The 72,089-nt window shown below is 49.5% G+C and overlaps 2 protein-coding genes across 2 annotated transcripts; both read right to left on the reverse strand.

Moving 5' to 3' along the window:
• Nucleotides 1–23,055: 23,055 nt before the first annotated feature.
• Nucleotides 23,056–23,754, reverse strand: LOC105180959 (uncharacterized). Its single transcript, XM_011137358.1, has one exon. The coding sequence runs from the start codon at nt 23,752–23,754 to the stop codon at nt 23,056–23,058; it is 699 nt and encodes a 232-aa protein (XP_011135660.1).
• Nucleotides 23,755–24,528: 774 nt separating this feature from the next.
• Nucleotides 24,529–33,848, reverse strand: LOC105180960 (uncharacterized). The gene is made up of 6 exons (XM_025306523.1): nt 33,668–33,848; nt 32,137–32,793; nt 28,622–28,642; nt 27,129–28,429; nt 25,746–25,764; nt 24,529–25,361 (listed from the first exon to the last, which is right to left on the reverse strand). Exons 2-6 carry the CDS (start codon nt 32,791–32,793, stop codon nt 24,573–24,575), a joined length of 2,787 nt encoding a protein of 928 aa, XP_025162308.1. The 5' UTR covers nt 33,668–33,848; the 3' UTR covers nt 24,529–24,572.
• Nucleotides 33,849–72,089: the final 38,241 nt, after the last annotated feature.

Here is a 72,089-nt window from a genome sequence, read left to right on the forward strand (position 1 = left end):
ATGAAAAATACAAAAATTCTCTCCCTTGAAAGGGTAAAGGAGACCAGACGGGGCGGAGGGGGCGGGAGGGTTCGTGCTAGGAAAACGACGCCGGGACACTCGAGGCCCGCGAACGAGGGTAAGGTGTTTGTCAACGGTTGCTGGTAGTTAATTACTTTACATGAAAGGAACTTCCAGCCGTTTCGCCACTCGAGGCAACCTCGGTCCCCGCGTGCCATCAACTTCTCTCCCTCTCTCTCTCTCTCTCTCTCTCTCTCTCTCTCTCTCTCTCTCTCTCTCTCTTTCTCTCTTTCTCCCTCTGCCCTTCCTCTCTATTCCCTTCTCTCCCCTGTGCCCCTGTTTCTCCTTCACGGACCTGAGAGCTCTGCCTCTGCGCGTCGCGCCCCGCGTCTTGCATGTCATCTATAAGAGTTTACGAGTATCTAATCCGGCAGACGGGTCGTACTTACTCTGCAAATGAGCCCCACGCCACGCGGCCTGACCCCGATAAGAGGAGTGGCAGCGCGCGAAAATCTCCGTTCGGAAATGTAGCGGGTCACACTTTGTTTGATCTCGATTGCTGCCGAAGCAATCAAAGTACAGCGGCTCGACGCGTCGGGACTTTTAATTTGATGGCATCGACGTTCTCCGTCCCGGCGACGGAAATACACGTGAGTGTAGCCGCTCGTTAGGTCGTTTTGATTAAGTCCTACCGAGTGGACTCGATTCCTTACCACACACGCGTCGCCCGGCAATGAATTCCGCGGAGAGAGAGAGAGAGAGAGAGAGAGAGAGAGAGAGAGAGAGAGAGAGAGAGAGAGAGAGAGAGAGAGAGATGCGGCGGATTTTCTCCGATTTCGGTCAAGTCGCGGGCGAATCTTTTCAGGAAGAAACGACGGGCGGATGAGAGACGTCGAGTAAAAGTACCGACGAACCGGATATCTTCGTCCGAGCATTACCGTGATTGCACGCAGCAGCTCGCGTCATAAATTATTAACGCGGCTTCTCCGGCGCGGCAGTATGTCGCGCATCTTCTCTTTTGAGTCTTCTCTAAGGTTTCGCCCCCTCGGCTTTATACGTGCGCCGCTGCATCGCGATCGCCGGCGCTCACACGCACAAGCAGACGCAGACGCGGCGGGTGTATTCACGCGCACCGATAAGTGCTCTCGCGACCCGACTACCTAAATTATCCCTCTCCAGGACCTCCCGCTCCTCCCGCTCTCGTTTGCCCGATTGAACCTCCGTTTGTTAGGAGTGGGGATGCAACGATTTTTCAAAATATCGATAACGATAACGATAATATCGATAATTTTGAAGAATTATCGATAAATATTATTCGATATTTGTGTCGATATTTATATAAAAAAATATATACACACAGGGTTATGCGTATAAAGGGTATGAAAAATTTAGAAAGATCTTTTAACAATTTTTATCTTCATACAATTTATTGTCATATTCTTATTAGAAAATATATAATAAACCGCAGTCGTCTGGCGGAGATTATCGTATACATGGAGCAGGAGATCTATCACGGTTCAACGATTCAGGTGAAAATGATGAAAATGAGCGCATTTACTAGACATCAACCAATTACATGATATATATTCCAGTGAATTCATTCACTCTTGTAATTTTCATCTCGGTCGTAGAACCGTATAACACGCCCCCCAGAGTTCTGCGACTGAAAAATACGAAATGTCAGTAAAATTCATATCGATATATCGATTTCATCGGAGACAAAAAAATATTGATGAATATTCGATATTTGCCCCTCGATATATCGATATCTCGATATTAGCGATTTATCATTGCATCCCCTAGTTAGGAGACGAGGAGCGACTTTGCGCGACTACTCGCGGAGCCAACTCGCCGCAGCTCAGTCATTGCGGCGGATTTTGGGATCTCTCGTGCAGGGTGTAATATTGACGATAAAAAATCAATCACGACGGGCGAACGACTCATAAGGGGGACAACGCACTCGAATGATCGAGTCTCTTGAATCTTAACACAAATCACGCGATGTTGCGCAATCGTGTGATTATTAATCGCGTGATAAACAAATGTGCATCTCCAATGTATCCCTCCGTAGCCGGCAATCTCCGCAGACTTTGCGGAATACCGTGCGGCGCGCATCGGTATTCATCCTGTCATATCGCCTCCGGATATCTGCGCAGCACTTTTGCGTGGCGAGGCGCGCAGCGACCGGACCGGACCGGACCATCGCGATTCCGCGCTTCACGCTGGGAATTCTTCGCGCGACGGCTGTATTCGGCAGATCCGGCGCTGAATGTATACCCGGCATACAATGCGCGTATACGTATTTCGAGTAAAGCGTTCTCGCGGTTTCTTACTCTCGTTTCGTTCTCTCTCTCTCTCTCTCTCTCTCCCTCCCTCTTTCACTCTGGCAACAATAACAACAACAGCAGCAGCAGCAGCAGCAGCGCAGCAAGAGAAATAGAGAGCGCGCGCGCGCAGCTGGGGGCGCGATACATCATTCATACACAGCCGAATCTCATATCGGTTCCTGATCCTCCGGCTATGATGGCTTTTGAAGGGCCACGCGCCCCTCGCGTCCTCGCCCCTGTGCCCTCAGCCGGGACCGCTCTGTTTATTGTTACGTCGCATTTATGCATGAACCCTCGCGATTCTATTGTCACGAACACATGACGAACTACGCTCGCGCGCGCGGGCGGGAGGGACGGCGCGAAGGATCGAGGGTATGGGGGGGGGGACGAGGGCAGGGAACGCTCTCTTCGTGCTTTCTGGGCGGAAGTCAGTGGCGGCGTAAATGGCGGAGGTGGGCTTATTGGGCCAAAGCGGAAATCGATGGCACGGCTGTGCTGTGCCTCGCCTTCGGCGGGCCTTCTCCCCCCCTTCGGCTCTCTCGAAAGCCAGATTACCGTTTTTCTCGTGTTTTTAATTATACGCTCGTTGCCCACAAACGTTTCATCGGAACGTTCAGCGCTCCGGCGCGCTCTCGCGTTCTTACTCGTTACGCGCGCTTTTAATAGTACGACTACTCGGGTCGCTCGGTGTCTCTTCGTATATCGCCGAGTGTTTTTGTTCCGTTCGATTTTTATAGACGCTTCGCGACCGCGACGTGACATTTCGTCGCGGTATCGGAGCTTGCGTAATGGATCAGCAGATACGGTCGATCTCTCGAGACGAGAGACGCAAGACCTGCGCTCAAGTCACGTGCGATTCGTGTCGTTTCACGGCGATGTCGAATCGTGTGTAAATACACGCTTAATCTACACGAAGACGCTCGACATTTATTTCGCGTACTCTGTTTCGACGGTGCGTTCTCGGTGATTTCACTCGTGCCTCGAGCTCACGACTCGTTTGACGACTCGTAAGTTGCTCAGTTGCGTAAGTTGCGCAAATCCCGCGCGGTCAAAGGACGCGCAAACATCAACGATCAAATGGCTTGTTATTCATTTCTATGATCGGGTTCACATATCATATTGTATCTTCACTTTACACAGCCCGACTTGAATTCGTCTTTCGCTCGTGCGTATAAGAAATTAAGAGATAAGAAATTAAGAGATAGACACTACAGCTGACCTTTAGCCTTCCGGCGGTGATAATCGCAACGTAGCGGCTGATTTATATTCCGACCGCGCAGAGCGCTCTCTCTCTCGCGCTCTCTCTCTCTCTCTCTCTCTGTCTCGCTCGTCTTATGCAGCGGCATTCTAATTTGCACATTTGCTCGCGAGCACACGAAAGCAGTCTTCTCGCGTTGATTAGCCCATAAGGCCGCAATCTCCCGTACGCGGGGGCGGATCGGAAGGGTGCGAGGTCGGAAACGCGAGTCAGATCGGCGGTGCTTTCGCGGAGCGGGCCGGACGGCGGCGAGAGGGGGAGAGCGGAGGAAGCTCTTCGACGAGGTCGTTTCCGGCCGAGTCTGATGCGTCTTGACTGGAATCCCGACGTTATCGCGACAATTGAATGGGTCGGGCCCTCCTCGCTTTGGCGTTCTCGCTGCGCGGCCACGATAAGCCTCAGAAACAGCCCTTAATGGTTTCCCGCGCGATTCTCGCTACCTATATCCTCGATTCAACCCTGTCGAGCCCCTCCCCTGCCGCAGTCCGTTCTCCCTCGCCTCCTTGCCGTTTCGTCGTCGACGTTACCACTTTTGCAGAAACAGCCATCCACCACAGCTATCGCCGGCTGTATATCCGGAGCACCGTCGGAGCGGCGGTCCTGAAATCGCGAGATGCGATTGCGGATCGTGCTTAGGAGCGTGTTTTCAGATCGCGCGCGCCGGCCGATCGAGATGGTAGCATACAAGTGTACCTTATCATCCCCGATCGGATTTCGAATTCTACCCGGGGGGGATCCATCAACCTTCCTGTCTCGTCGATCGCGCTTATTAATCGATACGTCGCGCGCATCGGGCTCGGCGAGACGGCGGAACACGCAGTTACTCGCGGAATAAGATTAACAAAGTCCGAGATTGAATCGTTCTTTATGTTCATCAGCGGGCTGGAATAGCAGCGCGAACAGCAGCGTCGCTGGCAAAGTAAGAATACAGCGCGAGGACGCAACGCCGTTGAATGAATATACAAAAGTAGCCGTCCCGCTCGCGGGGAGAATGTCTCTCTTCAAATGCAAGTATAATCGCGGGAATATCAATGAGCCGCGGATTCCTGTAATCCACTTAGACACGGCTGTAAAAATTGTCTCGCGTCGAGCTAACTCGATTTACGTTCGTTGCGATGGAATACCACTCTCTCTCTCTCTCTCTCTCTCTCTCTCTCTTGCGCGCGCGCGCGTGTAACGCGAAAGAGGGAGCGTCAATATTTGCAAGCGTCAATTAGAATTTCATGAACGAAGCAATGTACGAAGCTAATAAATACGGTTCTCCGTGAGATTAACGAATTAAAAGCTAGCCTCCGTCGATCGCGCGCGCGCGCCATATTTGCCTTTCTTTCGGCGGCGGCGGCGGCGTCGGCGTCGGTTTATTTGCGTTTCCATTAAAAAGTCACGTTTATCGGATATAACTTTACTCGGGAGCGTTATACGCCGCTTGCTTCATATCGCCGCGCTCTCTCCCTCTCTGTGTTGCACGTGATCTGCACAATCGGATTAGAATTCGGTGCAGCAGACCTCGATCGGCAAACTAAACTGAGTTAAGCTCAGTATTAGAAGCCAAGCCTCGTTTATTAATTCAAACCGAAGTTAACCGCCTGTGTTTCTCCTCGCGAACTCGGGGAAAACCGCCGGGGTGCGACGTTACACCAGTAGAAGGCTAGTACACGGTTACACCGAAGTTAATCCTCGCAAACACGACTTGCTACCATCAATATCGATAACATGTACACGGTTATACTCCATGAAGATCTTGAGTAATTATCGCATCTTTGAGCCCGAGCTCGACGCGGGCGTCGAGAAAGCGGCCGGCAGGGTGGGGCGGGGGGGACAAATTGATGGAGCGAAGAACTTGCTTAATTATTTCGTTACGCGAACGTTGCTTTCAATTTCACCCTCGGAATTCTCCCGGCGGTCGTTGCGCGTATTCTTGAATCTTCCGGCGAACGAGTTCAATTCACTCGAGTTCGCGAGATACTTACTCGGCGGATAATTGGGGGGGGGGGAGGTGGGGTGGAAATGTGATATTTCGAATAATTTCGCCGCGAAAGAAATGATTCTCTCGGGGCTCCTCACCCCGTGAAATATCGTCGTTATATTGTCAGAGCTACTATTTGAGACACCGCGGCAGCCGTCAATGTGTTGTAAAACTTCGATACGGTTGCGGCGGAATGGAGCGTGCGAGCGTGCGCGCGCGCGCGCGCGCGCGCACGGCGTTTCTTCCCGCGGCATATGTCGGTAATCCTGGCGAAAGAGTTTCCGTTCGGTCGCACACTTTCTAAACAAGATTCCGCGGGGTCATACGCTCTGGGAATACCGTCGCAGCCAGGACCGGAATCAACCTCGTTACCGGAACTTCCTCGTTCGAGGGGACGATGCGCGGCGTCCGGTTGCTGCCGGTCGCCGGGACGAAGGACTCGCAAGAGTGCAGCCTTAACTCCGTTGATTCTCTGAGGCGGTAGATCGAGAGAGGGAGCGAGATGGCGCGAGCGCCCGCCCGGGCACAGCGGCTCCGCGGGGGTTGCTTTCCAGACAGATAGCCCGTGGGAAGGGGGTGGTGGAGTACTGCACCGGGCGTAGCTCTCGCCGCCGGCGGAAAGGGAGTTTGCATAGCGGAAGTGCCCTCGAATCGATTCATCGAAAACATCTAACCCTCTGGGGGGAGGGAGGGAGGGTGGCGGGGTAGGGTTGCGGGCGGCTCTTCGACATCTCTCGCGGGAGAATTTGCGGGAGCCTGAAAACTGTCTCCGCGCGCGCGAGATCGCGATGAAAGCGCCGCGCGACAGGAGGGGGAGAAAAAGTCGCGCGCGCGCGAAGAATACGTCAGACGCACCGCCAATAGAACACATCGTCTTTTCTCCAGCGGTCCTGCACAGACAACACGAGGAGGAGGCGGGGGGAGGGGGGAGGGAAGTAGGAGAAATGAAATTGCTCCGAGCAGCCGCGACCGTGCGTCCGTCCATCCGCTCTTCCGTCTGTTTCGTTCGTTCGTCTCGCGTCCCCCCCCCCCTCCTCTCCCCCGCGATCCCGCTCGCTCGCCGGCGAGTATTGAATATTCAAAACTTTCCTCGCGGAAGAAACTTCGGTATCCTCCTTGGCGGGGTCGATCTGGGTGTGCATACGCGCTTTAGGGGTCTGGCTCGGTTTCTTTCACGATTTGTGGCTCGCCGCGGCAGTTTGGCGAGGCGATTTTCCCGTTGAGGATCCCCCGATTCTTCAAGGCATCCGCAATCCCCGACGAGAGATAACGCAGTCTACGCTCCATTTGCGGGAGGGGTGGGGCGGCGGCAGTGCTCGCTCGAAAATTGGGCATCGAGGTCCTCCTCTCTCTCGTGGCGCCTTTGCTTTGCTCGAGAGCTCGTTAAACGCGCCGCGCGCTCCGCTCGCTCGAATCGAGCGACGTCCTCGCGTTATCGCAATTGTCGCTTGTCGGACGCGATATGCGTCGCGTCGCGGTTGGTCGTTTTCCCCTTATTAACTCCCCTTATTCCTTGCGTAAAAACTCGGCGAAACACCGCACTCTCGGCGAAACGCCACTAACTCGGATCATAAAAGCTCCGGTGCATCAGCGCCGAACTTTGATCAATTAAACGACGTCGCCCAGAGCGACATTCGAGCGATTCTCTATAATTAGAACAACGTTAATTTCCAATCATAACTTTGCGCGCGCGCGCGCGCGCGCGCCTTTCGTCGAAACTTTGCGTCACCGTCGCTCAAGGAGCCGTGATATTTTTATAATACTTCGCAAATTATTTCCCAGCGACCATCCGTCCGCCCGCCGGCCCGTTATTAGTTAATGGAAAAGGTGGACGCGAAAAAAGGAGGAGTCCGCCGTGCTGAAATGTGATTAAGTCTTTTTCACGCGGCGCGAGATAGATAATTCTCCCCCGCCCCCTCCCCCCGCCCCCGGTTCCCCTCTGCTCATTCCCTCTTTCTCGCTCTCGATTTTCTCTCACCCTTCTCATTTCACTCCGGGGCCGCGATATTGACCTCTTCCATCTTGCGCTTCGGGCGCAAGACTGATCTAATTATTCCGTGGTCGGGATCACGTTGGGGGTATTGAAGGGAAGTATCGCGCGTAGGAGTGAGCGTTCAGAGCTCACGATAATGGCCGACCGAAAGACTCACAGGGTCCAGCTCTGGCTGTGGGAGCATCGAATTCGGTCAGCCCCAAATTTGGAAGAGCGCGTCACATGGGAGGACTGCAGCGAGGGAAATCGATGTGTACGAGTAAACATTTCACAAACTGACCAAGCGATCGCTGGAATCGCACATCGCGCTGTTTCCAAAGCACGCTCGTGCTGGCGCTCTGCTGTAACAGAGATTGCGGGAAGCGAGCGCAGTCGCAAGCTGGAAATAAAAACTCGCGAGCATCTCCGACAGATCTCCTGAATGACACGCGAGAACGATTCCCGTTGGTGTGCAAGTTTGCGTGCCCGGGGAAACCCGATGCGCGAGATGTACACCGATGCCCGAGGAAGAGGCAAAAAGACGCGCATCTGTCGCGACGTCACGAGCTAACGTTACAACCCGTGTGTACCCGCTACAAAGTGTACACACGCGCTTCTCGATTGATTCGTCCCGAGAATTCACGGCGGAATCGATTAGCAAACAGCCGACGAGCATCGAGAACGTCGGTAAACGTATACGACGGACGGGAGTCCCGGGTGATAATGTAATTTCGGCGCCGTAATAGCAGCGCGGAATACATTCGGCTTCGTATATACGTCAGGAACGTCAAGTGCCGTCGTCCTTGCACCGAGCGACAGCTCGCTCGCGGTGCCGCGGTGCGCGCCACAATTAAATTGCGCGCGTCTCGCAATAATACGATGCAAATATCGCGCACGGAGACGCGGCTCTCGATCGCGTATTAAAAGATCGAGTCGACGCGACACGAACCTACGCACCTATAGAAATCACCAGGCGGAATTATTCGGCGAAACAACGCGGTTCGCGTATAATATAATAATACGAGGGCAATCTGAGAAGTTCTCGGCCTAACAATGATAGACAATTTTCTTTTGCTGCGAAATGTGTTTTATTTTTCGATGTAATCTCCTGAAACTTCAATACATTTATTCCAGCGTTTTTCCAATCATTCAATACCGTCATTAAAGTGTGATTCCGGAAGGTTCTTTTCGCTCTGGTGCACTGAGAGAAAAGTATATGATATTTGGAACTACAATGATATAGTAACTAAATTATGGTCCGATGTATCATATTTATAGTAAGTATTACCATAATATCGGTAATAATTACGATATAGGCATAGTACAAACCAACCATATAATATTTTTATTAAGAATTATAGTAAGTTAAACTAAAATTATTGTATGGATACAAATATAAAATGGTAGGTAAAAAAGTAACTCTTTTATATCAAGTCAATATTACCAGAATATTTGCCAAATGATGACAGATGTAACTATATGAATATTAAATCTCGCTATATTTGTGAATGAGAAATTACCATACATGTGGTAAAGGTAGCTAAACAATTATTTCAGACAATCATTGGCTATATATTTGTGTTTATTCTACTATATCATGCAGGTTCCACGAACTATAAAAATATGGTTGACGCCAAAATGAACTGTAAAATATAGTGAGATTATAGTTAATTCAACTATATTTTTCTATCGGTGTATATAGCGGTGGATCCAAGTTTTTTTATCAACAGTTATGAAACGACGCTTGAAATCCATTTTATTTTGTCGCTTGAAACCATCCAAACACGCTTGAGAAATACGAATGCATTCGAACGCGTTTTTGGTCAATCGTTAGCAAATGCGCGGCACCCATGCTTGCACAAGGCTCTTTCAATTGGTGCTACTACTCGCACGATTTGACAGATCGAACAAAATTTTACACGGGTTTATATCAGGGATGCCACTTTCCAGTGCAATTATAATCTGACACTTTCTAATGCCACGTATGTGTCAGGTCGAGAACTTTTCAGACTGCCTGTGCAAATATTCCGCGCGCTCGCGCGCGTCGTCGCGGGATAAATTCTCACAGTCGCGATGGCAAAACTCGCGGATACAACTATACAGCTGTATCCATCGAGCCGTGGAGCAAGCTGATTCTCGGTCAATCGGCCGCGACGATGTCGAGCGCCGAGACTCTCGTCGTCCCGGCGGCATTCGCGGCAGTTTGCAGGTCGCGTTTATCGAGTCGGCCGTTTAGTTATCCTCATTACGTTCCATGCGCTTTACGTCGGGAAATCAGACTCGTGCGAGACGCAGACAATCAGCCCGGGGCGATGCGCGTCTCTCTTGTTGCGAGCGACTATCGTGGTTCTGTATTGGCGCGCGCTACGAGAGGAGAGCACACGCCGAGCGTCGCGCCTCTCTCCTCCGCAGGAATCGCATCGCTCGTGCAAGATTGTGCGAAGCGGTGCCGCGAGCCAGGCGCCGCCTACGGAAGATATTTGCTCGCATCCGGAGCGACTCGTCACTTAGGAACACATTCCTCGCATCAAAGAGACGTCTGCTCGGTGCATTATGTTAACACAGGGCCACACGCCCTGCGCGGCGCGGCGCGCCGCGCCGTCGCGTTTACACAGACGCGGCCCTGCGCGCCGCAATCGGCACAGACCGACCGACGCGCTTTCGTCTCGCCGTCGCCTGAGGTAATGCCTGTGTAATTATCGAGACGTGCGTCGCGCAGCGTCGCGTCGCGCAGCGTCGCGTCGCGCAGCGTCGCGTCGCCTCGCGCCGGGACGCGCCTCCGCTCGTCTCGAGAGCCGCGTCCCCTCCTCTCCCCCGAGCGCGACCCGCAAACTGCTTAATCAACTGCGCTCTGATCGCGCACGAAATCAGCGACGTCGGAGATGTATTAGCACTGCTCGGCGCGACGGGGCGCGGCTTCGCCGCGCGAAAATGACCGATTACGGTCTGCCAGGAGGAAAAAGCGCGACGCCGGAAATCCGGGATGATCGCGAACGCGACCGCGATAATAGGACTAGCCCGTCGTCCCGACCTCCGGCTTTCAGCGACTGAGATACGCAGATGCGACGCACAGACGCGAGTCAACATTGCCTAAAGAAAATTGTATACGTAATAGAAGGATATTTTTTTACTCGTCCAACTGTGCGCCGACTGTGAAATTAATTCGATTAAGCCGCGACTCAAGATGACTCCCGTCAATTTTCGTTGCACCCCCTCGACGTGGGCAGCGCGCGCGACGGCAGCTTTTTCGCCTCCAGCGAATCCCCAAGCCCTCTCGCAGCTGGGAGTACCTACCACCAAGCCCCGCACCCTCCCCGGTGAAGCAACGCGAAATTATCGTTTGCTCCACACCCGCAGCCGGGGATCACAACAAGCGCACTTATCTCGCTCCAAATACTCGCGTTACACGGCGCTCGCATTCTCCCGCGGCAAGAACGCCGAGATTATTTAAACTTTCGCCCCGGCGTGCGCACTTCGGTATGCCGCGCATAAGCAGCCGACCACGCAAATTGAGCGGCTCGTGACTCCCGGACGGCGAAATACGCTTGTCCGGATGAACGGCGCGCGCCTCGGCTACGCGAATTCACCCCCGCCGCGCCGGTCTCGGCTCTCTCTCTCTCTCTCTCTCGCGTCGCATCCGACGGCGCCTTCGCTTCGCCTCGGCGAGCTTCTTCCTGAGCTTCGCCGGTCTCACGAGCAGTCGAGGCAGCTGGGCGCGAAATACGATAAACTCTCTCGCGAATCCCAGCGAGCGCGCTCGCGCTCGCGCTCGCGCGAGTGACGGCGTCGAAAAATATTTACTCCCCGAACGCGCCCGCCTCGGCCCACCGCGCTCTCCGCCTCCCTTGTAAGCCTTTACCGCCCCCGCGCGATCTCTCACCCCCGGACCTGATCCCGCCGGCGCGCCGGCCGCCCGAAAAGTCTCCTATCCTTCCGCCTTCCCGCCTTCTAGTTCGGTAAGGAGAACTCGTTTACTCGCGGGGGCCAAAAGGTATTTACATAAATCAGCCATGCAATCTCTTTTTATATTTCGCCAAAGTATGGCGCGAATATACACGACGGCCTGTGCGTGCGTAAATATTCATGTATGTGCAACCCCTCGGCCCACCCTCTCTCTCTCTCTCTCTCTCTCTCTGTTTCTTTTTCTGCCGCCTTACCTCCTGCCGTCATCCTCTTCGCGCGCCGTTGAATACGCCGCCGTTGGCCGAATCTTGCGATACGCGCTGATGCGCCCGTGTGTATGCGAGCACGCACGCACGCGCGCTTTCCGAGATGGCTTTCCCCGGCATCGTTCTTGGCGGATAAGCGGGTCAGTGGGAAATTTTGTTCCTGTTTTTCTTCTTCTTTTTCTTTCCTGCCAACAACCGTAACTCACGTCGCCGGCGGCGGGACCGGTCGGCCGGGGGTGAATACGGGATGCCCGGCTGGCCCGCCTCGCTACGCGCCTTTCGTATACGAGCGTATTATGCTCTTCTAAAAGTCCCCTCGCGCGCGACGACGGCGAGGCGACGTTGCTCGATGAATTCATGGCCGGCACGTATATGGCAAACGGCCACTTTGGGCGGAAGCGATGACGTGCTTTATACCTGCCTCGCGTGTGGCGTATCAATTTTCGACCGAAGGTACACGATGTACTTTGTGTGCTTGCACCGCCGCACCGTCCCGACTACTTCCCTTCGTTCGCATTTCCGCAGTAAGCGTCCCCACGCACTTCAATTTTCTCACGAAGATTATACACACGGGATAATCGCATCGACACGTTCAGATCACGCTCGAAATGTCAGATGTGACGCGACGCGACGCGACGCTCGAGGGAAAAAGTCAACGCGTTTATCGCTGACATTCGCTGAAGCAGTCTTATGTGTTCACAGACGCCCGAGGTAACGCGGGCCTCCTTCAGCCGCCTTTGAAATCTCGTCTCGCTCGGATCACTGGTAGCAAAACACCCGTTATATTTTTGAGATCAAAGGCGGGCCTGTAATTATCGTTCGATATGCGCGCGTGTATTCGCGTCGCTGTGCAAGTGACACGCCGGGCTAGTATTTTTGTAATCACATCCATTCGCGCGAGTATCCGATACAAACCGTGCAAAGGAACAGAAGAGGGGGGAGAGGGCAGACGCTCATGGTTAATGAAATCGAGTTGGAGTGCGATGGGATGAATCCGCCTGGTAGCTTTGATGTTGCTTCAGCTGGTCGTAGCTACCACATATAACCAAATGAAAATCCGGTTCGGGGCATGTTGGCTGAAATATTAATTAATCGATGATAAACGTAGGCGCGGCTGGATTATCTTTAGTCCGCTTCATGCGAGGTGGGTAGCGAGCTTGGCCAAGAAGACGCGCAAGAGAACGATGTCGAAAGCGGCATCGCGTGATAATCAAGCGAGATCCGCGTGAGAGACGCGTGGGAACGTGAGGCCGTTTTTCCGTGAGAGCTTCTTCCGTCGCTCCAGGAAATCGCGGCTGCGCGACTCCTACTGGACGATTAATCGCTTCGCTCTTCTTTCTACCAACTACGCCATCCGCTGCTTACATCACGGAAGACCTTTAGCATATTCATAAGTTCATCCTCCGCGCGGAGGTCTTCCTTGGAGATAAATAACATAAACTACAATGAAAGAGAGGACAGGTCGCGCAGCGAGCGAACGAGAGAGAGAGAGAGAGAGAGAGAGAGAGTTGGAGTATTCGAGTAAGCGGATAGTTCGACGTTCTATTCCGCCTTATTTTCCAAACGCTCATTAACGAAGTGAAGAATCGAAAGGAAAACTGAAAGGACCAACGCGTGTTATTTTACGAGAGGAGCAGAAAGGAATAATTTCCTTCCCATGAGCAAGTATTTTATAATGAAAAGCGCGTCTTACGGTCTCGGGACGGAGAGGTCGAAAAACGGATAAACGTCCGCTGATGACTACGAATACTGTTGGAACAAAGCCGCGGTTTTCGCATTTTCCGCAATATAGGAATTTCTATTTCACTTTTACATCTCTCGGATCGACTTGCTCGCGCTTCGCTTCTTATTTTCTACCCTCTTACCTCCGTTTTTCGCTCCGAGTCGGCAAAGTGTTCCGTCTGTATCGATACTTTTTGCTCATCGCGCAACAGTCAAAGAGGGCTTCCAAGGTGCCTCGAGAGAAAGGAAGAGGGAGCTTTCGGAGTGGCGAGAGGACGCTACTCGCCTCGAGAGCCGGTTTCCGCCGAAGGGGCTAAGGGCGGTAGTTGACAGCCGAGCCAATAGCGAGCGAGTATGTATATATCCGCGTCGGTTTGCAATGAGATTCCTCAAGGATGCTCAGTCGCCGGTGATATCGATCTCTTGTATCGCGAGCCGCTCGCGTTTGCACATCCGATTATCTTATTTCCGGCGATACTTCCTCGGAAGTTATACCCTTCCTCGGATCCGGTTAATAACCCAGCCGCGTGTATAATCTTGCAAACGGACAATCCCAACCTTCTCCCCCCCCCCCCCACCCTTGGCCGAACCACACTCTTCACGGAAACCGGCGCGGATGAGGCCAGGATCGAGCAGCGCTCGCGCGCTGATGACGCGCTGATAAATTTGCACAGATCCCTGAATCTTAGCCGCGCGGTCCCGCGAGCAAATCTCAAGCGCGTTTCGTAGATGCGGGATTTCTCGAAATCGTCTTAGATGCTTGATAAGCAGCTAGTTATTATCCGGAATGCGGTTTTCGCGTCCAGTACTCAAATCGTTTCAGCTTCGGGCCGATCGCGCAAAGCCGGATTATCCTTCCGTCTGGGTGGATCGCTCTGACGACGGCACTGTTGACGTTCGGATGAGATTTATACAGACCGTGACGAAGCTCGCAGCCGATTCCGAGAATAATCGACGAAGCTCCTTGATTCAACCGCCGGATTGCGCGGGATAGACTCTGGATGGCGTTTAAAAATGTAGCGTGCTCCTCGATACTTCCGATTGCGTCGGGACAGGATCCTGAGAAAATTCATCGCGCAAAGTAGGGGGTATTTTTCCCTGACAAATTTTCTATTTTGGCGTATTTGATTGGCGTAAGATAATTGCGAGTAACGATTTAAGATATAAGAACGAGGGTGTAGGATGTAGGAGGTGGAGATTAACGAATTTCGATAATCTCGAGCTGCGAGATAATCGAGCAAAACGGCATTCAATCGTCTTCCCGAACTCGAATGAAATTAAGTCCTCGAGGGAGTCGCAGATGGCGACGCGCACTTTCTTCCCCCATCTGCGTCTTGCTCGCGTGTTGCCTCCTTCGGCGACGAGAATTTGTACGGCGGGAAGACGCGAACGAAACTGAATAATCGCGTTGCGATTTCGACGCGAACTCCGAACGATTGGGATGTTTGCGGGATTTAATGAGGCGACGCGTGCATCGGCAGGAACGACTTAGCGGTTGTTAGCGTTCGCGTTAGCAATATTGGTTAATCCTACTGCCAGCGGTATCGATGGAAATCTGAACGACTCGGCGTTGCTGCGCGATTCAGCACGTACGGACAGTAACACACGTACGTACGTTGTAATGTACATATTATGTTATTAAGATACACCTACGTTGCGCTACGTTATAATCACGTTTAGGAAACATCGACCGGATATTTACAAGCATAGCTATATTACATTATTATACAGCAACAGCAACAGCAAAATGATGCAACGCAAAATGATTACGTCAGGTGACGAAATTGACATCTGAGAGAGAAAAAAGACGAATGGAAACGCAGCTTCCATCCAGCAGCATTTTTCCTTCTCGAGTGAGATTTCCGCGACGACGAAACTTTTTTACAAGCCGCAAGCCCGAATCCATCGTCGAGCTTTTTAAATTCGTTCGTCTTCATGAAGGCGCCTTTCTTACTCCCGCCGTCTACCCCCTAACGGTTCCTAACCCTTCGCTCAAGATTCCCATCTGTCTCCGTTTTCACGGTTGCACTGCGGCAAAATGAAGCTCGCCGATTCTAGCGAGCCGACGCGACGCCACGAGAATGCCGCAGATTAGCGTGAAAAATGGCCGACCAAAATTGCCCCGTGTCTTCTTAATGCTTCTCACGCTAATTACCTCCCGAGTGGGATCCCGCTCTTTCATTGCTCCGGCCGTTTTTACGTCGGCGCGTGCTCAGGAAGAACCCTCGGTTCTTTTTATGATTTAATTTCAAGCGATACACCTTTTCTCGCCGGGGAGAAATTTCCCGGCTGCCACGTATTGTTTCGCCCGCGATAAAGGAGAGCCGCGAATATAAGAATACGACAACAACAGGGGAGTAGATTCTTAAGTGAAATTAATATAACGCGAACACAGTCGAGTTAATCCCTCGTCCGTTATTCATTGTACACACTCTCTCTCTCTCTCTCTCTCTCTCGCAGCGCGCGTATTAAATTCAACATCTCTTATCTCTGCTGAAATGCAATCATCGCCCTTGACTCCTCCGCGCTGGTGTTTGAAAAGAGAACGGAGGACGGAGGGAGAAGGATGAAGGGAGGAGGAGGAGTGGGGAGGGTCGGGGGTGGAATCATAATATTAAAAACTAAGAACGATATCTCGCGTTCAAGAAAATCATATCTTGAAATAGCTGAGGCGGCCAATTTCTCTCCGCGTTTTTTCATGTTTTCCTGACTTCACGTACGATTCGCTGAGTTTTCACGTCGGCCTTATCATTCCCGCCGTAAAAATCTCAAGACCTTTCGATTCGCCGGATTATGTAGCGCGGCGTAACGTCACTCTCGCCATTTTTCCGTACAATGATTACACCACGGACGTTCGGCTCTTGAAGCTCCCCGAGCAGCGGGATCCATTCCGCTTTCGCATGCACGCACAGCGGGTCTGCATTATTGCGGCTTATCCGGTATTACGCTTATGTGACGCCAGTAACATCGCAGCCTTAAGCGCGCACGGTGTATCGAACACGGAATTACCCCATGAATTCGCCTCCCCTCTCTCCTCTCGCCCCCCCCCCGTACCACCCCCTCGACGCCTCTTCCCCCCATGGAAATTCTGTACACAATGCTCGAAGGCCTCCGTCTCTACCAACCACCCGTCACCCTTGTCAGTGGCTTTGCGTCTCGCAACCGAGACATCGATAACCCCTTCTCTCTTTTTTTTTTCTCTTTTTCATCGCGTTTTCTTTTTGCTTTGTCCCATCGGCCATTTATCGCGACCAGTTATCTCCTTCTCAGATTCTCTTCTTGCCGTTGACGAATATTCCGTTTCGATGAATCCGCATTCTCTACACGGACATTGCTGCTGCGAGAGAGTACGCGGCAAACACGAGAAACTCGTCGAGAATAAAATGTCCGTCTGATATCGACTCGAATTAGAATCGCAAATGCGTATGTTTTACGGGCGGAGCGCGTCAGTAATTCATAAATATGCGCGACAGGAGAAATATGTATACGTGAAATGCACTTGGAATGTAAAATTGCGAAATGTTATGTTATTATCGTGTTACGACCCGAATCTGAGAGATAGCAAAAAATCGAGAAAGATTGCAATCATACAATGTTAAGGAGAAAAAGATGGAGAGGATCGCCCATGCTGCCAGTGTCGCAACATGGGCGATTCTTCGTAGACAAATTTTTTTAATGTTGCCTCCCACACGTTTCTTACATTTTAATTATTTTTCTGACATTTGCTCTTCTGTCTATATCAAACCCTCTTCCCCGTTCTCTTCCCTTTTCTCAATTTTAAAAATATTCGTGGTGCCACGTGCTAGATTCAGAATTTTCCCCGAGAGGAGTCTTCATTATGCTAGACGTATTAATCGTCCGCGCAGACGAGGGGAGCTTGAAAACGATGTCCTGATATTCCGCAGACTACTTCCATCCGTCGTCGCATTCCGACGCATGTTCCGAGAGGCACGCATGAAATTCATTTATTCACTCGGAATCGCCGGGTTGGGTCACTCGAAGACGTGATCGAATCGATAAGGTTCATTAGAATCACCATTTGCCGCATGAGGAGCGATCGAAGAGAGGACCATTGGAATCTCGAAGACCACATCCACCCTCGGCTCCCTTTCTTACACTCGACGTTCTTCTTCGGTATGTCTGAGTGTCTGAGGGAAATTCCGCCATTTTTTTCAACGAGTACGACGCGCGCTCGAAAAGTAATTGGTATCCCGTCATCGACTCACACATATGTGGAACATTTTTAATTTCAGTAATTTAAAAAGTTGCAACATCTCGCAACGTAACAGCAATACCGACACTTTGAGAAACCCGAAGGATTCTTCCGACACATTTCTCGAGACAGAGACAGAGAGAGAGAGAGAGAGAGAGAGAGAGAGAGAGAGAGAGAGGCTCTCAATTGATAATTACGCCGACCAGCGTGGCGCGCGTGCTTTCTATATTCCGCGAGTTCCTCACACGACACTCCACGACACTCATTAATCGGGAAAAATGGAGTTCAGTTTCATACCGTGATCGACAACGCGGCTCGTACCGTTGCATCTCACCGGTTAATGATATAATCTCGTTATGTAACGACGTGATTCGCCTGCGAATTCAGCCAGACCGGCGTAGCCAGCAGCACTGCTGATTGCGAACGTACTTCTCGCATTCTAACGGCACTCGTACTTTCTCCGCTCGCGTACCGCCTCGCCCCCGCTCGTAACTCACCCCCGTGAGTTTTCTCCTCTTTCCCCGTCGTTTCTGCTCTTCCACCTTGTTTCTTACCTCACGTGTCCCCGCGCTCGTCAGTCGGCACACGTGTCGGACGGTTAAACCTGCCTCGCGCGATGGACTTTTTCTCTCACGTTTAGCCAGCTCCGCGAACACGTGAGGAAAGTAACAGATAGATAAAAAGTGAGCTCTCAGACCATCAGCGAGTTCCCTCGGAGAAATAAGCAGCCGGTGGTCCTTCCAAAATTGCAGGATGACTTTTTAAGCACTGGGCTGCTTATCCACGACAGTCCGCGTTTGTTAAAAGTTTACGTAGAGTCTCGGTAGAGTCAAAAGTAACAAACAAGCAACAGCCTCGAGCGATAATACGCGCGCCTTTCACTCGACTCCATAACTAGCTTGCGACCGTAGAAGTCGTTCGTTACTTTACGCTGAAGATCCGTACATCATCGAAATGAGGTGTGTGCGTCTAAGCTCCCCGCATTTAGAGCTCACTGGAGTCCTCGGAGTCCTTCTCCTTGGTGGCTCGCGAGCTTTAGAATTCAATTCCTAAGGTCCCTCGACTTTCCGCCGACTTGTCCGCCCTCTATCGGGATCTATCTATAATCAGCAGATTATTGTTCCAGTTGCAGTCGCGAGAGAGCAGCGTTGTAATGCAGGTTTCGCAAACAATAGACACGTATTCTCAAAGTAGGCATCCGGTACTTGAAGCCTCGCTCTCTCTCTCTCTCTCTCTCTCGTCAAGCCGTGCGATTGCTGACGCGCGCCTCTCGCCCGAGAAGGCTCGACGAGAGCGGCGGCAGGGAGGGAGGAAGCGGTACGCTGCCGTTTCAGGACTTTGAAGTAGCCCTCCCCCCACCGCCCTTCTCTTCGTTCGAGTGCGCATCTTTCGCGAGTTTAATGAGCCTCGCAGCCGTTTTATTTCACGAGCGCATCCCCGCCCGTCGGCGGCGACGAGGGCGGCGAATCGAACGGCATCGTCGTAAAGGGGAAGAAGAAGAAGAAGAAGAAGAAGAAGAACAACAACAACAAAATTCACTGTCCGTCGTCGCGTCCTCGCGAACGCCGGCGTTTCGCGTTTCGCGCTGCTTTGTCGCGCACCGATCGCGCTATTAATCGCTACGACGCAGCGTCGTAATCTGGGAAAGGCCGGAAACAATTGTTTCGCGGTCGAACGTGTACGCGCAACAAGTCGCGTCCGATAAGTCATGGTGAGCCGAGGCGGGGGTGTCTACGCCGGTAATAAACATATCTGTATCGGGAGATGGTGCGCCTACATGTGGGCGGATATAGCGCGCGCTATGGAACTTCCAATATTGGATATACTCGGCGCACGGCAGGGACTATCGGAATATCCTCGCGCGATCGACGCGGCGCGGTAATTGACGGCTTTTGTCTTGCAAAACGCGCGTACGTTTCCCATAATGCCTCTTAATTAGCCCTATAGGCGAGAGCGAGCTGTCACGAGGCTGTCGACTCTCTTTTTCCCGTCCGACTCCTCAGCCTCAGCTTCGGAGCGTGTCGAGTTATTTCGAGCCACCTGCTTATACTTGCTCGAAGGACATCGCCAGGTCTGCCAGCGTGCTCGCGTCGCTTGGGCGATGGATTCGGTCGGCCAGACCGTTTGATGACATACGATAACTAACGAGTCGCGTAAATATTCACGTTCGAAACAAGCACTCGTACATTATGCGCTTGAGGTTCTCCGATTGTAAACGGTCGGCCGGTCAGAGGCGACAGGATCGGCAACGTGGAAAGACGAGAGCGAGCGAGACGAATCTCGTCCCACCTCAAGGATCGCGAAGTGGCCGACGGGATACGGAGGACCGGGCCCGGCAGGAGGGAAGTTCGAGCGGGAAAAAATGATACCTTTCATGCTGGAAAATAAAATGAGTCATTCAATGAAGTGGTCGTAGCGTCGGCGTAACGAGTCGTGGTAAAAGCGGCGTAAGAGAGACTGCAGGCTCGAGCCTTCCACTCTTCCCCATCTCCCCTTTCACTGTTTCTCTCTCTCTCTCTCTCTCTCTCTTTCTTTCTCTCCTGCCACCGTCGCCTCGCGCTTCATGTAGTGGCCGTACTCTCCTCGACGGTCCTCCCCCGGCCTCCCCATCTAGCAAATGGATGGGATAAATTGCGCTCTTGGCACTTGACTTTTAAACCCGCTAGGCGGATCTGTCCAACTATACTTACTTTTAAATGTCTCTCCGTCGCCTCGGCCGAGAGTTTCAGCAGCGCCGTCGCCGCCGCCGCCGCCGCCGCCGCCGCCGACGACGATGACGACGACGACGACGACGACGACGATCGCGACCGCTCGTCGTCGACGACAACGACGCCATGCTGACGACGCGGGTAATGACGCGACGCCTCACGGATTAAGCCGTTCGAGGCTTACGAGCTGGTGATTATATGACGCCCGCGCGATCATCGGATGGCCAATTACGCCTCCGTAAACGGCCGTCGTTGGCTGCAAACTCGTCGATTCGCGGCAGCCGCACGGTTAGTAACGTTCCCTCGTAGAACTGGGATTACACACCAAGGCGGTGGAGATAATTGCTTATATCGTCGCGGTGAGGATTTCACGATATGCCTCTGCAACGGACCAGGCGGAGCGGGCTGTGCGAACGCGAAAGGACCGTTATCTCGCGATGCATTGTACACGTGCAGATGCGCGGATATCGATCGGCGCGTATGTGTGACGTGGATATTTATTGGGTCACCCGAAAAAGTTTGTGTACTTTGACGTTCCAGTTTCCTCGGAAACTGATCTCTCTTGACAAGAGAGACAAATGCTGTCAAAACATTGGCGAAGGATCATAGATACGATCACTTGATTGATGAATGATTCTTTTTTCGCGTCGAATGCACATTCAAATCCAATTTCACTCCGAAGTCGAACCGAACATTTTCACCGACCTGATATTATTTTTGTATTCCTTGCATCTCTCTCCCTCTCTCTCTCTCTCTCTCTCTCTCTCTCTCTCTCTCTCTCTCTCTCTCTCTCTTCATTTTTTACCATTGAATATGAAAAGCGGATGAAAGAGGTAAAGAGTCGCGAAGGAATTGAGAGCAACGAGAGAGACAAGTAGTCACGGCAAGTAAACGGATAAAAAATATCGAAAAGAAAATTTCGCGCACATATTACCCAGCTTGAAATCGGAAGTTTGTGTTTCTGCGGATAATGATGATACCGATGATAAATCATCACACGCGCTACGTATCTATGCGACTCGGGTCGCCGCAGGGTCGCGGATTTGGCGAGACAATTTCATCCGTCGCGACCGGGCCGATTCGTAATTCGCGACACGTTACCGTGACGTGACGGACGCTTAAAGAACGCTATTGTCCCGTCAACGGGGTTGGTCCACGAGCGGGGTAGGGATTTAATAATGTAGAGAGCCAGGCTAGACGTTGTGTACACATCGGGATTGGTACACACAGCTTTCGGGCGTCTTCAATATCTGAGCAGCTCAGGAACGGCATTGTCTAGGACGGCGGCGGCGGCGATGACGACGTCGCGGACTCCCGCTCTCTCGTCGCGCTTTATAACCGCCCCGACCGATCACGACGATGACAAGCATTATGTGCCGGATAACGTTCGCTCGCTGGCTACGATACTCGCGAAGAAAACGCGCGCGCGCGCGCGCGGGCGCGAAAGAAATCCCGCCTGTTGCTGCAACAAAGGCAGCGGGAAAATAGAAAGGCGTACGTACAGAGCATCGCGCGGCGACTGCGATACGCTGACAGATCAGTGTTGGCCGAGCGACGCGAGATGCAGCGAGGAGGCCAAACAACACGCTCGTCCTGCGAAATACGCTCGAGGAAGCTCCGGAGAATGCGGAACGTTGCCTGGCGGATATCTTTATAACGCCTTTCGGACGACGGGTCGGCTGAAAAGAATTTTACGGACTTCGATCAATCATGAAGGTTGCGCGAGCGGCAATTGAAAGCACCCCACGATCAATTCGAGGGCGAGCGAACGCGAGCGAGCGAGCGAGCGAGCGAACGCGCGCGAACGGGAAAATAGCGCAATTTTTCAACGCGAGAGCGCCGCGATTCTGTCCGGCGGGACGTCGCGCTTTCCTTCGCCCGGTTCAGCCTTGCCCGGGTTAAGCCGGCCGACCAATTTGCGGGCGTATATAGCGAAATTTGACGAAGAAAAATGAGGATGCGCCGAGGAGGGCCAGGACGAGGGCGAAGGAATGCTCATGTCCTCGTCGTCCTCGACGCCGTGGCATCCACGAGTCGAGCGTCGTCGGCCCGGCCGACGAGGACAAGTCCTATTCCAATTCCAGCGAGTTAATTGGAATTGTTTGCTGCAGACACCCCCTCCGCTCCTCGCGAGCCGCTTGTCCTCGCGCGCCGTTCTGAATCCTGTACCTCCAGCAGCGGAGCCTTCCTTTGTCGCCGGAGTCTCTCTCTCTCTCTCTCTCTCTCTCTCTCTGTCTCTGTCTCTGTCTCTGTCTCTCTGTCTCTCTCTTCCCGACTGCCGTTGCTGCCGTGACTTCAGCATGAGACTCACACCAGCAACGCGGCGCCATCGCGCTCCTGCGCTTGCCGACATCTTGAGAGGAATTAATTTCTACCATCCACGTGCTCCGCGCGTCGATACTCGCGAGAGGAGCTCCGTCGGAACGCCCGCCGACGTTCTTTCCGACAGTTCCAGCCGAAGCGCATTTTCTTCTCGAGCTCGCGCTGGCGGAAAAGTGCGCAAAGTACTCGTCTGCCGCGTTCGTGGTGATGAAAGTACCAGTTCTTCTGCCGGTTATCTTGGCGATCCGGACAAGCCGGAGCCGTGGCTTTTCGCAGGCGATTCGATTCTCGCGTCATGCCCAGCGGAAAATACGCACTTTCGCTCGTGAGGAAGCTTAGGCTTCGCCCGAGCGCAGCGATTTATCCGCAGCGATTTTCGGAGATATCCTTCCGTCGAATTATTCGATTTCTTCCGTTACGTAGACGTAGAAGTTGTTGAGCAACTCCAAGGCGAATGTGATCTCGATAGACTCTTGCCGCGCCCAGAAGACGTGTTGCTGCAGCACGATATTTTTCTCGGCGCTGTCGCGCAGGTCCACAAAGTCCTTGGACCTGAGCGCTTGCAGAAATCTGCGGAAGCTACCGGAACATTTCACTTTTCGCCGCAGCAGTTTGTGCAGTTGATCCTGCGGCACGGTGTTCAGGATCCTGTGAATCATCACGCTCAGGCCGCCTGTGGTGGCGCTCGGATCCGAATTAGCGAAAGTGGTCCTCGTCCTCCAGAGATGTTGAATTTTATCGTACCAATTATCGATCTCCAAGCCGTTCTCCCTCAAGAAGCTCGCGAGACGAGCCAGTTGCGGCATTCGCTGGAACTCTCGGGCGATATACTTCTTCTGATCCTCGATGAAGCTCACGGTGTTGTCGATCTGCGGATCGCACTTGAGATAATGGTTGACGATCGATTGTATCGCGGCCAGAGGCATGAACTGTAGAATGTCTTTAAAATCCTCCTCCAGCGAGCTATTGTCCTTCGACAGGACGGTATCCGGCAACGCGACATCGCCCGCTAAGGAGCTGAGGCGATAGGCTACGACGCTACAAAGAACCAGTGACATGGCGGCTATTGCACCGATTATCATGAGTGACTCGTTCATTATCGGAGAAGGTGGCGGTGGAGGGTGGAGGAGAAGAGAACTCTCTCATCTGGAAGAAATTGCACGGAAGAAATAACAAGGAATGCGATGATCGATTACGCTTCACCGAGTTTTATCGCGATTTATCTGCGCGTGTGTGACTCACTGATAACACCACACGCGCGCATTGCGGGACTTTATCGCGATTTGACGGTTGCGTCAATACGTACAACGTTATCGCGAGATTATCTGTCGCGAAATCACTAGAAAATTAAACCCTCGCGGTCATTTTTACGTGCGATTATTGGCCGCGCGATCGAGATAAAAACTGTTGCATCACTACAGATAATTCTAGAGATTAAATTCCTGACGACATCACTTACGAATATTTTGCTCTCCGAGAGAAAAAGGGCAACCGGATGTTGTCTATTATTTTGGGCTGCGGTTACATCACTGGAGCGACGTGTAAGCGAAACGATGACAATTTTGAGACATTTTGACCAGGTTAGATCGAAAGACACGCGTCAACGGTATTATGGGGGCTGTTGCGTGTTTGTCCGCTCAATTACAAGCTGAAGTTAAACGATTCATTCATATAGTACGTACAACTCCGTGTATCGATTTAGGAATATAGAGGAGGATCTTGCGCTGGAGAAAATGGCACACGAATATATTATAACACAGCGAGTTTATTTATCGCAACTGAAAAGAGAAACAGAACGACATTTTTCGAAATGATCAGATATTGCCAATATTGCCGATTGAATCCAACAACATTTATGTTTGATCGTCTTATCGTCTCGGCGTGCACGTAACGTTAAAAGCTGCTAGTTTTCAAACTACGAATCTTCTGATGGTATTGGTATGGGGATCGGAATGAGCTTCTTGGAAAATTCCCTCATTGCCTTGAAGTCCAGTCCGTGTTCTAAGCATGTAGAGACCAGCTTCTGGTAATTCGGTTGAGTAGCCAGGTTATACAGGAGCTTCTCCATCTCCGCGGATGTCACTACCTTCACAAAGTCGGAGAAGGCGTTGCGAGTCTTCATCTTTTCATCGTAAAGTGCCTGCGTCTTCTTCGTAGGCACCAAGTCCCCGAGATCTTTGAACATCGCCCCCATTCCGTCGCCTACCTTTTGCACTCCGATTTGTGATTCGAACGTGTCGTCTATCTTAGGCGGCACGTATTTCTCCATACCAATGGCTTCGTGGAACTTTTGGATAATCTCGATTACGGGAAGACCACTCTTCTCTAGGTATATTACCAAATTTTGAAATTCCTTTAGAGCTTCCACGCTACGTAATAGATCATGGAACTCGGGCGTAAACACGTACTCAAGTGCTTCCTGTACTTTTTGATCTTTGGTTATATATTCCAACAGTGTCTGTAGGAACTCTTCCATTGGGAGAAGGTTCATAAAATCTAACATTTCTTCTTCCAGTGAACGTTCAAAAACGAAGTTAGACTGCGGAGTCTTTGGTACGCCAATGCCGGAAACGCTCTGTCTGTACAAATCTAAAATCTTCTGGACATCCTCATGAAGAGAATCTTCGCCGAGGTCCGGAAGTTTATAAGTTTGGCCCAGGCCGATGATGGCCAAAGCGGCAAACAGCGCTAGTATGAGTTTCATCTGCGAACATATTGACGTATAACAAATTAATATTATGTAGCAAAGTGTGCTGCAATATGCACACCAACGTACATGAATGTTGTATGTTGAAAGAAAGAAATTCGAATTGTCACTTTTCGTTCGAACAAGATACCGAACTAACAATTGACAATAAAGATATTGGAAATTCGATATAGAATAATTATTACAAATAGAGTACTAATAGTATTCTTGATTAGACACTTTTTTATCAGGATGAAAGGGATATTCTAAATTCGATTCAAGGAATTCACAAGTAAAAACCGTAAGGCCAATTTTGTGTCAACACTTTTGCGTATTCCATTTAAATGACGATTCTTAACGATTATTTATCAAAGTTTTATGAAGTTTTCCTTCTGTACTTACCTTCCTGTACTTGTGTTGGCTACGAATGAGCACTGACAGGTGTAAATTATTATCGTACATTATATATATATGAAAGCACCGCAATATCAACGCGGATTAGTAAAAGTTGATAAGATTAGCACAAGAGATTAACACTTGAACAATATAAAGATTATTTGATAAGCTACTAGGTATTACAGATATAAAAGCTCGTATTATTTGTTTCTTTTATGCGTATCTTTTATTTGAACTAATGCGTTCAATCAGATTTTTGCCCAGAAAGTCTGGCTGCATTACAATGTATTTGTCTATACATTTTGCAGTAAGCTCTATGCTTTGTTTTCAATATAGAAATAATTCACTGAATTGTAAAATCTGTAGTGAAAACGTCAATGTCATTTGTCAAAAGTAAACGACAGGCTAATTCGCACGTTTCTTTACTAGAACTTTTGCCACTTTCACTTTTCACCATTTTGTTGAATGATCGTTCGATATTTTACAACACATAAAATCTATATACATGTATATAGATATTGCTATATTAATTTTTTCGAAAATTGAGGAAAGATGAAATAAAATCTTTTAATTCTAGGAATTTCTTGCCGTGAAATATTTAAACCAAAAATGTGTGATTTTAAGAAATCTTCGATCTGTGAGTGCGGTAAACAAATTAACGAACAAGATATTTATTTTTTATCGTTATTTTTAAGATATCAAGATATCAAGGTATCAAAGATATCACAAATCAGAGAGGGATAGCGTAGCATCTTTTAGATGAGTATGAGTATTCAAAAGAAAGATAATCGATAATCGATATCAACAATTAATGTCAAGTTATTGTCTTACAAGGAAATACGGAGAAGTGTCCCTTTCTGATCTTGAAATATATAATAATCTAGATCAATATAAGGTATACGTGTGTTCTTTTATATGTGCTATCGAAAAAGTACGCAAAGCACTTGTTTGCCATTTTTCGATGCGATTACATTATCAGAGCAGCGTACAAGCGAAATGATAATAATTTGGAGACATTCTGACTAGGTTAGCTCAAAAAACACGCATCAATGGTATTACAGAGATTGTTGCATGTGTTTGTCCGCTCATTTACAAGTTGAGGTTGAAAAGTTTATTCGTGTAATGCAATTCTGTGTATTGATTTAGAAACGATGTAAATTACTGACAGAACACGTAGGTGCTAGTGAAGAATCTTAAGCTAGAAAAAATGTGCACATGAATATGTTATAAAACAGCGAGTTTATTTATTTTATAGTTGAAAAGAAACAAAACGACAGTTTTGAAAATGATCAGATATTGTCAATGTATCGATTGAATCCAACAACATTTATGTTTGATCGTTTCATTATCTCGGCGTGCAATGACGTAACGTAATAAGCTGCTAGTTTTCAAGCTACGCATTTTGACGGTGTTGGTATGGGAATTGGAATGAGCTTCCTGGAAAATTCCGACATTGCCTTGAGATCCAGTCCGTGTTCCATGCAGTTAGTGAGCAGCTTCTGGTGGGCCGATTGAGCATACAGATCGCACAGGTCCTTCTTTATCTCCGGAGATGTAATTTTCTCCACAAACTCGGAGAAGGCGTTACGAGTCTTCATCTTTTCGTCGTAAAGTGCCTGCGTCTTCTCCGTAGGCACCAGGGCCCCAAGATCTTCGAACATCGCCCGCATTCCGTCGCCTACCTTTTGCACTCCGATTTGTGATTTAAGTATGTTCTGTATCTTAGGCGGCACGTATTTATCCATACCAATGACCTTGTGGAACTCTTGAATACCCTCGATTACGTGAAAGCCTTGCTTCTCTAGATATATTACCACCGTTTGATGTTCCTTTAGAGTCTCCACGTCACGTAGCAGCTCATGGAACTCAGACGTCAGCGTGTAGGCAAAGGCGCTCCGTACTTTTTGATCTTTGGTAAAGTATTCGATCGCTGTGTCCACGAACTTGTCCAGCGGGATGAGCTTCATAAAATCTCCTAACTCCTCGATCAGTGTGCGTTCAAAAACGAAGGTAGATTGCTGCGGAGTGTTTGGTACGGTAATGCCGAGAACGATGCGCATAATGTCAGCTATGATCTGCAAATTCACTCCGTAGTTTTTGAAGCCGTTCGCAATGATTTGGAAGGGCTTGGACAAGTAGACCTTGTTAACGACCTGTTGGAAGTTATTGGACTTGAGTTCCCGCACGAAACGACCAAAAGCCGGGGAGGTATCCAACTTTTGTACGTAGATTCGAATGAAACTATCGTAGTTGAAGAATTTCTTGATGTCTTTGAAGTATCCTGCGACTCCGCCGGTCCTCTTCATGGGCACCATGGAGTACACATTAGAAGCGGGGGGTACTAGCTCTTTGATACCGAAGGCTTTGTTTATCGAATTTATCACGAAGTAGATATCGACGCCTTCCTTCTGCAGGAAATTTAAAAGGTTGATCACTTCGGGAATAGCCTCGACGTCCACCGTCAAGTCTTTAAGCACTGTCGAGGTCGAGAGGAACTCTATGACTTCTTGGAATTGGGCATCTTTTGACATGTAATCTAGCGTAACAGTCACGATTTCTCCCATAGGAACCAAGTCTAGAATGTCCTGGATATCCTCGTGAAGAGGACCTTTGCCAAAGTTCGGGAGTTTATGGGTCTGGCTTAGGCCGATAACGGCCAAGACAGCAAACAGCGCTAGTGTGAACTTCATCTGCGAACATATCGACATGTAACGAATTAATGTTATGTAGAGGAAAAGTGTGCTATAATAAGCATTAATCACATCAGCATTAATGAATGTTGTAACAGTAGCGACAATTTTGTGTCAACACTATTTCATTTAAATAATACGATTTTCGACGATTATTTGTCAGAGTTTTATGAAGGTTTCTTCTGTACTTACCGTGTTGGCTATGAATAAGCACTGGCAGTTTTAAATCATTATCGTTCATTTATATACTGAAAGCATCGCGATATGCATACGAATTAATTATTAGAGAAGTTGAGATAAGATTAGCATAAAAAATTGATACTTGAGAAATATGAAGATTATTTGATAAGCTACTAGATATTGCAGATATGAAACTCGTATTACTTATTTCTTCTATAAGTATTTTTCATTTAAACTAATGCGCTCAATCAGATTTTTCTTTTCAGAAAGCTATAATGCATTAATGTATTTCTTCTATACTGTAATGAGCTCTATACTTTTTCTAAATATAGAAATGGCTCATTGAATTGTAAAATCTATAGGGAAAATATCAGTGTTATTTGACAAAGTAAACGACAGGCTAATATGTATGTTTTTTTTACTAGAACTTTCAGCATTTTCACATTTCACCATTTTGTTGATTAATCGTTTAACATGTTTTACACAACGTCCACTTATATATATAGATTTTACTATATTAATTTTTTTCAAAAATTGAGGAAAAATGAAATAAAATCTTTTACTTCTAGGAATTCCTTAGCGTGAAATATTTAAGGGAACATCCTACTTTCTCAGGAAAAAATACATTTTTTTTTTGCTTTATTCGATAGTATACACCTTCGAAAATGTTTTCCTAAATTTTTAGGAAAAAATTCAAAGTATTTCAGACATTATAAGCGTCTGCTCTCATCTAGCTCTTTTGTCGGCCGGTTTGCTAAAGAATTATTAACTCAAACAAAAAAACAAAAAAACTAAACAAAAGCTACAAAGAGAACATCAAGAAAAAATTCACAGCCTAAAAAAGTTGACGAACAAATTGATGCAGGATTTGTCATTATATTATGGTTTAGCAATACGCCGTCACCCAGATTCAATTGAAAATATGAAAAATGAAATTTGGGCAACTTTTTTTCATAAAATTTCGACCGACGAGCAGCCGCAACATTCGTACTGTCCTGCTGGAGCTGACTCCTGGTGTAAGTGGCGGCAGCACGAGGCTGCGGGTACTTTGAATAATTACACACATCCACCTTCTTTAGATGACGATGTTCAAGAAGTGTTAAAATCGATTTACGATCAGCAGATAACCTTTTGGAACGATGTTTAGGAAACAACACGCAAAACAAACAACAACGAAAGTTTTAACGCTTGTGTGTGGCATTTGGTTCCCAAACATATTTTTGCTGGCCGAAAAATAATTGAGATTGCCGCATATACGTCTGCATGTGTTTTTAATGAAGGTTTTAACACTCTCTTAAAAATAATGGACGTTATAGAAGTTACAATCGGGCCCGCAGCCACTGAACTTGCACGCAAACAGGATAGCGCACGGCCTCTAAAGAGAGTAGAATAGCTCCAAGAGAGCAACAAGCATGTGAAGAACAAGCTTACGAGGAAGCTGAAGGCATTTTGTATGCAGCAGGCATAGTTGATTGAAAGTAAATAGCTTTTACGTATAAAAATTCGTGACGCAAAACTTTAAACGCGTTTTTCTTAAAATCACTTTTTTCTTTATGCGGCGGACACGATTACAAAAAATCTACTTGATCAATCGGGCCAAACTTTTAATATGTTATTCTATACATTAGTGGCTATTGTATGAACCTCGGGCTTGTTAATTAATTGATATTTTCCTATTTTTCTACAACAATTACATTTTAAGAAAGTGCTATTTTTCGGATCCTTAACTTTAAAAGTCCTTCATTAAAAAAAACTTTCACTCGGTATTTTTTTTCCAAGCGTCATACGAGACAATTTCATATAAAAATTAAAAATATATTAATTTTTTTGTCTTAAATAATCCAGTCGACTGCAATCGCGTCCGCCAGCGAGCCATCAGTTTTTGGAAGCGCTATTGCAAATTGTAAATATTTTTATGAAAAAATTGGAAAAAAGATTTAAAAAAATTTTTTTTATATAAATTAAGACTCGCAAATATAGTAAAAAAAAAGTTTCAACTCAATATGTCCTCATTTTGTTATAAAAAAAGTCCCTGAAAATCAGCAAAATTTTCAGCCGAGAAAGTAGGATGTCCCCTTGAATAAAAATGTGTTGTTTCATGAAATCTCCGATCTGTGATTGCAGTGCGCAAACGAATAAAATACTTATCTTTTATTGTTATTTTCAAGATATCAAGATATCAAGATATCAAAAATATCAAATAAATCAGAAAGAGTTAGCATCTTGCAGACGATCATGTTCAACGAAAGATGATCGAGATATCAACAATTAATGTCAAGTTATCGATCTTAGGGTTCTCTAGACATTGTATCAAAACAAATGGTTAGCTACTAGTAGGTGTCAAATCAGGTGGATATAGTGTCAATTATATATAGTATTTTATATATATTGCATATATATATATATATATTGCATATTAATATCTACAAATTTTACAGATACATATTCTGACATAAACTTTAACTTATGTACTTATTTCTGACAGAAAATACAAGCGTATTACAGATTGCTGTTGCTATATTGAATAAATTTAAAATAAAATATTACATGAGATTGAAAATTAAGTATTCGCAGATTCTTAGTAAAAAAAGAATACGTGGCTAACTGCGTCATTTAATTGATTCAACTCGAATTTATAAATCTTTTAAGCATAAATTTTCTTCACGTTTGAATAGTAGGGATAAATGAAAATGGTTAGTAATAATAAACACGCACTTTATTTTAAAAGGAATATTTTATTTCATAAAAAAGTATTGGAGTATTGATAATATGTTCTTTTGAATTTTTAGTTATCTCGAACTGTATAGGAATGCAATAAAAATCAACATACTTGATAAAATACGTGTAAATTTATTCTTTTGTAATATATATACTTGATATTTGTAGATGAATACAAATCATCGGACCTCGAAATCTTACTGTACGGAAATACATAACGCAAAGTTATATGTATTTATCTTATATTATTTATAGATATTCCACATCATTTATGAACAAATATAAAATGTTAGACGCCGTACTAGAGAAATGAAACATTATTTGCGTAGTTTTCAAATTTGTATATTTTAAACCATCGTGAAAACTTGCGTTACGTTTAAAACGGTTAAATACTTTTAGCGTCACAGGTAGATTTATTTTAACATTTGTTTGCTATTTATTAAAAATAATGTGTGACGGGCATTATAACTATAATTCTCGAGATAATTAATTTATTAGTAATTCGTTTTGTAAACGAGGTAAAACTCGAACATAATCGAATGACGATTGACATCTAGATTTTCGTGTTAATATTTCTCTTAGGTAGAATATGGAACAAAGGAAAGGAGATCCGATGGAAAGAAAGTAATGTGCCACAATATGCACAGCAGTAAGATTGATATTTATTACTTTAATCAGGTGTGAAGTACAGAATTACGTAGCCGAGTGTGATGTTTACGAGGAGACAGGTTTTGGAGTAAAAAATGCCATTGATGGGTCCGGTAATAAGAAGGAGTCTCATGCTTCACGACGCCGTAAGTATTCGTTCAAAAGCGGGGGGGCACAGGGATTACGATGCCGAGGATCAGCCGCAACAGCTCTCTGATGAGCTTAAGATCGACACCGCGTGCCTTGAGATCTTTCAAAATTTTCTGGACAGTGGGGTTAGCATAGACCTTATTGACGATCTCTTGGAAGTTTTTGGATTTGAGTTGGTCTACAAAATCTTTAAAAGCCTTGGATTCTTTCAATTTCTTCTCGTAGAGTGCCTTGATTTTCTCAATGGGTAAGATTGCCTCGATCTCATCGAGGTATCCGCGGAGTCCACCGGTTGCGTAGTTCCTGAGCACGAGGTCCTTGGGCGGAACGAGATGAGGGAGTCCGAGCCTGTCGTTCAGTTTGTTTATCATCAAGTAGATGTCGATGCCGGCATGATGTATGTAGTCCATCAGTTTCTTGATTTCCGGCAGAGCCTCGACCGTACTCACGAGGTCTTTGAATTCCTTGCCTTGCAAGTACTCGACGATTTGCTGGAACTCTGCGTCTTCGGACAGGTATTTAAGAGTAATCGCGACGATTTCGTCGACTGGCATGAGGTCCAGGAATTCTTGGATGTCCTTATGGAGCTCGCCTCGACCGAAGTTCGGGATTTCGATCTTGGCTGAAGCCGTAGCCACGAGGGCCAATAGTGCCAGTGCGAATTTCATCTGTGAAAATAAGAATTTCGTTTAGTTTATCGAGATACGTCGTTTAGATCTATATTTTGTAGCGCTGTCATGTTGTGCGGACAGTGATCTTTCAATTCGACGAGTTGATCATCGTACATTAAACATGAAATCGTACATTAAACTGTTTTCGCCGACCAAGTTGGATTTTCGCGTATATTTCTTAAAAGCAAATATTTAACAGAGCACTTGTAATGTAAGCATTGGCGGATGTTGAACATTGGTTAAACATTGGTCAATCGGCTTCCGCATGACTTTTCACGAAACATTGAATATCACTCGATTTTTATGATATATTACTAATTGAAATGTATCGCAACATATTGCTCTATTTAAAACACAAATAAATTGTTGTTTTAATAATTAAATAATCGATGAAGCGAGCCCCGAAAATCTGTTATTTCGCACTGATCAAGGAGAATAAACACTGAAATTGAGAAATAACATCTCTCTTTTAGCGCGCGGAATTCACATTTCAGATAGCTTAAACGAGGCTAAATAATGTAATGAAGTAATTTTATTGATTGTAGAATGGTTACAAATTGATATTTGAACCGATTATAATATAAAGCAATAATTTTTCCGATAAAATGTTTGTAAAGTTTAGCCACTCTTTCAAATCCCGTCCCTCGATTGTACGATTCAACCTATAATTATCACAAAAGAGGATAGTTTCGAGAGACTTGAAATAACAGTTTCATTTTTTGTTGAAGCAAATGAGAAACGAATCTTTTATTATATTGCTCGCGTCTGCTCTGTTACTTGCTAGATATAATCTACAATTAATATTTTGACACTTTCTCTCTCTCTCTCTCTCTCTAGGGCCTGCTAAAACAGGTCCCATCGTGGTACTCACGTTTGGAGCGGTGGTTGCTGGGTTGTCGTGCTACTCCAGACCAAGTAGTGACGGCTATTGCTTTCGTTTTCTTATATATACTGAAAATTGACCGTTGTTTGTCCAATCGATAATGATAAGATTAGATGTAGATAACACGAGTGTTCGATTTCACGTCAAAATACGCGGATGATTATTGCAATTATGTAAAAAATCGCGAGAAGAAGTCGAGGTCCTATTTTTTCGTGTCCTTAATCCATCCGTAGGCATTTGACGATTATTGATAATAGCGCGAATTAATTATTGCGCAATTGATATTAAGAGCACTCGGCGAAGCTCGGTGTTTCAGGGGGAATTGCGATTAATGTTCAGCGCGCAATTCATCGCCGGTAAATCGCGGGGAAACCGCTCGGCACCGTTTCGATATTGCTCTACTCTTATTGATTTGCGCGCTATTTCATCGAAAATGTCGCAAATTAAAATGATAAAAGGAAACGTTTGAGAGATGAGTAATAGCTAACGATATTACAGATGGATCGGGTGATCAATCAGAATCGCTATATATAATGTTTGCGTCGCGTTAATGCCACTTTTAGATGCCGCAAAAAGTATAGGATGTTTAGGATATATATAAAATATATATATCGTGTTTGAAAAGAACAAATTTGCTGTGCTCAAATTTAAGTGTTCCCACATCTGATCTCTCCTGATGTATACGTAACGGGAATAAAAGAAATTTAATAATAAAAGAATAAAGCGAAAGAATTCCCGATAATTCCAGAGATACGAGCGAGTGATCGATCAATTCCTACATTATACTTTTGTGACTAGAATGTCCGAGGAGATGTTCGTCGATGAAGTTTTGCGAAAAGAGACATCGATGCTCTGCATTGATCCGCTTTGAATATCTGTTTGAATCCACACGAAGTCGATTCAAAGTCAACAATCTCAAATCGTATCATCATGTCCACGTTATACTCGCAGATAATAACGTTTCCCGATGCATCAACAAAATCTCGTTTCCCGCGGCGAGAAGGTAACTTTCCAAGATGGATTGGCGCGTTGAACGGAGTGAGCTTGAGCATCGCCGCTGCATCTTCGTTAGCGCACTGAAAGTTCGGCCGATCATAAGAAGAAAACACGGACCACGTGTACTGGCCCGTGTGAATGACCCCGAGCACTTGCGTATCCATTTGATGAATAAGAAAAGACGACGATGTTAGACGCGCAGTTGACGATAACATTTAAGAGGAAGGTAAAGGGTGGCCGGCTCGGCAGCCGGCGGCTTCCCGAGTCGGAACCGGAGCTGGGATCCGGAAAGAACATCTTCGACTGCGGAATAGCTAGGTGAATACGTACAGAGGCACGAAGGAAGCAAAGCTACCGAAGCAAACGGGGATGAGAGTTCAAAAGCTGGAGAGAGAGCGTAGTGCGATAGAGAGAGAGAGAGAGAGAGAGAGAGGGAGGCTGCTTCTCTAATTAAAATTGTTACAATTTAATAAGCCTCGGAACTCACCATTGGCGCGTCGTAATGGGAAGTCGTGAGAAGAATAAGTGAGACGGAGAGAGCGAAACGAGCGAGAAAGAGAGAGAGAGAGAGAGAGAGAGAGAGAGAGTATCTTCCAGAAGGGAAATAAAGGAAGACCGGACGCTTAAACGAGCGTCTGAAAAGGCAGAAGGAGGAGGTTACACGAGGATGAGAGGGAGAGAGAAAGGAGGACGAACGAAGGAGAAGGAGGCACGCGCGAGAGAGCGCAGGGAAGAAATCGTCTTCGCGATCTCTTAACTTTTCCGCTCAATACGGAGCGCGACCTATAGCTTTTTTTGCGTCCCGCTCTTTAGAATGTGGCTTTCGCAAAAGATTTAACGTAATTTCATGTCTCTTCTACTACATTTTTCTGCAATATTACTCATTCTGCTCATTACACGTGCAGGATATAGAAACTCGCACTGATGAAAGGATGAAAGGTACGAGAGAAGTGACGAGATACGGAAAGGGAGATGAAGCAGAGCTCGCACGAACTTGCGATGTAAATTTTATGCATTTTACATTGCCGCCGCTATGTCGCGATGCCGTAATCGATTGGCGAAATTTGTTGCGATTTTTTACACGCATTCTGAATGCAGGTGGAAATTTCGCGTATCATTTGTCAATCGCAATCACCTTTGGTGATACCGTACCAAGTGCGCTATTATCTTTACGACTTATCGTTAAAGTACTTAGCGATGAATTAAATAAAACGTCCGATATCATTATCGTGATTATCGATTTAATTTCTGATAAATAAGCGCAGTTTCTGTTCTATCTGCGTAGCAAATTTCTTTTGTTTTTTCTTCCTCGTGCGTCTCTAATCACCTCGTATCCCATGCGATGCTTAATTGCCCCTCGGCCCGTTGTCATTAGTCATCGAAGGAAGGAAAGTAAAGAAGAAACATTTTTTCGCGAAACAACTGGCTGATTACTCGATTCCTGCCCCGCTGCGGCGGACACCTTCGCGGCTTTCGAGCGCTCAAACTCCCGCAATTCCATTTCGTTCCATTACAGGCAATTAATAATGAAAAATTCAGCTCTTTTTCCTCTCAGCAGTTTCTTGAGAGATCGCTAAAAATTATGATTGGTAATGTAAAGATCAACTTTCTCGCCGAGTGAAGATGGATTTTATTTACTTCGAGCTCCGAGTAAAGAGAAGAGTAAAGAGAAGAGAGGGAGGGAGGGAGGGAAGAAGACCGAGGGAAACTTCGCGGCCTTCTGTATCGCGCGTTGCGCTACGTTTAATTGGCAGCGGCGGTAACATCGGCTTCATAATTGTACTTCGGAAGATCCCCGTTTTCTCCGAAGTTCCACCTGCGCGCGGGCTTGCAACGACGAGTCATATCAAATTATTTTCTCCTACTGGCCAAGGAAACTTTTGCCCGATATTATGGCGGCATGTGGCGGTAACAGCCTGCCGGTGCCGGTCCTATCGTTACCGACGTAACGGCCTCGAGGATTTTCACGGCGAAACAAGAAGAACCAACTAAGAGAATGTGTTCGGAATTGCATTAAGGCGGCTCGCCGCCGGCGAGAATCCCACGGGCGATCTCAATACACCGGCCGTTGCCGCGTACGTTGCTGTGTACGCGCGATGTACGATGCGAGTGAATCGTGTGCGCACGGAGCTGCATTTTCTGTATCTCAATAGAATTGCAAGACGCCACGCGAAGTATGACGTTGAAGGCGAATCTCGCGAGTGTCTTACGCAGTGCTTCGCAGTGCGCAGTTAATTCGTAGCGCGTGCATGTGTGCGATGAAATCTCGCTGATAAAGTCAGCTGATAATAGCGCGTCCAGCATCTTGCGTCGTAAATTGATACTTCGTAACGTCTGCATATCTGACTTGCGGTATATATTCGCGGTAAAAGCTTCGAAAAGATCGACCGGCGTTTAATCGCCTCGCGGACTTTATTGGCTGAGTTTAGTCGGTCACCGATTCCCAACGCCGTCGTCGGATTACCTGTCGTAAAAACACAAATTTTTTTTTATTCGACACTCGGCGGTATCCGCGAACGATCAACGAACAGGTGAGATTTACTTGAGAACGAAGGGGCAAATTTCAACATTCATATCGTCGTTATCGCCGTGATGATCAGATGATGATATGATGCAACGAATTCCCTGGAGATAATTATTTGAGCATTTCTTATCAGGCCGTATCGGCCTGTTCTCGATCTTTTCGTCACAACGGAAGAAAAATTTCCGCTGTCGCCGCGAGTGGACGGTAGCGATCAATTTCCAAAGCGAAAGAGGGGAAGGGAGAGAGAGAGAGAGAGAGAGAGAGAGAGAGAGAGAGAGAGAGGAGGGAGAAGGAGCGTCGATTAAAGTGTACTGCATTGTTGCGCGGCGCGACACAACGAGAAGAAGGCGGATGAAAAAAAATTTGTGTTTTACGACAGGTAATCCGACGACGGCGTTGGGAATTGGTGACCGACTAAACTCAGCCAATCGGAAGTCTCTCGTGTTTGATGGCGGAAAAACGCCCGAGTGGCTCGGGGTGGACGCGGACGCGCGAGATTCGATGAGGGGTGGAAGGAAAGAAGGAAAGAGAAACGGAGACAGAGAGAGAGAGAGAGAGAGAGAGAGAGAGAGAGAGAGAGAGAGAGGGAGGGAGGGAGGGAGAGGGAGAGGGCGTAGGCGGGGGTGGCAAAGCGTTCTTTTACTCTCTTTAACGTTACGTTCGGTGTACTGCTCGCCTTTCAGGAGGGTCGAGGACAAAGAAGGAGCCCGGGACGATTGCACGGTGCCGGAGAAGAGCGGCGAGGAGGTTGGCCGTCGCCGCTAGAAAGTAGCAGAAAAGGTGGCCGTAACAAATCCTCCGCAAGTAATCGAGGTCGTGCCTCGGCGAGGTTTTACTCTCGAACACTTAACTCTATTGCGATTGGATTCTCCGGCTGCCGGTAGTGCCGCTTTCTCCCGCAACCGCGTCCCGCATCGTGTCGTACCGTCTCCTCCTCGCCGTACCACGGCCGCCCCTCCGCCACGGCCGCTCTGCGGCTCGCCAAGACCCGTCATCCTCCCGCACGCCGAGGCTCCTTTGTCTCTTTCTGTACGGCTCCTCGAGCACCTATATCGCGAAACACCTCGGTGGTTTCTTACACGCGGAAACCTTATTACAAGAGACACGATAAAATACCCCGGAGACGAAGGAGAGAGAAAGAGAGAGAGAGAGAGAGAGAGAGGAACGCGCTGTGCTGGAGCGTTGCCGGCACCCCTATGAACTCCGACACGCGGGCAGCGCGGGGAAACTGCCGCGGGGGGAGCGAGGCGATACACAACGAGGAGGATTGTGCCCTGTGCAGTAATGGGAACTCTTAAAGATTGCACGTGGGAAAGATATATTCGGGAATGCGGAGGAGAGTTATTTTCGCGGGAGTGGCTATCGCGTACCGGAAAGTGAGGCATCGCAGTCGGTGCCTAGAGATACCTGCCGGTTCACTCGGAATGCATGACAGTTTTATTTTTAAAGTAGACTCTCTCTCTCTCTCTCTCTCTCTCTCTCTCTCTCTCTATTTCTTTTATTTATCGCGGTGATCCGCTTTCATCTACGAGCATACGCGTCGAGAGAGAATTAGAGAGAAAGAGAGAGGGGCAGGGGGGAAGACGAAATTTCACTCATGCGGATATATCGGGATATTTCTAAAACGAGATGTTATCCTCTGAGAGCTTAAAGAGTTTCATCGGAAAAGTCGCGCGGATGATTCGCCGCGACTAAAGCGACATAGCGAGAGCGAGAGGAAAAATCTCAATTTAAATATTCACGATGATGCAAATCTGCCGTCGCTACGGTCTTCGTAAGATAAGCAGCTTGATCTCCGACCAACGCGGACTGATTTCTTCGTATATGTATATTATATATCCCTTTGCCGATCGACGAGCCATTAAATCACGTCGATGCGCTCGGCGAACACATCGCGAACGTGTTGTACGTATGCATAAATGAGTAACGTAAAACGGCGACGAAAGTGCGACACGTTTCTCACGGAGCCGCAGGCTGGGATGAGTTTTGAGCGGTCGTCGCGGGAAATGTGACTTTCCCGTGACGGAGAGGACGGAGTGGGTGAAGTGTGTGCTGCGCAGGGGTTAGCAACCCCGGCGAGCGCGCAGCAGTTCGCTTGTATTTCAATGTCGGGACATCCGGTCGGCCCGACGAGTGATGTGGTCTGCTACCCTCGTACATCCGGCCGTCGCCAAACACTGCCGTGCGCGAGCTCGCCCTCCCGTATGTTTGCGCGGGTTCAACTTTCCTCAGCGCCATGGGCCTGACTGTCACGAGGTGACCGCCTAACGCACGACCCTTCAGGCGGTGACGCGCAAACCGCGTGGCTGCGGCTTACATAGTAATACATCTGCATCGTGTGCACGCGGCGAAAAATGCTGGCCGTGCGAGAATGGCCGGAGCGACGCGATGTGCCAAGCCGCTGAACAAAGATTGCTGACAACTGTCTTCGCTGTGTGGCTTTGCGATCTAGCTCTTTTCCAAATAGACTCAGGGCTTCGGGAACTGCTCACATACACACACACACACACGTGGGGTACTGCTATAACTTTGTTGCTCGTGCAAAATTGCACAGAGGTATCGTGCGTTATCGTAAGAAGATTCGCGATAATTTCAAAGTCCCCAAACAGCGTCTCGCGATTCGACTCTCGCCGGTAAAAATAATAGATTGCTGCGAAACAATTTTTATTTCAAGTAAAAGTCAGTGGCACCACAACCGGGACGACTAAGGAGGCGTACGTGATAAGGAGCGAATTGTTCTCTCTTTCGTTTAGTTTCGGCAGATAAAAGTAGGTCGATTTAGCTGCCCGATACATTGTAACAAACAGAAATGTTACAAAGCCATTAGAGGATCGTAATCGCCGTTTACCGTTTGCAAATTGATAAATAATCGAACGGGAGGAGATAGTAGACTCAAAGAATACGGGTATCGTTAATTGCTTTAATTGCCAGTTTATCTTTATAAGCCGATAAATACGGTCATGGTAAACTTGTTTTCCCAGTGACAAGTTTCTAGCCGCAGCGCAGGCCAGTCGCTTACTCTTATCATTAGGTCACTCTGCTTTCACGCATGCAATCATCGTGTATAGAGTATACACGATGATTGCACAAACGTGCATGACGTGCACGTGTGTCGTGGCATCCGCGATCTCCCGTGCTGATAACGTAACGTGGATTACGCGCGACAACGTTGGACTCCATCAAATATTATTTCCGGGGATCCAATTTAGTGAGAATTTTACGCGACAATGAATAACACGCGGTATTAGGGACAATTGCGATGGCGCACACCGCTATGCCGCTAAATTGCGCTCGATCACGCTCGTTCGCATTTTTCGTCAGCATTTCTTTCCCCTCTCCCCCTCGCCCCCTCTCCTCTCTTGCCCCGCGCATTATTCTCTGTCGAATTTGGAAACGCAGATTTTGTAGCTTGTAGCGGACGATTCCTTTCAGCGTTGTTACCGCTGTTGTACGCGGCAACTTAATCTCGAGACTTTCAAATGACAGGAATGACTGTGTTATCGAACGGAAACCAACGAATGTTAGATGATCTTAATCCAGCGTGGATAGCACAGTCCGATTGCCCGACTGCCATCCATAAGATGCAGGCCGAACACTGGGCGAGGTGATAATATCATAATACCCGGTGTTAAGACTAGATTATCGATGTGCCTTTGCGTCATCTACGTGTAGCTCTACGCGGAGCCCCGATAACGAGCAAACTTTCGGCCCCGGCTACTCGAGCAAAGTAATTATGCTCGTATTCCTCGTCGAGTTACATTAATTAACGTCGGCTGCAGGGAGAGACTGTGACTCGCGAGTTAGGAGCATCCTCGAGAAGAACCTTTGTAAAGCAGACATGTGTGTTTACACTCGCTATCAATAAAATAGAACGTATTCGAGATAATGGCGAAGATGGTCTCTCTCTCTCTCTCTCTCTCTCTCTCTCTCTCTCTCTCGAGTTTTATGTCATTGCGCGTCTGTTGCAGCGACAATGTTTGCTTCCACCCCTAATTGTCGCGATAATATATTGCCTTCCGGTCGGGATTAACTTTTCCGACTTTGTTGTGCGTGAGTATATATAGATACCGTGTATTTTTACACATCAGATGGAGAAGCTTATTTTTGTGTTTTTCTCCTTTCTGTTTCGTTACTTGTATTTTTTACGCAAATATCACACGTACACGTATTGATCATGAATTTTAAAGAATTTTGAATAATGGACGCTCGGAATAAAGGTCGGAACGATCTACTACGGTTTATCTGTACAATAACTGTATCTTTTTTTATCATGACCTCTATCATATCTTTTATTTGATCTTCCGATGATTAATTAATACAAACTGATAATATGTAACAGCTGTGTATAAATAATTTCGTCCATAGAGCGCGATAACGCATCTTATAATCTTATACATCGTTCTTACATAATGCATGATACCGCGGTGAAGCTAATCGGTAATCTCTCATGAATATCGTAATACCAGCAAACAGGTAATTTTTTAACGGTCGCCTCCCCCCCCCCCTCTCTCTCTCTCTCTTCCAGCATAAACGACGATTTCTCCGCGACGCAACAAATACTCAGTAACGCGCGATTTAATAAATTTTTCTTTTAAGAACGGGAAACTGTTGCGCGCGCGCGCGCACAGAATTTTGCGAGCGATACATCGTATAAATTGAAAGCTAATATCACAAATTTTTCAAGAACTCGCCCAGTTTAATGCGATCCGGCGTACCGTATACTGATCTAGACGCGCCGTCTCTTTCTCTCGCTCTCGCTCTCTCTCTCTCTCTCTCTCTCTCTCTCTCTCTCTCTCTCTCTCTCTCTCTCGCTCTCTCTGCCTCTGCGAGACGATCAACGTCGCGACGTCCCTCAGGTCACCTATGAAATCACATTTCACCTCGATACACCCGACTCTACAGGAGCAATTTTCTCGAGAGCAAACAAGCCGACCTTCTCGCATGCATTAAACTTTGAACAGCCGCGCAAGAAGGCAACATCGCTATATGCACCACCCCCTGGCCTCTTCCGTTCTCTGCCCAAACCCCGTTTCCCATCGCGTATAAGACTCTCTGCAGGTCCTCCGACGACTTCGGCGACGAAATGAAATTTCAATCGATCGTCTCGGCTTGCCGAATGCCGTGCGATTTGTCAAAAGTCGCGTACTCCCGCGAGGCACGTACGGCGCTTTCGTACACCGCTTCGCTGAATTATTTCCGAGAGAGTATGATTCTCTCCCCTCTCCCCCGGCCCCCGGCCTAAGCTCGCGCGTATGCGCCTGGTAACGTGCTGAACAGCGCGCTGTATTAACGAATCTTTTACAACTCCGTAGGACTCGCAAAGGCCGCGTCCCCCTTACGCATGATCTTGAAAAATTCTCTCACAGCCACGTGTTACGGTTATCAATGTTGCAAACGCGCATTCGCGAACTTCCAAGCGGGCTTAATCCCGTTAGTCCCGCTTCTGAAATTACCGGGGCGAGACCGTAATTCTTGTTCGGTCCAGTGGCGTATACCTTTAACGCCGGCCCCACGAGGGTCAGACCCGGCATTGTTTCGAGCGGCGCAGTTTATCTGCATGGAACCACATGTTATTGTTGTGTGTACTTTGCCCGGCGGGCTGGCGGGCGGGCGAACGAACGAGCGAGCGAGAGAACGAGCGAGCGAGCGAGCGAGCGAGCACCGCATCTCGCTCGTATCTCGTGATATAATAACCCGGCAGCGGCAATGCCTTTAATCCGGGCACCGGCGCGGGGTACAAAAGGTGTGAGCTACGGAAGTAAGCTGATTAGGAAGCCGCCCTCGTCTTCTCGCCTCTTCAGCCGCCCTACGTCTCTCTTTCCTCGCTCCCGTTCCGATCCTCTGTCTCGTCCTCCCTCTCTCTCTCCTCTTCCCCGCTGTTCCTCCCTTTGTCTTCGCACACGCGCCCGGGCGTGTTCGTCGCCCTCGCTCTTCTCTTCTCTTCTCTTCTCGCGAACGCCTGCTGAACCGCTGCAAACGAATACGCATCCGCCGCGCTCGCGGGGCCGCGCGGGTAGTCCCTTCGTCTTAAGGCCCATCTTATAATTTCTCTTATAATAATTAATTTTATTATAAGAATAATTAATTATTCTTATAATAATCGATTGTGGTTGGTCTGTTTCTTACTGCTTACGCTTAGAACCTTATTCTTGCAGCCATTGTAGATGGGCCTTTACAGTTTTCTAGCACTCGCGCGTGCGCGGGAAAGGGGAGTGCGACGATATATCAAGGTATTATACTTGTCGGTGTCGTCGCCCGGTGGAGCGGGAATAAAGTAATTTATAAAGACGGTCGGGAGGGAAAAGGGGGTTACTCTGGGGTGTACCATTCAGCGTCGTCGTCGTCGTCGTCATCGTCGCTGGCGAAGGCGCTTGATGCTTTTCTGCGGATTCATCGTCAGGCGCGTCGAGGACGCCGCGCCGGCTGCATCGCTAATGAGGCACACGCGACGTGGAAAGATTACGTTAGTCTTTCAATGGAGTCGTCGCGCGGGATCCGTCTAATACGCATCAATTAAGCGCGAGCGATAAGAGACGCCGCGTCGCGTCGCGGCGATTTCAGCCCCGTGAAGAGAAGCGCGTCTCTTACGAGCTCCGGCGAATGCGGCCGCACGCGTCGGGGAATGTCCTGAGGAGGTCGGTTGCCTCAGCTGGCAGCTCTCGCGCAGTCTGCGGATTCGCCGATCGACCTGAGATCGATCTCGTTCTCCTCGAATCGGACTTTTCCCGCCTTCTTCTCGCCTTCTCCAGCAGCGTGAATCGTTCGCTGAGATTCGCGCGAAATCGCCGCGAGAGATTTGCTCGGTCCCGCTTGTAAATTTGCAAATTTCCACGTCCGCCGAAAGCGGACGAATCCGATATACCCGACGGCGCGATATTACACATATCCTTCATAATGCCATTACGATTGCGTGAGATGCAGCGGCAAGTATACGACGGGTATCCGCCGGCGCGCGCGCGCGCGAAAAAGGAGAAAAGTGTCACTTCGTAAATATATACCGCGCGGAGAGCGCACACAAATGTACACGCGTTTAAAAATCCTACATGCCGGCTGAGCGCGTAACAACAACGGCTTGAAACAATACACGACGCGGAAACATGCACGAACGCAAATATTTGCTTTCCATTTCATACGTTTCACCTCTTGCCGCGCCCTCCCCCGGAATATGCGTTGTTGTTTTCAATTCTTCGAAGACGCGTTCTTTTCGACTTGTCGCGCGCGGCGGCGCGCGGATTGCTTCTCTACGAAACGCGCGACAACGCATTGTCCGTCGCACTCGGAAGTTGCGTGGAAACGGACCGTCCTCTCGAGTCGTCGCTCGCTCGTGATCATTCCGATAAAAAAAAGAAAGGAGAGAGAGAGAGAGAGAGAGAGAGAGAGAGAGAGAGAGAGAGAGAGAGAGAGAGAGAGAGAGAAGGGGGGAAGTAAGGGCGAGGACGTCGCGAGGACGCCGTTCTCGCGACGTTAATTAAAGTTACCGAGCTCTTGATTTCGCTAATCAAACGCGAAGTTACGCCGCGAGACGACGACTACGAGCTGTTTTAGAACTCGATGCTCGAATACGAAATTTATGAAACTCGAAACTTCTCAGTCGGAATTCGCATGCAAACGCGTCGCGAATGCATCCGACGCTTCTTATTACAGCGGCCGGGAGGCTGGGAGGGAGGGGGGAGGGGAGCGAGAGGGCGAAAGGCGGCAGACAATCCACTTAATCGCTGCGTGCAAACTGAATAATCCACTTGATCCGCGAGGTACAAGCTGCGAATGCTCGCCGCAATAAACTTACCTCGGCAAACACGAAAGGAAACTAACGCGCCCCCATCCCCGCCCGCCATATAATGTGACAAATCTTGCCGCAGTTCCTTACTTTCCTCCACTCGCTTTAATTTTATTTATCTCCACTCCGAGCATGACTCCTCTGACTGGTCAGGTATTTACGACACCCGGTGGTGTCGCGAGCGAGACGCGCGCTTCGTACTTTTTACTTCTCGCGAAAATCAACGGGTATCCTCGAAGGAGGAAAAGGAGGATAAGGAGGAGGAAGAGGAAGCCTTCCTCGAACAACGACGACTGCACGACCGCGGAACCGCGGTGGCGGAGCAGTTTCGAGCAAACTGCTCGAAAAACTCTCCGTCCGAAAAACTTCCGAAAGACTTCGAAGAAAGTCAGATATCGCGAGAGAGCCTTATACACTTACATATTCTGCGCGATATAATTTTATACATATATATATATATATATGTATAATTGTAGTTTTTATTCGTGTGAGAATCGCGTGATAATGAGGAGACCGCGCAGGATCTACTTCAGGCAATCTCACGCGAGGCGTTTCTCTTTTATGTCACTTTTACAGCTTTTATCAGCACTTTTATAGCTTACATTGTATCTCGCGATTTTGACGGTCACTCGTTGCTCACTTTTTCCAGCGAGACTTCGTCCGGATCCGCGCGCGAGCGGAACGTCTTCTCCGAGATATATTATCGAAATTGCGAGCGTGTTTTGCACCAGCTTCCGGGATCCGGCAATGCCCCCCGTGCAATCTTAGTTCAAGGACAGTTCTTGTTACCGGCTCACACGTAGAGGAAGCGGCGCGCTCGAGCACGCGGAGGAGCGGGGGTGGGAGGGGGACGGCGGAGATTTTAATCTCTTGTTTTACGTGCGAAGATCGCAGGGAAGGAGTGATGGGAGGAGGGATTAATCTCGGGGAGAGAAATTTACGCGGCGCGCGCGGCTTGCTTTTTAAATTCGCTACGCCCGGCGGTCGCGCGGTAACTCCGTGCCCAGGACGTGATAAGGATAACGACGACGATAATCCCGCCGTCATCTTCGGGCGTAAACGCGTGTACGTGTGGTGCGTCTGTCTCTGTCTGCCTGCCTGCCTGCCTGCCTGTGTGCATGCGCGTGCGTGTACGTGCCTTATGGGGGGAGTCCGTTGAGGTATCGTTCTCGCGTTACCGGTGCATGCAACGGCTGAATATCGCCATTCTCGACGGCCCGAATCGAAAAGCAGCGCATGCCGCCCGACGTAACGCGATTCCGTCGCGCGAATGTGACTAACATAATGATGCCGCGCCAAATAAGTATGATAATGTCACGACAAACAAGTTTGCGAAGCGCGTCGCGTCGCGTCTCGTCTCTCCCTCGCTCTCCCTCCCTCCTCACTCTCTTTCTCTCTCGCTCTCCTCTTGCACGCAACACACCGCGCTTCAGCTCGTTTAGGGGAACTTAGCGAAATAATTACGTCGTTTCGCGCGTCGGCTTCGCGCGCCGCGTGGCTGCGTCGCGCGAATTTGCCGCCGCATACGATATAATCCCGCGAAACGCACTTGGGAGAGGGTTGCCGGGAATTGGCGGTAGCACGCGTCGCTCCGAAATCAAAAGCGAGGAAGGGGGGGTGCCGACGATCGCGCGGCGGCTGATCGTCGCGATTTCCAACGCGGATTTAAGACTGCGAATTTTGATAACGGCCGAATGGCCGCTACCGTGTGAGCTGGTGAGAGCTCGTTGCGCGTTGTTGTTTGCGCGCTTATTATCTCCTTCGTCCGTTTCGGCGACATAAGCGTCTACCGTACAATGAACGGCGCGTCTCGAGTACATATCGTCGTCGGCAGAATTTTTCGGGGAGGGGCTGGGCGGACGGCCGAGCTTGGGAAACTTCAAACCGATCGTAAAACTCCGCCGCGAAGGATGTGCAAACAAGACACTTGCCTCGGATTGAAATCCCTCGGGACCGTCCAATTGAATAGTTTCCGGACACTTGAGGAGATTTAAAACTATCCGCGGTGCCTTTGCCAAGCGCGCGCCGATACATTTTAACGGCGACGTAATATCGCCACCTCCGCGAGGCGAGCGTCGGTATTTTTCAGATCAGAGGGATTGCAACAAAAACAACAGGCGACGGAGCGGATTCGAGAAAGTTGTTTTTTTGCCGGCCGACAAGCAAGAGATGAAAAGTCTGTATGCACATAAGAGCTGCGCGAGAAGCGTCAACAAGAATGTATCATCGGCGGCGAAGGGCAGGGCGGGAGTACTAATGTGTGTACTTGGATTGTTTCTCTCTCCAATATTTATTTCGAGAACATAATCGTCTCCCGCGGCTCGCGTCGCGACGAAAGTCTCCCAACGAGATCCTCGCCGTGAGGAGAAACATTACACGGAGAGAAACGTTCGGTTGAAGGGGGCAATTTCCGGGACGAGACATACGAACGATGCGGAAATCAAGCTGGTTAACTGGAACAGAATTCTGGCCTTCTCGCTCGGAATTTCCAAATCGTTCACATTTCACTGGAAAATTGCTTCACCCGACCAAACATTCTTCTCCGCGGATCAGAGCCAGCCGGGAGATTCGCTAAAATTGCGATTCAACGCAATCGTCTCGCGCATACAGAGATCGAAGCGTAAAAATCGGCGATATCGTCGGACGTTCTCGCGCGCGCTCGCGCCATTGTTAAACGTCTAATGACATTCTGCGCGGAGGGTCGCTTTCTCTCGTTCGTTGCGCGTACACACACACGCACACACACACACACACACACACACACGTGCACACGCAATGTCTCGTCGTTACCGCGATTCTCCGGCGGAATCAAACGGATAAGACGATAAGCTTTCGCCCCGTAGCGAGAGAGACAGTCTTTTTACCGTATCTCGGCCGGATCGAGATCTCCGCGCAACTCCGACAGGCTTCTCTTTTCTCCCTCCCCCCTCCTCCCCCTCCCACCAAGCGCCGGCATATTCTCCGCCGGCGCTTGTTCACCTTTTCGCGGTATTTTCCATCCGATTTCGTTTCACGGAGATACAATAACAGCGGGGATGGCGATAAATCTGTAAATAGTTCGGCGTAGTTTACCGGGCACGGTCTCGCAGGACTCGGGCCGCCCGCGCTCGCCCGTGAATCTCGGTCCTCCTCCTTCCGGATCCTCCCGCGGCGCCTCTTCCCCGCCGCATCGATCCGGCCGGCCGGCCGGCGCGCGCGGCTTCGAGAAATTTATCGTCTCGCTCATTTTCTCTACTCCCCGCATTTTTCATTCCTCACCGCGTGTACCCGCCGTCTGCCCTCTGCCTCCCCCTGCCTGCTCCCCCGACCACCCTCCTACTTTCCGCGTACCGAACTTCCGTTCCGGGGGATATAATAACGCTCGTTGCCTTACAACGGCGGCTTTATCGTCGGTAAAGTCTGGTTGTAAACGGACGTATTAACCGTTTATGCCGGTGGCACATCGAGTGTCGGGGAGAAATGTCGTGCCATAAATGTCAGATCTAAACGCACTTTCAGTTTAGAGTAGCAACATCGCGACTTATTTTCCGCGGGCGAAACTTTTACGGCGGCGCACCGATATCGATAGCCTCCGGAGATAGTCCCCTGGCCTCGGGGCGGGGGCGGGGGGACGGCGGGCGGGGAGGAAAGGGGGTGCACTCGCGGAACGTAATTCACCAGCTATACACACACCGACATCGTCGACGTCTCTCGGTGCTCGCTTTATCGCTTATCCCCCCACGTCGCTTCTGCGCGACATCGGGTCGTGCGCCGAAGACTGACAGCATTATACATTGTATTATCATGCATCCGGTTGTCGCGCTGAAAATGTCTCTCTCTCTCTCTCTCTCTCTCTCTCTCTCTCTCTCTCTCTCTCTCTCTGCGGCACACATTCGCGCGAATTAAACGTTCGTTGCTGCGACGCGCGTGTCGACGAGGGCGAGCGCGAGACGCACGTCGGAGGCAGAGAAGGAGGAGGTGAGAAGGAGACGGATGTAGGAAGACAAGGGAAGAGAGAGAGAGAGAGAGAGAGAGAGAGAAAGAGAAGAGGAAAGAGCAAAATGCAGGCGCGCGGTCGGGCGATGCGACTTTTGACACTCGACATAATACTAGTCGGTGGCCGACGACGACGACGACGACGACGACGACGACGGTGTATGTATAACGCCGACTAACAAATTGCAAACTAGTTAATCCGTTTAGTCGGCAACGTTTTCATCGCGCGGATTTGCCGCGAGTCAGAGCCGATAACGGAGACGTTTCTGTACGTAGACGAATCTGTAAATACTCGCGTGTTATGCAAATCGAGACAGCTGCACGTGCGCTGGACCGCTACGTACATACGTATGACATGCGCATACACACACACACACACACACACACAGTCGCAGCATGCGCGCGCGTACATCCGCGTACACGTACGTATGATGTAGCGGCAGACGTTATAAGCCGAGACCGGAATAAGCATGTAAAGTAGATGCTGCGCGAACAGGTGACACGTTCACTTCGTTCCGGTGACACGCTCGAATGTTCCGAGTGGATGGTGGAACACGCGATACGCGAAAACGTGATGTGCCCGTTGATGGACTAAAATACGATCTCTGTGCTTCACTCTGTACTTTTTCTCCGCTCCTCTCCGGCTCCGGCTCCGCGCGTCCTTGCGCCCGCGTCGTCATTTTCGCGGTCGGTCGGAGCGTAAAATGAAGTTAACGGCGCTTGGCAAGTGGATTACATGGCAATTCGCGACGAAGGATTCGCAGCGGGAACGCTATTTTTTCACGTACGCCGCGCCGCCGCGCCGGCTGCATTAACGAATAAATAAACGTTACCCGGCGGTAGTGGCCGCGATAACTCGATCCTCTCGTGAAATCGATGTCTGTGATGTCACCGCCACGGTTGTTTGCCTTTTAGCCGCCGATTATGAGGAGGATGATTCCGTATTATATTTAGTAACCGATAAAGGGTGTTTATCGCGCGCGGCTTCCGAAAGTTTACAATCGTCATCGGTTGATTCGTCTACTGTTATGTCTACGGTCGATGTTTGCACGGTACGTACTTTTCTCTACATCCAACTTGGCGCTTTTAAGACGAACGAGGCAAAGGACTCTCAGAGACGTGAGACAAATTTTAAGTAACGTCGACTGAGGGAAGTCGATGTAAAGGAACAATTAAATAAATTCGACTTCTTTTTATCAACGAGCACACTAGGAAAGATGTATTGTTGCGTGAACTAAAATTTTGTTGTAACAACAAAATAATTTGGTTAAAATATGCCCAACAAAACTGTTTAGTTCCTGTAAACAAATATCTTGTTTGATTACGGTTTGTTCGTATAACGTAATACTTTTGTTATAGCAACCAAAAAGCTTCAACTATATGAATTTTGTTAAAGATACTATATTTTTTTTTTTTTTTTGATATATGAAATCTAAATTTTAGTGCACAGAAAGACAAAATAGTATCGATTGGGCATTATTTTAGTTTATGTAAAGTAATATTTCGTTATTATGTAATTTTTATGGATAAAGTAACTAAAATGCTTAATTTTTATATATAAAGTCTAAGAACAAAATCATTTGGTCCAGAGAACAAAGCGGAAAAATATATTTAGTTGGGACAACCAAATATTTTGTCATATAAGACAAGATATTTGGATGCTATTAAAAAATGTCTCAACTAAACAGTTTTGTTAGAGATACTAAATTTTTTTTCCTAGTGCAGAGGAAAGTAATTAAAAGGCGGGGCACAAACTGAGAAACCTCGAAGTATGTGCGTCGAGAAGGCTCGCTCATCGACACCGTGATATTTTCTTTTATTCCTCCGGAGCGTCGCTGCAAGAAAAAAAATTAACAGGGCGTGATCGAGGTCCTTTCAAGCGATTGGCTTCCGTAAGCACATCGGACGCCCAATTTGAAAGAAATATTTCTTCGACGATCTCCACTTTTCTTTCTTTCGTTTCTTAAAGAGGCTCACTTGCTCCGCCCTCTCCTCCCTCGCCTCTTCCTCTCTCTCTCTCTCATTCTCCAGCGAGTCCGCCTTCAGCCGTGAACGACGTGGCTGAAGGGAGATTATCTTTCTCTTGATTATCATTTCTCCGTGTTTCTTCGCTGCATCGCCGAGCGCGAGTATTTAAAGCGCAAGTGCGCAAAGAGAAGAAATGTTAACATCAAACGTTGATTAATCATCTCACGATTTACACGGGGAATTACTTAAGAGTCCGTTTTATCTCCACTCCGCTCCGGAGCAATTTAAAAAATGCTCCCATCGGATGTCGAATTCCACTCGAGGTGGAATTCCGCGGGGGGATGCGCGAGCTCGGGGAATTGTCCGAGTCTATCGACTCGCACGAACGGTCCTGTGAACTTCCTGGGTCATCCAATTAGAATGCAAAAGTCTCGAGTTCTAGTCGCCTTCTAATTCGAGTCACCTCGTTCAACCGCCGGGAGCTTGCTTCCTCGATAAAAATCAATGCGTGAAAAAAGCAAGTCTTAGACAATCCTCTGGGAATTGCAAGTTTCCCTTCGACGATCCCCCCAACGCGGCTGATAATCCGCACGCATGCCAGTCGCGCGATATTCAATGAGATCGCTTTGTATCAAGCTTTGTTTCGGCCCCTATCGCACTGAAACGTACAAAACAAAACAAAAGGGACAAACACGTTCGGTTGCCGTCACTTCGTGTTCTTTAATGCACGGATAACGTTGATTGTCGTGTACACGCTCCTTGAGCGAAAGAAGAGATGTTACTTTTGTAGCGTCGCATTTCTAAGCAAACAGACGCGCGTACAAAATTTCGAATACTCGAGAGAGGTGGATATTCCGGATGGAAAGGAACTTCTCTCCTTCGGCGCGAGAACGATTTTTAAATGGGCGTAGCCGAAATCCACCGCCGGCACCGGCAATTTGTGTTGCGTTCTTTCGCGCGGAAACTCGCCGTAACGAGACGCTGAAGAATTCATCGCGAGAAACCGTGAAAAGAGCGTCGGTGCATGAAATGCTCTTTTCATTTTGCGCCACGTACTCACCGGAATTGCCACTCTGTTTTTCAATGAAACCTGTCCCGCAGCCCGCCCTGTGCTTGCCCTCCTCCCGACACACACACACACACACACACACACACACACACAAGCGATACATTCTTGCGCACCTTCGCGCGGTGTGTAATGGACTAAGTAACCTCGGCGGGACAAAGCAAGTTGGAAGAAATCAGGACCGTTTGCAGGCGTATTGTTACTTCCCGGCATTGTCTCTGCGTGTCTGTCTTCCTCCGCCGGGGCGTCTCCGTTTATTTTTGCCCGCGCAATTAAAGACGCGCACCGGCGACGTCGTATTCGCCGTATTCGTCGTATAGAATCGCGTTCGCCAGGAGAGCGACGGCGAATGACGGAAATTTCAGCCCGTTTCTGCCGTTTCATTACGGAGAATTACGAAATTACAGCGCGCACGCTCTCGCGCGCGCGCTCTCCCGCTCTCCTAAAGCGGAGAGAAACATCGCGCGCGCCGCCGCGCCGCGACCGAACGGAGGAAGAAAGTAATTCTATCGCTCTCTCGCGCTTTCGGAGCTGCGCCACCGCGCCACAGCGAGTATTACGAGTTTCGACGCTCGTTACGTATTAAACCTTTTTGCGACGCGATTTCCCGTTTTTCAAGGCAGCGAAGCAATAAACGGCAGCCGACTGAGCATAATTAATACTCCGCTCGTCGGCCAAGGATCAAGAGGTAAAGTTTCGAAAGCAACGAGGGTAACTGGGAAGGGGGGCGACTCTCTCTCTCTCTCTCTCTCTCTCTCTCTCGGTTGCATTATTAATCGGCGCGTCTCAACGAGAGAGAACCAGGCACCGAGAAACGAGTCGTGAGATGCGCCCGGGATTAAAGAGTTGCTAATATCGCGCTAATTGCTCGCTGAACAAGTCGCAACGGGCGCTAGCACTGCCGGCAAAGAAACCTGCCGGCGGTAGTAGCGAGAGATAAGAAATTCATAGAGTTCGTATCAAAGGCGACCGCGCGCGATTGAGTCTAACGCGTTCGCGATTCGCCGCGAGAGCTACTCGATCGTCGGGAAAAGTTCGCCACCGCGTCGTAAATGCGGCCAATGAGCGAAGTTGAACGAGTCAGCGTCTCGGAAGTCACGACGAAGGAAACACATGGCTGTCCGTTTAAGAGGAGGGGGGGGGGGGGGGGTTATCAAAGCCACGGGTATTTTCCGCCGGAGGAAACTCCGTGTACGAGTTCGAATAAATGAGTCTACCATCGCGTCCGCGATAGGTGAGTCTCGCATGTCGCCGAGGAGAGATTAGTTGTCGTTGTCGATGAGAAGTGAGCTGGGAGGAGATTGCGCTCTGCCTTTGTCGCTTGACAGTTTACAGTGATTTTACAGTAGCAGCGCGCAACTGCTCTCGTCTTTATGGTAATTTCTATAATAATTTCATTCCACATCTTCCACTTGACAAGTTGCTTGCTCCGACGGTATCTCGATGGCCTCGATGGCGTATCGATTCATCATTGTCATTCCCAGCGATGCTAATTATTAATCTCCGCACGAGTCGCGTCTCCGGATACCAGATTGTTCGCAGATTGTTCGAAAGTCGCGGAATCTTGGCCGTCTCGTGTTGTACTTGAAAGGAATGAAAGTAAAGAAAACGTTCGGAGGGAACAACAGCGCGCATCGGGTGAGGTATCGAGTGAAATAAAAACAACGGTATTATCACTGTCATATTCATCCCCTATTCGCGTATCTTACGATTGCTCCATAAAGATAGGCGGCTTGATGGCTTCTTGACAGCCGGATCAACGATCGAATATTACCGAGAGGATATTCGCAGACCCGGCGAGACGGCGTGAACTCGGCTAAAGCCGGCTTACCAAAGTTTTTCACAATGAGGGGAAATGTCGCCCGGTCTCGTATCGATTTCCATTCGACGCTCGTCTCGTCAAAAAGCGAGAAATCCGCTACGGCGCGCTATTATTCGTATGACGTCGGCGCTCGTAAACAAAGAGCCATTATGCGTATATAACGTCGCCTTTTTCTCGCGCACGTGCGCGAGCCTTTTTCTTCCGCGAGCGGAATTGAAAGTTAAGCAGAACGCGCGCGGACGCCGTTTCGGCAATCCTTGCCTTAGACGCGTTGATTCCGCGCGATCGCCGGATTTCCCGTCGTCGGCACACACCGACGCGCGCAACGCGCGTCCGTTCCCGCCAAATGGCACCTAATTGCAAAACCTAGTGAGTCGGCAAATTACTTTAAAGCTCGACACAGCGACACAGTGTCGATCCAGATCCTCCGAGTTTAGCGGGGCGGATTTCGCCGACGTCTCCTCGTCTCAGCTGAATCCTCCGAGACGCGAGTCGCGTCTCAGCGCGCTCCAATACAATTCCGCGGATAAACGATTAGGAAGCGGTGCCGTCGGTCGTTGCATCGAGGACTTATCTCGCTTGTTACACGTAAATAGATATATCTCGTCCTGCCGTCCCGGGGAGAGCGGCGGCGGCGGCGGCGGCGGCGGCGGGGCAGATTCGATTGTATCCGGGGGCAAAATAAAAAGCGAGTCTTGTTTGGTCTGCCCTTCTCTCCCTCGCCCCTCCGCCCCGCCGGCGCTCGCGCTGCGCGCGTCTCTCCACGGGTCTCTCTTTAACGAACTTTCTTATGTCCTCTCTCTGTGTTTGCGCGCGCGCTTATTTAATTTCTCAGAGCTCGTCCAATCGCCGCGCTGCAGCCGCGTAGGAATTGAAACCCAGGCGGCGAAGCGAATGGATGGGCGGGTGGGGTGGGGGCGGAGGGGGGGGGGAAGCAAGTACCCGGGCGCTCTCGATCTGACGGTAATTCAATTTCGTCGAACGTCGAGCAAAATACATTGTCTTCAGACGGTTACCTCGTCGACTATGGAAGTATTATATCTCGGAGCCCTTACACACCCCGAAACCTCACCCTGTACCTTCGTATCCTCCGTTTCCCGCCCCTGCCCCTCCGTGTAACCTCCCTTTCGTCGTCACTGTAATTCTCATCAACGGCTCAGCGTGCCTCCCGATGACGAGAGCACCTCGGCGACGGGTCTGCGCGACAAGAGAAACCGCGAGACTGCGCGAGTCAGATCGAGCGGGAATTACATGCGGCGGGTACAATTTCGTCGGGAACGCGGCATCTGCGTCGCGTCGCGCGCTTGAGACTGCCGCGTGAATGATTTCGATGAATTATTCGCGATTAAATACGATCGAAGCCCGCGACGTGTTTTACTGCGCTCGCCTCTCGGCCTTCCGCGCGCTCTCCCCGTGCGGCGGGGTTATCCTTCGAGCGAAGCTCACTTACAGGATAAGCTCTATATCTTGATATCCGGCGCGCCGCGATTTATTCGCGATTCGGGAATAATTCAGGAATCACGACACAGGTATGAATAAATATAGGCGGCCCTGAGCTCCTCCTCCCCAATTCGCCTCCGTTTTGCGGAGGATTACGCAAATGCGCGCGCGTTTCCGCGCGGCGGAGGCGCGGCGCAGCAGGGAGGAAGAAAGAATCGGCGCTATCTCTCCTGTATCCGATGGGATACGAGAAGCTTGCATCGAATAATCGAATTCCTATCCGTCACACGGGGCTAATCAAATCGCAAATCGCATATCTCGAAAACGTGGTTCGGCTTGAAACCCGGGGAGCACCGTGGGGGGTGGGTTCGAGAGAAAAAGGCAAGACGAGTTGCGATATAAATCCATAAATAAGTCGTTCGCAAAATTGTATCTATTTCTTGTCGTTGTAGTCGCGTACGCGCGTGACTTGTATAACGATACACGTACAATTTATGTTCAACAATCACTCGCGACGACACGGAGCGATAACTTGTTCCTTGAATACATTAGCCGGAACTTTTCGTACAGTACACTCTAAGAATCCGCTCGATGCGGATTACCTCGATTAAAAATTTTTCATGGCCTCTTATCGCTTGAGCATCGTGGAGCATCGCCAGATACAGACGTTAAATCGCCAGACGTTAAACAGAGCCATCCCGCGAGAATGTCCTACGGGTAAAAAAGCCGTTCGGCCAAACTTTCGAGACACGAAGAAAATTTTCGACGTCGGCCCCCTCGAGATATCGCCGGAGGAGCGTCTTTTGCAACAAGCCCCTCGTTCAGCCGGTATCTCGCGGAATTCGGCGCGATGGTTATAAGGACAGGAAAGATGGCGGGCAAGCGGGCGAGTGGGAGGGCTAGAGGAAGAGGGCGACCAAGGGGTTGCAGCGGCCATTTGTCATCGTCAGCGTCGCGGCGCCCTGACACCCGACAGTGAACACTGCTAAACCAATTAAAACTATGTCGTCCTCGAGGAGTGGCAGACCTCTCGTCGAAGTACGAGAGCCGGCAAGACGACGCGGGTGCGAGAGACAGAGAGGCAGAGAGAGAGGGAGAGAGAGGAGAAACGAGAGTGGCAAGGAGAGCGAGAGAGCGCGAGGTAAATGGGGGAGAACGAGGGAAGGGCAGAAAGTTCAACTCACGGCGAAACGAGGGTTGAGGAAAGAGGAAACGGAAGCATAAACCAGTCCGCTCGAGCGTCGCGCATGAGGGTGGCACCCTTCGCCCGTCCGACGTCACTCTCTAAATTATGCTCGACCCGATAATTTATACTGCCGAGGGCCGAGAAACGCGTCTCGCCGCATTACGGACGTTTTCACGTGGCCGCCGCGCCGCGCCGTGTTCGCGCTAATATTCGCGATCGCGACGGTCCATGTTGATCCATGTTGATCAATGCGACGCGACCACCGATCAGTCTATCGATCAATCGTTTCGTACGACACGTTGCGCGTTGTCGGCATTTCGAAATTCCGGCCCGACATTTTTCGCGGCGCTCTGACGCGCCCCCGCCCCCGCTCCCGCCCCCGCCGCGCTAGCTTCGCAGCTGCAGCGCCGCGTGGCCCGGCGGAGGGATGAATTCCAGAAACGCGCGTTTCACCGCGTTCTACAGCGGGAAAATAAATATTCGACTTTTTCGTTAAGTGCACTCCCGCAAAACGTGCGACCGAAACTTTTTCCGTCCTACGGCCCGTCGTACGCCGTTTGTTATCGCTAACTGCGCGGAACCGGCGCAAACACGCAAATGTCCCGTCGTCCTCTCCCCCGCTCGCACATTCTCCCCTTGCACCCTCCGCACCCTCCTGCAGTCGCGGTCTCGCAGGTTTCGCATATGCACTTTCTCTCCCTTTTCTCTTTCGTTCGTTACCATCGGCTGAACTTCGCTCGCTCCCCCTTGCGCCGCCCTCCCACGCCCGCGCGCCGCTCTTCGATGTAAACAACTGAAGTTCCGACGTTTTTCGCCTGTACGTAGCAACGCGCGCGCTCCTGTCCGCATAAACCACGCGGAACGCCACATAATTCGCCGAAGCCGTGTGTGCCACCACCCCCATTCACCCTTCCGCGCCGCGCCGCGCCGCGCCCGCGGGCGCGCACGGGGATGCACAACGCTGCGCGCGTTGCCGCGGGATCCGTGTAAACGCCCCAAGTTCCCGGCATTGTTACGTGTACGAGTATAAACTCGAAGATTCACCGCATAATTCGTGCGCCGTGTATGCGTGCCTTCCCTAGGCATGCATTTTCTCTCTCGCTGCGGCGTCCCACCTCTCGTCCTATTCCACACCGCCTGTCGTCCTGCCTGCCTGCCTGCCTGCCTGCCTGCCTGCCTGCCTGCCGCCCGCCGTTACTCCTTGCCTTTCACCGCCTTCTGCCTTCTGCCTTCTCCTCGTCAGAGCAGCCGTTCGCTATCTAACATGGTGTAGGCCTACGGAAATACCCTCCGCGAGAGGCTCGTAATTTTGTATTCCGCGTGTACGCGCAGTGTCTATCTTGCCTATCGTGCGTTTCGAGTGCCTCTCTTGTTCGTAACCACTAGTTGCTTTCTACGCGAGAGAGAGAGAGAGAGAGAGAGAGAGAGAGAGGGAGGGAGAGAGATGTCTCGGCCGGGGCGAAAATTCAAAGTTTTTTTTCCCGTGCGCGCGCAAATTTTGGGATTCTTGGATATTATCTCTCTTTCGCGGACTGCGAATCCGGAGGGGGGTGGGAGAGGATACCGTTTCCCCTCGCGCGTCCGGGGAATTTGCAGCGCGCAGGGAGCGCTAAATCACGGCGAAACAGTACAGGCGGGATCGAAGTGCTTCCTTACATTACAATACTTGTGATTCGCGGAGCGCGGTGTGCTTCATTTCGTTCCCGGATCCGCGTTCGGATTCGCCAAAGTTGAATTCATTATTCTCCCCCTGTTTTACATGATTCAACGCAGCGGGAAAGCAAAAGCTCTCGAAGGTAGAATAATTATCTCGTATTTAACCCCTTTGTGTCGTCTCCCCTCGATCCCGTCGGAGAGCCGCGTCTGTTTCCGGTGAGGTGTGCCCTGCATAATCGAACGGAAGACTACGCTCCTGCGCCGAATTTGCGTCGGACGATATTTTCCAATTTTTACGATCACTCTCTCCGCGTATCACCGCGTATCTTTCGTTTCTATTTCACTCTTCAAACACGCGAATACTTTCGGCAGGCTGGAGGGTATTAAAAAAAAAAACGTAGAGAATCATATTTTATTGTATATCGATGAAAAAAAAAGAGAGATGAAAAATACTCCAGAACGGGTGCGTTAATGGAAACTTAATAATAGCGGGGCAAGTGTATATCGATTATATCATCGCGATCACGGATACGTGTTTTATCGTGTACACCAAATACGACATTTGCACGATTCATTCGCATCGAGCAATTCGGCAGCAACTCGAAATTGCGCGAATCGTTAATACGGACCGTAGCGTTTTGCGTGTAATCGTTCTAACGCGGACGCTAATGTACCATTAAGTGGATTTACAAAACGGACGCGCGCGCTCCGTCATCATAGGCGGCACGCGGAGAATGCTTTACGGTGTTTCTAACGCGCGCGCGGGGCTGGAGTGAATTTAGATTTATTTACCGACCACATAGAGTCATCGTCCGAAATCTCGAAATACTTGCCCTAAATGATGGTAGTTTGTAGAGTGGCCTCTAGTCTCATATAAATTCAAATAGTCGCGATGTAATATGATTTGCGTGCGCGCGGTATGCTCGCCGGGCAGAATTTCGCCGCTGTCCCTTACATTTTCCATCATTAGCACATGGAGCCGCGCATATACGGCGCATATACGGCGCATATACGCCGTACAACGGCGTGTTCTTCGCATGTGGAAAGTTAACAGTAGTTCATTTAAAACGTACAAATGTAATTGCACTTAACACGGCGGCGCGAGGACACGTGGAGTTTCTGCAACTGAAATAGCATAAAACGTACCGTATATCGGCGCTTTGCGTCGCGATAATATTCACCGTTCTAATCCTGCTCTAGTCCGGCTCGCAAGTGCGAGAGACTAACAAGCAAACCTCGGGGAACGTCAGACGCCGATTTGTTTCCAATTTTTTATAGTTATTTTTAATCAAGATATAATCAGATATCAAGATTTAATCAAGATATAAAGCAATCTGTTATGGTTTTTAGCTTAAATTAATTTTTTCCATTTTTTCGAAATTTATCAAGTTCTTTGTTCATTCTTTTTTTTTTTTTCTTCACTTCTTGTTCATTTTTTTACCAGATTTTCATGTTAAAATAAGCTTGTTTGCTGGATAGTGAGCCCAAGGATTACCCAACGTCGAATGTAGCGTAAAACTGAACACTTTCTCAACAATGACGTCAGCCATATTAGATCCGCCATTTTGAATTTTACAAAATGGTTCTGATTCATAATCGGCGACATGTGTGTGTGTGTGTGTGTGTGTGTGTGCGTGCAAGTTTCAACAAAACAGACATATATATTTTTAAGAAATATTGTTTTAAATATCTATAAAACAGTGTACTTGTGCAAAACTTGAAAGATTTCGAAAAAATTGAAAAAATTAATTTAAACTAAAAATGACAACAGATTTCTTCATCTTTCGACATAAAAAATAACTGTAAAAAATTGGAAACAAATCGGCGTCTGACGTTCCCCGAGGTTTACTTGTAAGAGCCAGGGAGACGTGAAACTTTCGTATCGATCGACTTGAGCTTCCTTCTCGTCGACTGCGGAGGCGTTTCTCTTCTTTTTACACATTATTACACGGTCAGAGAGATGTGTAAATCGAACTGAGGTATCCTCACACATGTACGAAAATGTAAGAAAAATGAAACGACTTGGGAAAAATAATTGTAAATCGTACATATTTCAAGAGCGACGCTGTACGCATTTAGAAAAGAATAAAAATATGGCCGCTGACGTGGCAAGACACCGACAGCCCGGCACGTCGAGCAAACACGCAGAGTCAAGAAGCGAGGCAACATGTGGCAGGCATAGCGAGAGGGTGCATCTCCGCTCTTATCCGCCGAACGCGCACCGATCAACCCCCGTTGTTGTGGTTTTAAATCTCAGACCCCCGAGGGCCGTCACCACGCCTGAGTGACATCTGATGTCCGAATTCCGCAACAACCGCTTCCCTCCTGAAGTTTCGCCCCAGCGGAACGACGCAAACTCCCGTGAACGCGCCGCGAAGTGCCAGCGACGCGCGCTCGCGCGAAATCAAAAATAGCGTCCGCGTATAACCCGGACCGGTCGGACTCGATTTCGCAATTTCGCCTGTTTGCACAACGCTCGCGTGTGACGCAAAATGTTGCGCGGGGAAACTGTAATTTCCAGCTTCCGGAAATTCTATTCCGCGCGTCGTCGGTTTATTTATATACCTGTTATTTCGTCGTACTTTGTTTGCCGACGGTGGCGGCGTTGGCAGCCTCTGCCGGGGGGTTGCTTAATATTCATATCTAATTTTGCAATTCCGGTTACTTACGTATCGCCGTCTCGCGAGCAATTCCACCGGGATGTAATAAACACGACGTCTCTCTCCCCTTTCGCCCCTCCCCTTTCTCCTCCTCTCTCTCTCTCTCTCTCTCCCTCTCTCTCCCTCTCCCTCTCTCTCTCTCTATCTGTCTGTCTCTCCCTCATACTCGACACGCTTCCTTTTTCTCGTTTCTCTCTCCCCGCTGGTCTTCGCCACCAGTTGCGCTGCCGCGCGCACCGCTGCTCGCTGCTGCAAACGACCAAAATTCCTAAAGACGCGAGTGCATCTCGCATACTTATTAGAACGTAAATCGATCATGCGCCGAAATCCTGGTCCGGTGTGGCGACGCGATCGGCACGCCGGACACGTACTCAAGATATCGGCCGAGCCATTACGTCATTACGGAGACACGCATTTATCAGTTCAATCAGAAATGCACGCACGTGACGTATCCATAACAACGTGTGTCCAAGCATAACGCGACACGAGCTTCGCCTCGAGCAGCGAAGCCGTAGAAGCCGCGCGTAGAATTTCCCGCGACGGGATGGACGTTGACACTCCAGCGACACTTTGCATTCGCCGTTGATTAGGTATTATTTTGCTTTACCTGCCGTTCGCTTTTTTCTACTCGATGCTTTCCCCCCCTTTCTATTCCCATAATGTGCGTGTAAGTGTAGTAACTCGTCAATTCGAAGTGCATCTCTCGCCTCCTCCTCGGACCCCTCCGCAAACGGCGTTCTTTTTTCCACTCTGATACATCGCGATACGGAAACTCCTGAGCGCATCCCGTTAAACGGAGGAGAACGACAATGGAGAGGGATCTTTGTTGCTTCCTTTTCGAAAACGCGCGCAATTGTCGCGGTACTCGACGTGACGGGCAAGTCGTTCGCGGCTGACGTGGCAGCGAGCGGAGTCGTCGTTTTATTTTTTGCCCGCGTTTCATCAATCGATACGGACGGTCGCTAATAAGAGCATAGCGAGGAAATTGCGTGCGCGACGGTCCCCGACCCCGAGGAGAGACGGCGATCTGCCGCGTATTTTCTAACTTCTTCGTCCACTTTTTCCCGTGCCGCGGTTTCCGTTCGGGGAGCGATGCGAGAACGTCGCTGCGACCATGGCGCCCGAATGAAAGCAGGAGGCACGCGTCGTGTGGTGGTAGAAATTCAATTTCCCGTCTATGCCGGACGTCGATGCTTTTGGGAAAACAACTGTCAGCCAATGCGGTGGCGAACGAAACGAAAGGTCTGAGGCTATTTACCGGACTGTTTCACGGCGGCTCTCCGCCTGTGGAAAATGCCGATTGCATGAAAGACCGGCGCTTTGTGGGGCTGCCCTTCCATTTCCAAGAAAGTCCTAGACATTCCTCAGGAAAAACACGACGAGTGCGCGGCGAACGTTATCGTAAAGCCCCATATATGCACACTTACGCACACATACGCTTGTCCAATGAACGAATCTCAACGTCAATGCGCAAACGTGCATTAACGAGCAAGCGAGCGCGAGCGAATTGGAAGGCGCAGGAACGAACACGAATCAAGAGTACAGCTCATTGATCGCATATTTTTTGGATATTTTAAGTAATTTGTACGAATGTCTCTAAAAAATACACGAGAGAAAAATGTCGAATGAGACTCCTCTGGTGAAATGTGAACAGAAATTTTTTGTTTCAAGTTATTTCGGATTTCCGCCGAAATCTCCGGCCAGTTCAAACAGAATTCTGGCATTTTCCATCGGAATTTCCCGGGCGCGTTTAGCTTTCGCCAGAAGATTGCTTCACTCGACTCAAACATTTTTCTCCGTTAGCGCGATACGTCTTGACGGCAAAAAGAGACGCCGAGTCAACCGCAGTGCTCGGCGAAAATGCACAATAGTCTTCGCGTTTAGCCGAGTGCCGGCTCGCTCGTTTACAAATTCATGCTCGTTAGCGCTGCCTCAACGCGTATTATTCGCCGACGAGAAAAAAAAAGCGAGCGATTCGCCGATCAGAAGTATCTCAAGAGCGCGAGGCGGAAGTCTTCACGGACACGTTGTTAACCGAACGCACCGAAGCGATCTCCGAAGCGATGAGAGGAGGAGAGGCGCCGGCCTATCGCCGGCGCGTTATCGAGGTACACAAAACGCGGATAATTCCGGATCAAGCCGAGGAAAAACGGCAGAGGAAGCGAAAGAGAGAAAGGGAAAAAAGGAAGCACGCTCGAGGAGCGCTCAAATACCGAGTGGAAAAACAAGCGGTTATAACCAGCCAGCGAACCCTCCTCTTCTTCGAGGGTATGTAGAAGCCACGGTCACGCGGGCTGCCTCTCGGCTTCCACGGATGATCGATCGGCCGGTCGTTCGAGACTTGCCAGACGAAATGACACGGACGAGCGGGCGTCGCGCGCTCGCGATCGCGCTGGAGCTGGAGGTGGAGGAGCAGCAGCAGCAGCAGCAGCAGCACCAGCAGGAGCAAGAGCAGGAGCAGGAGGAGGAGGGGGCGGCGGGCGGAGGGTTGATGGGAATTGTGGCGTGCCGTTTATTCGGTGGCGAACGAGGCGAATCGAAGTGGAGGGATAACGTCGACGCGTTTACGCGCTTCCGTGTTTCCGCCGCAATATCCTGGAGCCCGCTCGGGATCCCCGATAATCCGCGAGTGCGAAATCGCCGATTTGCACGTTTCACGCTGATTGAGCGGGCGCGTGTGTACTTTAACGGCATTACACGCGCGATTCGCGAGCGAGCGAGCGAGCGAGCGCGACATTGCGCTCGTGGCGCGCTGCTAATAATTTCTCGATTCCTACGGCGCGCGCGCGCGTCTTCGTCATCATCGTCGTCATCGTCGGCTGCGCGACGTGTAATGAAAGGTAAATACATCACATAGCCCTCTCAGCTCGGTGACAAGTTGCCGGGGCCCGGGAGTCCCCGGGAGTCGTGTGTTTTCCGCGTAATTGCGTACCGCCAGCAGCCCTCAGCAGCCCGTAGTCATAAATTCGAATTAGTCCGTCGGGCTCGAGTCGCTCGAGATAGTTAAGCCTTGAAAGATACCGATAACTACGAACTTTTGTGGCAATCTGTTTGAAAGACTAGGAGACCTGCTCTCCCCCTCCCCCGGCCCGCCGGGCCCGCCGGCATACGCTGGTTACAACCGCTGAAGCTGTAGCTCATAAGCTCCGCCAACTTCGGTAAGTGTTAGACATAAATTACTACGTAGTTAGTCGTGATTTATATGCACGGGCGGAACTTGCATATTGCGTACGTGCGCGCGGCGGGCGCGCCTAACGTCCTAACGTACGAAACACACACACACCCCCCTCCTCCCCCCCGGACCGCCGCGCGAGAATTTCCCCTTTTCGACTTTCGGCAGCGTGGTTCGTGTGAGAGGGAGAGAGAGAGAGCCTAACTAACCTCATAGGTAGAGAGTGGCGAACGTGACCAGGTCCTCTGGTGATTCGATGGAGGCACAAAGCCTTCTTTGTGAACAATTAAGAATATCGGTATAGCAAGACACGACAGGTTTACAGTGAGTTTTTAAAGCAGTCTCACGTACATCCGTCAATTATTAGAGGAGGTTACGACGAGTCGCACAAGATACTCGTCTACGAATTAACAGCAGCAATAAGAATCAATCAGATATCCGTAAGTACTAATTGTATTAATTGTGAGAGAATATTTGTCGCTTCGATTTACATAATAGAACAAGAATCGTAATATATATATATATATATATATATATATATTATTTACATAATTTTGTGACTTGTGCGTAATACAAAATGCCTAGACTGCTTCAAAAACTCACTGTAAAACCCAACCTGTCGTCTTGCTGTATCGATATTGTCGATATTCTGATTGATCGAGAAGACTCTGTGCCTCGAATCAGCAGAGACCAGGTCACGTGATCGCTCTCTTGCTACGAGGCTCTCTAGGTTCGTCGAGGCCGAGGCTCGAGCCTCGGTTACGGCGTAGGACTTTCGATCGCGTGGGAAAGCCGAAACGAATCTGCGAAAAACGATCTGCTCTTGAATTATTAAGTCGGACGCGCAGCTCCTCGCTGCTAGATCGCATTTCGCCGGGAAGGATCTCGGATTTCGCGCGATGCGTTTCGGCCGACGATCCGACGTCGGTATAGAACGGCCGTTAATAACGGACAAATGCGTTTCGTAGCTTTCGCGATAGCGCGCGCGCGCGCGCGCGCGCGCTGCGGAGAGCGCGTATCCGGGGCTCCGCTCGAAATCCCAGCGCGATGGAGGAATAATAATACGCGATTTATTACGATCAGACGCGAAACTGACAGACGGCGCGGCCGCGGATATATCGACGCGTTATATTTCGATTTACGATTCGTTGTGATTTATTATCCGTATGCGGCACGCTCTGCGAACGCGCTCCGAGCGGCGCGGCGCGGCGCGCTGCGCGATCCCTCTACGCGTGCGTCCGCACGGAGACGGGTTTTGCGGGATAATTTCAGAGCGACCCGCGGATTCATGGACGCGACGGGACGGATCTCGGATCTTCGCACTTGTCGCACTTTCGTATTGTCGAGCGAGAGGAGTCGCGTCGGCTGTAGCATACGGCGGGGGAGGGGGAGGGGGCGAGGTTAATTGTCGAATTAAGGCCGAGCGAGTCGCCGCGATCGATCGCGATAATGGAATCCGTGAAGTTCCGCGCGTCGAGGTGTCGACGGCGAGGTCCGCGCGCCTGATATCGATCGACGATTTCCGCACGATCGGGAAGCGCGATCGAAATCGGATGACGCTCGATTATACCGCGTCGCCACGTGGGACGCGCTGTAATTGAAGCGTAACCGCGCGCCGTCGCCGCGCCGGCCGGTGAGAAGCGCCGACGGAGTTGATAAGCTTCGATGATAAGCGCGAAGAAGAGCGGCTTCGCCTTTCGAGAGATATCAATTGCGGACGTTGAGTCGAGTTCGGAAATTGTGAAGTATCACTTGTCGTTGCAATTCGCTAAAATGCGCCGCCACACACAGCGGGCTGATACGCTCGCGGTAATCGCCGGGAGTAGCTTCTAAGTTCGTTAGTTGTTATTTATTACGGGAGAGAGGGAACGAGTAACGTGCGTTCGGCAAATCAGCGAGTTCGACGGTACTCCGCCCGTTTGTGCTTGAGGTTAATAAAGTCCCTGTATGCTGACTCGAGATAAGCGCGGTATCTCCGTTATGTGCATGCATATGGGTAAATTTGCAATCTCTCGGGATTTTATGGGCGCATGTTCTCAAGGTCGATTGCAATCTCCCCGCGTTTCGGCACACGCTGGTCGAGCGCAATCTTCATTTGCATCCGCGTGTATCCGTGCGCGCGCGAGTCATCGCCTCGAAAGAGAATTCTGCAATTCGCGGCCGTAACAACGCGAATCCAACGCCGGATCTATGACTCTTTTTTGCTTCTTCCTTTTTTTGTTTCCTCTGTTCTTTCTGTTTCCTTTTTCTTCTTTTCTTTCTTTCTTTCTTTTTTTTTCTTTTTTTTCTTTTTTTCTTTTTAATACATGCAACGTCGCGTCGCCGCTGCCGTTTCTTCGCTGCGATGCGAGTGATCTGAAGGTGACATTAGGAAATGTCCAATTCGCGCTAGAAATGTCCTTCTCGAGTCGATGAAAGGATAATCGACGCGCAAAAGTATCACGCGCGCGCGGACATTTCCGCACGAATTGAAACGGCGAGGTATGAAGTTAACGACGAGACGATGCTTGACAATGACGCGAGAAAATCTTCTCTAAATAATCTTGACTCGAGGGGGCTTACATTGACGACAGGAAGCCGCCGTCTTGCGGACAGTAATCCTGGCTTTGCAAGTCAAATCACGAAAATGGATTTTCGGCAGGGATCAGGTAGCAAGGAGAATCGGCCGAACCGACGGCATTCGCTACTTGCAAATTCCAAGATGCCGTGGAGTTAAACTACTTAAATGTTTAGTTTCGCAAAGTGGAGTTGGCTCGACTGAAATGCGGCCGCGGAGAGATTTCGCAGAATATCTCCAACGGTCGAATGCAACGCGAAGCGAAAGGACTTTCGCGGGGCGCGACACTTGTGCATTTTCATACTCGCCGAATTGAATAATGTGCCGCGATGTCGCCTCTCAACGTTTAACGTACACGAAGCGTGTACGAGTTTCGCGCGACGACGAAATGCGTCCCGCGCGACGAACAAATGTTGCGAGCGAAACGGACTTTTACTCCGTAAGCTTTCTCCGCGAGCATTACTCGCGATCGCGAGTGGAAATTTTACTCACCGGTACAATCGGTCCCATCAAATCTTTTATCTTCTAATTAATGTAGCAACAGGATATAATTACAGACGCGGAGCGTCTGAGCGCGTAACGTTGATGGTAGTTTATTAACTCTTTGTTAAAACCTCAACGGCGAAAGGAGTAATTTATATTCCGGGGGGTGAAGATAATTAATTGTAAGTGCGGCGTCGACAAAAAACTCCCCGCTCTGACGTGCTTTGTTCCGCGAACTTCTTAACCGGCGGCGCGGCGCGGTAGGAAAAATTTGCAAAACTTAAGTCGATCGCTAAATAAGCAAGATTGTTGGCAAGATCTTGGCTCTTCCCTTGGCTTCCTCTCCGTGGTTTTCCTTAATTAAGGATTCCACTCATTACCATTGCGGCGAACCTTTCCTCCGTAAGTGGACGGGATGGGGGATAACGCGGGGAGGGGGGGGGAGAGAGTTGCGGCGGCGACGTCAGCGACAGCGGCAATGGCCGGGAGGAGGAGGAGGGGGGGGGAGGGAGGGAGTGAGAAAGAAGGAATTTTCATTCGCCGGAGCGTGGTCTTTTTTTCAGCGGCTCGCGCCAGAGTGCCGAATAGAAACTTGTATCCGCCAAGACGATGACGCACATGACGCTAACAGCCTTCTTCCCCTCGTCGTCTCCGACGACGCGCGCTCCGGATTACCGCGCCACGTCGGGGAGAAGAAAATAAATAATAGCGCTCTCGGCGCGGAGTGTAGCAACGGCGTAGTCGGCGGGAAAAAATTAAGGTAGACAAATGGCAAACGGTGTAATGCAGTGTAAACAAAGGGCTAATCGTGTTATTTTAAGCGTTTCCATTCCTCCCCCGCTCTCCCCGCCGGCTCTCGGTCTTAATATCGGAGAATTACGTCGATCGATGGTTATACGGCGGCGCCGGCTGGAATCGCTAGGAACTCGCTAGGTCTCCCGAACTTTTAGCATTCTGGACGGGTTGCAGCGATTCGAGCGATTTAACTTTGCTCGCTCGCGCGCACCTCGTTCGCATTACAAATTTGTCAGCGAAACGTTTCCGCATCGCCGCGAGCGAGGCGAAGAGGATACGGGCACGAGAGCGCACGAGGGACGAGGAGAGACGCGCTCCGCCACGAAGAACACAAATCGTCCGTCGAAGGAGCGTCGCCGACGAGCGACGAGCGTAGTCTTTGAGATTACGCCGCGCTACTACGTAGGTCCGGCGAAATTGATAATTCCGCCGCGATGAAAATATGAGCGAGCACGAGCGAGCTTCGGTCCCACGAGGCGCGGGACGGGCAAATCAGAGCGGCTCGGCAAAGGAGATTGACGCCGCGCGCAAGGAGCGAATTTCTTCAAGACACGAGAGAGATCCTCGAAGGTAGCCCCGGAATAGCGCTCTCTCGCTCTCGCTCTCTCTCTCTCTCTCTCTCTCTCTCTCTCACTCTCACTCTCCTTCCCCTCTCGTTCTCTCCTTCGTGCCCTTTCCCTTCGCCCTCGTCCTTTCTCTCCTCCCAACGGGAAAGCGGTAATCAATACATGCGTCTACTCTTCCACTACCTTTCCACCCTCTTCGCCGCCGCCACCGCCGCCGCCGCCGCCGCCGCCACCACCATCGCCACCGCCGCCGCTGCCGTTGCTGTCGTCGTCGCCACGCGCTTCCGTCCTTGTCTTCTTGGAGCAGCCAGACCCCACCGTTCTTTTTGCCGTGCGTTCTAGCCCATGTGACGTCACCGCCTTCAGGGTCGCTGTTTTTCTCGCAGCCCGCTCCGCCGTTCGCGAGCGTGTTCTTTCTTGAAGAAGCGCGCGAGCTTCCTGCTCGAGGACGAAACAACGCGAAGCGATTTTACGTGTCCTACGATCCGCGGGGGGTACGTCCGATTACGCGGCGGCTCGCGGCCGGATGGACGAATTGCTCTCTCGCGTTATGAATGCGCTCTGGCGGATGTGACTCGCGAGTTCCTCCGCTTTCTCGCGAGTCGCGAGAATCCTCCTCACGCGAAGAGCACGGAAGCGTCAATGCGGCGCGGCGCGCGGCGGAACGGGGGACGGAGGGAGAGGGGGGGGGAATTTATGCGAGTTGTTCGCTTATTAAAAATGAATGGGAAACTCCGTTCCACTTGGTTACGATTACTCGTGGCTGCTATAAACGTCGCGCTGTGTGAAAACGATTGCGCGCCATCGCCGCGGCCTTGTTAATAACGGATTATTGCGTTTATTATCGTTTAATATTGACACGCTTTCGCCGGGATTTAATCGCGGGAGGGATTTTCGCGTAGTTTGGACGAAGACTTTATCGGTACTCCCTTCTCATGGAGGAAGCTACGCCGCCGCCGGTAATAATGCCCGATCCCCTGCAAAGAGGATCGTGAGGGTAAAAAGAAGGAAAAGAAAGAAAAAAGACGGAGAAGAATACACGACGCGCGAGTAAACGATTCCCACAGTGTAAAGACGCCGAGAGCTGTCTAATTATCTCGTCGGTAGACACGAGTAGACCTAGACCGGTCGCGGAGCTCACTCGCGGGTGCGTAAAGTGCGTAAAGAAGACAATACGCACGATGTAATTTCACAAGTAAATACGAAATATTACGATATAAATATAATAAATAAACTGTGTATACAGTAATGTGTTTTTATCTTTAAAATTATTATATTGCGTGTAGATTTTATGAGAAACTTGCAAGAGAACTCGCATATATATATATATATATATAACGCCAAACGCATGCAGACGACGCTGTCCGTGGACATTACGCCCGACGCGAGCCTCTATGATGTCTCTTGATGATAAACGAGACGCCGCCTTGTATCCTGCCTTGTATCCTGCAGCTGATAAAATTTTAATTACAGCGGCGCGTGCATGTATTCGGTAGATTATGAACCTTAATGCGATTAAAAGTTGCCCGGAATAAACGGGACGCGGTATAATAATTATCTCCGTTAAGATGCAGCTATACAACGCGCTAATAATTATAATTAAGTATCTCCGAAGTTACATATATGCATGTATGTGCGCGCGTACACACGCACGCGTATATACATACAGCGCCGTCGATAAATCAGTTTCGGGTTACGATGCGTCGAGACGTTGCATTATTTAAGCACATTAGTTTCGCATCTAATTAACTCGGCGAAGCTTTAAGTAACGCTCCTGGCCCCTCCCCCCCTCCCCCCCCCCGACCCCCCGAAGTTTACCGTTGCGAATTTCTCTCCCGTCATCTTACAGGACGGTCGTCCTTCCCCGTCGCGCGTTTTCCGCAGTTTTTAAGTTGGACCATTAGCGAAAGAGCTTTCATAGAATTTGATTACATAGTGAACGTAATTGCTAAAAATCAGGGATATTTTTGCCAACACGCCCGGTCCTTTGAGGACTAATGGAGACGACAAGTTCTGAGAGTAAAGTTAGCCCGACTAGATAAAAAAAAGGAAAAGAAAAGAAGGAGGAGAGGGAAACGGGAAAAGAAGGGGGAAAGGAAGATACGAGGGACGTGCGCGAGGCGCACAGATGTGTGTATCGCTTTTACGTGCATTCGTATCTTCTCTGTATCTTCGCTTATCGCGCAGAGCGCTCATGTTCCGCATTGATATTCGTTCTACGAGAGCTCTTAACGGCGGACAGAAGCAACCCCTTTTACAAGAAGCGATGTTTTCGAGTCTACCGAAAACGCTCGGAAAACGGCGGGGGGTGGGAGGCGGGGGGGAACCTCTCATCCACTTTTCATAACTCATCCGGCTATCGCCGGCCGGGAGCGAATTTAAAAAAAAGGTGACGCACACAAGAGATAACCGTCTGACGTTCTCGCCGTTCGTGCAACGTTAACGTACCGTGTATGCGCGCGCCGCGCGTATCATCGTTCTCCTTATTTAACGCGATTTATTCAGCCCACTCGGCAAGCTTTCGAGAACGGTGACAGAGGCGTACGCGTTGTGTCCGCGTTTTTCTCTCTCTCTCTCTCTCTCTCTCTCTCTCTCTCTCTCTCTCTCTCTCCATGTAGACCAACCGCGAGAACTCTCGGCGCAACACGCGGAAAACGTCGCGCACCCCGCACACCACAGCGGGTAGAAGAGTTATAATTTACGAGGGGCGAATCTGCCGAGGACATACACAAATGCGAGACGGATGACACTGATGTTCGGGAGCATTAACTTCCGCCTACGCTCGAGCGTAGGGCGAAGGGCACGCGCGCGAGGGCGGGCGGGCGACGATAACGCCCGCGAATAACAAATTAGATATCGCCGTGAGTTAAGGAGGCCGGAAATCTTTCGCTAACGACCCCAGACCCTCCTGCGAATTTGCATTTACACATCGGGGTGTAGTCCCTCATAAATATAATAAAACCGGGCGTATGTGTGCGTGCGCTCGCACCAAATCGACGCAATCGTCGCGCGATGTTTCGAGAGAGTTTCGACGAGACTCGGTTGTTCGTCGTTTGAGACGAGCTTTTCACTGGTTGTTAACTGGGCGAGAGGTTGTGTTAAAAAATGAAACATGTATCGACGAGAGAGCGGGGCGAGGGATATTGCGGCTCGCTCTGTTCCGCCGAAGGACGGTGCGCCGCCCGGCGGGAAAATCGCGGCCTTCCGACGCGGCCAAATCGACATAGAAATCGCGATTCAAGCGCGATCTTCTCGGCACGCGTCTATTCTCGTGGCGTGTGGTCTTATCGTGACACCGGGTCGCGTGTACGATTACGATACGTGATACACGTGATACACGTGAACGTCAGGGATGTTGGGCTATCTCGAGAGACGAAGATAAAGAGTATCGAGCCCCGCGTCCGAAACGCGTGAAATATCAAGTTCCGCGCGCGCCGCTCGCACGAGAGATTTTACGTGGGAGTTTCTGTGCAACTCGTCCAATTTTTCCCAACAGCTCGCCGATCGAGAATCTCGTCATGTACACGACTGGCGGGCACGGAGAGGAAAATTAGTTTTGCGAATTAACGTGACGGAACGTGAAGGCGAACCAAAGGCGTTCCGGTCGACCGGAAATAAAATTCCTGCTTCTCAGGAAAGAAATTCGGAGACCTAGAAGAGGCAGCTTCGTCGTTTGCTCCGCGCAATGTCCTCTTCTCTCCTTCGTGCTTCGAACATACGAGAGAAATCGCCGGTTGATCTTGCCGGGACACTTCTCGGATGCCACG

Source organism: Harpegnathos saltator, unplaced genomic scaffold (genome assembly GCF_003227715.2).
Source record: "Harpegnathos saltator strain DR-91 unplaced genomic scaffold, Hsal_v8.6 scaffold785, whole genome shotgun sequence".
Lineage (NCBI taxonomy): Eukaryota > Metazoa > Arthropoda > Insecta > Hymenoptera > Formicidae > Harpegnathos > Harpegnathos saltator.

What these genes read in the sequence shown, in the direction of transcription:
- LOC105180959 (XM_011137358.1), bottom strand. Translation starts at nt 23,754, where the DNA reads ATGAACGAGTCACTCATGATAATCGGTGCAATAGCCGCCATGTCACTG.
- LOC105180960 (XM_025306523.1), bottom strand. Translation starts at nt 32,793, where the DNA reads ATGAAATTCGCACTGGCACTATTGGCCCTCGTGGCTACGGCTTCAGCC. An exon ending in TCCCTGTGCCCCCCCGCTTT is followed by an intron (nt 28,643 to 32,136) that starts TGAACGAATACT and finishes TAAAACTGCCAG; the next exon opens with TGCTTATTCATAGCCAACAC. An exon ending in GCTTATTCATAGCCAACACG is followed by an intron (nt 28,430 to 28,621) that starts GTAAGTACAGAA and finishes ATATGTTCGCAG; the next exon opens with ATGAAGTTCACACTAGCGCT.